General features: G+C 47.3%; 2 protein-coding genes across 2 annotated transcripts; one reads left to right on the top strand and one right to left on the bottom strand.

Moving 5' to 3' along the window:
• Nucleotides 1-11,943: 11,943 nt before the first annotated feature.
• On the top strand, nucleotides 11,944-20,573 carry FITM2 (fat storage inducing transmembrane protein 2). Its single transcript, XM_012529164.3, is given in 5 exon segments — nucleotides 11,944-12,194; nucleotides 14,596-14,956; nucleotides 14,958-15,041; nucleotides 15,044-15,145; nucleotides 15,147-20,573. Coding segments are annotated over 5 exon segments (855 nt in total). The 5' UTR covers nucleotides 11,944-11,952; the 3' UTR covers nucleotides 15,213-20,573.
• Nucleotides 20,574-26,726: 6,153 nt separating this feature from the next.
• On the bottom strand, nucleotides 26,727-50,443 carry GDAP1L1 (ganglioside induced differentiation associated protein 1 like 1). Its single transcript, XM_058287130.2, is given in 7 exon segments — nucleotides 26,727-28,066; nucleotides 28,069-28,152; nucleotides 34,637-34,751; nucleotides 35,485-35,582; nucleotides 40,153-40,326; nucleotides 41,657-41,849; nucleotides 50,053-50,443. Coding segments are annotated over 7 exon segments (1,101 nt in total). The 5' UTR covers nucleotides 50,233-50,443; the 3' UTR covers nucleotides 26,727-27,809.
• Between the last annotated feature and the right edge of the window lie 2,255 nt (nucleotides 50,444-52,698).

Raw genomic sequence — 52,698 nt, 5'->3', positions numbered from 1 at the left:
GGCCAGCTCACCACATAGGTCAGGAGGTCCTGGGTTTGAACCCTGGACCTCCCATGTGGTAGGCAGACACTCTGTCAGTTGAGCCACAATGGCTTTCCTCAATTAATTTTTAAAGTATCATTATGAACCCATGAATTTAAACATATTTGTGGTATTTTCATCTGTTGTGGTTATTATTCTCATTTATGCTCAAATTTTCCCATCTTTTGCCTGTGGGAGCCCTTTCTGTTGAGTCCTGTGTCCTTCTGGAATGACCTTAGTAGCCAATCTTGTTAAATCTTTCTGGTTTGATAAGATTCCAGGCTCACCTTGTAATTTACTGCCTCAAACCTGGAAAATTGTGTTTTAAAGGGGTGATAAATTGATAAATTTGCAGTTACAGAGGAAACTCAACTAAATGAAATACTGGAAATATCAACATCTAGCCCACTGCTTGGCAAACCATAAATAGTTGATAAATGTTGGTTGAATGAACGAATGAATGAATATCAACTTCATTAGAGTTTAAGTGCCTCAAGGTCAGAGACCATCACTTATTCCTATACCTTCCATGCCCACTGCTGGGCCTACTACAGTGCCTGGCACCTGGCAGGTACTAACAAGTATTTATTGAATAAATAAATGGAAATTTTGAAGGTACCACTGAGGTATCTGGCAGGACTGAACCCTGATATTGTGGACTTTTACCACCCCCTACTGGGCAAGGACAGGGACATTATTCTCTAATGCCTTAAAACTCCCTAGTGTTTTTCACACTACAGATCCCCACCATTAGTGAGTCATAAAGTCAATTCAGTCATAACGAGCAATTTAAAAAAATTAAATAGAAACATCAGAGTGCTTCACACATTGTAGAGACAAATTCTGTCATGAAACTTGTTTCAGTTATACACTGAAATAGATAATTTCTTTATAGCTATTTCTATTGATTAGCATATATCTTCAGTTATATGCTACATGTATACTTTAAACAAATCAATTTTATTGACACATATTAATAAAGCATACAATTCATCCAAAGTGAACAATCAATGTATACATTATATATTTATTTTTAAATGTATACCAGATCATAACCAGTGGTTCATTGGCAAATGTTTAGCAACTAGGTCTCTGGGGGAAAACATGTAAGTGTATATGTATATAAGTTTATTATAAATTTTTTGTGATATAAAGAAGCATAATTTTCAAGTAATAATAAAATATGTCAATCTACTTTATTGTAAATCCCACGTAGACAATTGAGTCTCACAGATTGCTTTTACTGATTTTTGCTGGTCTCATGTATCCACAGCCAATTTATGGTTTCAATTCAAGAATGATTTGACAAATGGAGTTGCAACCTAATCCAAACAAACAAAACAAATCAAGCCCTGATTTATAGTGCTTGCCAATTTCCTTCAAGCAAATACCTTTATCCTGGCTGATTTCAAGCTAATGTGACATCACTGAACACAAATTGGGATGAGATGCTCAGTAGCTCTCCGTTATATTGTATGTCTACCATACAATGCACGTCAGTATCTCAAGGGCAGGAATAATCATACAGTGTAGTAAAATAACTAGGAAGTGAAGAGTCAAATATTTATTTTATGTTTAATTTTTATATAAAATTTTATATAAATTTTAATATAAAATATAAAGTTTATATAATTTAATTTTTTACATTTATTGAAGTATATCACTCATATATAAACACACATAAACAATAAGTGTATAGTAATAGTTGTGTACATACAAAACAAACATACATGACATCACACAGGGCTCTCATACCCCACCCTACCACCAATACCTTGCATTGTTGTGAAACATTTTTAATGAATGATTAAAGAGCATCCTCAAAATATTACTACTCAGCAAAGTATCTTACATTTGGTATATTTTCCCCCAACCTATCCTATTATTATTATTATATCATTTATATGTAAGCATACAGAAACAATAAGTGTATAGTAAAAATTGTGAACTTACAAAGCAAATATGCATAACCTTATACAGGGGTCCCATATATCAACCCACCACCAACACCTTGCATTGTTGTGAGACAACTGTTACAGATTATGAAAGAATATCATTAAAATCTTACTATTAACTACAGTCCCTAACCTACATTTGGTGTATTTTCCCCCCAACCTACCCTATTATTATTTTTAAAATTTATTTTTATGACAGAAGTTGTAAACTTACAAAACAATCATGCACATGGGCAGAATTCACATACAACAACCCTCTATCAACACTCTACACTGTGGTGGAACTTTTGTTAGAGATTATAAGATAATAGCATCAGATTATTACCAGGTTCATTTGGCACAGTTTTTCCATATGACCCATGATCAGCAGTACATCTTCGGCATAAGTGCATGAATATTACATTATTCCTGTTAACCACAGTTCATAGGTCACTCCAATTGTATTTTTTCCCATGCTTCTCCACATTCCCACCACCCTGCAATAGTGATATAATCTGTTTTTGCTCACAAAGGACACTTTTGCATCTGTACCATCAACTACAGTTCTCATCTACCTATGGGTTTACTGTGTTAGTCTCTAGATTATCCTCTAGTTTTCTGTCACTTGGCATTTACCTCCCTAGACTATCCTTTTCAGCCACATTCCCATTTATAAACCAGCTCTTACTCACTGTAATGTGTTACCATCAACTCTATACATTTCCACAATTTTACAGTAAAGTTAATTAAAACTTCTACATACGTTAAACATCAGTAGTCCATCTCAGTCCTCCTCTTACCCCCTTTAAGAATTCACCACCTACCACCAGGTCTTGAAGATACTTTCCTACATTTTCTTCTAGAAGCTTTATGGTTCTTGCTTTTATATTTAGGATTTTGTTCTGTTTTGAGTTAATTTTTTAATAAAGTGCGAGATATGGTCCTCTTTCTATCTTTTGGCTGTGGATAGCCAGTTTTCCCAGCATCATTTGTTGAAGGGACTGTTCTGCCTGAGCTGGGTGGGTTTGACAGGCTTGTCAAAAATCACTAGACTATAGATGTGAGGGTCTGTTTCTGAACCATCAGTTCAGTTCCATTGGTCTGTGTCTGTCTTTATGCCAGTACCATGCTGCTTTTACCACTGTAGCTAGGTAATATGACCTAAAAGTCTGGAAGTGAGAGTCCTCCAACTTCACTTTTCCTTTTTACAAAATTTCTGACTATTCAGGACCCTTTACACTTCCAAATAAATTTGATAACTGTGCTTTCCATTTATTTAAAAAACACTGGTGAAATATTTATTGGGATTACATTGACTCTGTACATCAATTTGAGTAGAACTGACATCTTAACAATATTTAGTCTTTCAATCTGTGAGCATGCAATGTTCTTTCAATTATTTAAGTCTTTTTAAATTTCTTTTAACAATGAGTTGTAGTTTTCTGAATACAAGTGCTATAGATCATTGGTCAAGTTTATTTCTAAATATTTGGGTTTTATCTGTCATATTTTATTTTACCACTCTTTTGAAACTTTTAGTTACTTTTACTGATGTAATCTTCATTTCTAGACTCTCTTCCATGTCTCTCTCTCCTGTCTTTTCTTTTCAGGTTGTAGCACACCCTTTAGTATTCCCTGCAAAGGTGGTCTCTTGGTTACAAACTCTCTCAGTTTCTGTTTATTTATGAATATTCTAAACTTGCCCTCATTTATGAAAGACAGTCTTGCCAGATACAAGATTCTTGGCTGCAATTTTTTCTCTAGCAGTATCTTAAATGTATCATACCACTACCTTCTTGCCTCCATGGTTTCTGATGAAAAATCAAACTTAATCTCATTGGGGATCCCTTATATGTTATGCATTGCTTTTCTCTTGCTGCTCTCAGAATTCTTTCTTTGTCTTTGGCATTTGACATTCTGATTAATAGGTATCTTGGAGTTGGCTTATTCAGATTTACTCAGATGGGATTACGTTGTGCTTCTTGCACATGGATATTCATGCCCTTCAATAGGGTTGGGAAATTTTCTACCACTATTTCTTCAAAAATTCCTTCTGCCCCTTTTTCCTTCTCTTCTCCCTCTGAGATACCCATGACATGTATGTTTGCATGTCTCTTGCTTTCATTTAGTTCCCTGAGATCTTGTTCAATTTTTTCCATTCTTTTCTCCATCTGTTTTTTTTTTTTTTGTATGTTCACTTTCAGAAGCCATTTCTTCAAGCTCACCAATCCTTCCTTCTGCCTCCTCAAATCTGCTATTATATGATTCCAGTGTATTTTTAATTTCATTTATTGCGCCTTTCATTCCATAAGATCTGCTATTTTTCTAATGCTTCCAAATTCTCTTTTGTGCTCATCCAATGTCTTCTTAATATTGTTAATCTCTTTGATATGGTTATGAATTCCAAAAAGAGATATTGGATTATGTTTTTAATCTGGTCTGTACCTGGGCATGACTAAGTTATGATTAGGGCTTTGATTGGGCCACATCATTAGGGCATTCAGTCCCCACCCCTTGGTGGCTGGGGACTTACAGATAAAAGGCATGGCAAAGGACAGAATTGAGGGCTTTTAATGTTGGAGTTTTGATGTTGCGGTTTGATGCTGAAGCTGGAGCCCCAGGGAGAGAGACAGAGCCATAGCTTGATAGTCTACAGCTGACTTTGTGGAGAAAACAGAGGTGCGGAGCCCAGTGGAACCCAGGAAGCCTGAACCCTCATAGACGTTGGCAGCCATCTTGCTCCAACACATGAAAATAGACTTTGGTGAGGGAAGTGACTTATGCTTTATGGCCTGGTACCTGTAAGCTCCTACTCTAAATAAATACCCTTTATAAAAACCAACCAATTTCTGTTATTTTGTATCAGCATCCCTTTGGCTGACTAATATAGAATTTGGTACTAGGGAGTTGGGAAGTGCTTTTGCAATTACTGAAATGCTGGAATGGTTTTATACATGGGTAAGGGTTTTTTTTTTTTTTTTTTTTGAGGAATTGTGAGATGCTTAGAAGAAAAGACATACAGTGCTTTGAAGAGATTATTGATAGCAATATGAATGCTAAAGAGACTTTTTATGATGCCTTAGAAGTAAATGATGAAACTATTATTGGAAACTGGAGGAAAGGCGATCCATGTTTTAAGGTTGCAGATAACTTAGCAAGATTAACTCCTGATGTTTCATGGAAGGCAGAATTTGAAAATGGAGAGCCTGGGTATTTAGTGAAGAAATTTCCAAAGTAAACCCAGAGAATGTGGCTTGGCTTCTGCTTGCAGCTTATAGCAAAATGCTAGATGAGAGAGATAGGCTGAGGACTGAACTGTCAGGCACAAAGAAAACACAAACTGATTCTGGAAATTCCACACCTCTGGAAATCAAGCTCCCAGATGAAAGTGCCCCATTGGAGGACTTAACTAAACTTGGAACTGGTAAATCAAGATTGAAGATGCAGTTATCTAGGAAAGACTTGTGGAAAATCTTACTGTCTGATGGCTTGGAACCCTGCTTCCTGCACGCTAAACCAACAGACTTTTTGAGAGAACTGTATGAATAAAACCACTCTCAGCCGGGAAGAAAAAGGACATGGAAAGGAGAGATTGACGGAGAAACAGCTTTAAGAGGAAATCCATGGAAGCTGAGATCTGGAATTAAGACCTCACCTTGGGCCAAGAGAGGAACCCCACCCATGTGTACAGTGAGGGTATGTTTGCCCCAGCAGGGGAAGAGGGTGGATGTTCCCACCCGATGTTCTGGGAGAGTTGTGCCACCCCAGGGTACAGAGAGGGTGGAGCACATTCCTCAAGGATTAGGGTGGTTAAGGTCGGAACCCATAGGTCTGAGAGGGGTGAACCTGTCCCCCATGGATTAGGGAAGGCCAAATGGTCAACTCGTTGCTCTGAGAGCCTATATGCCAAAGGTTAGGGAGAATGTTGTCTTCATGTCACTGTACTAGGAGGGTTAAGACTCTAACCCAAAGATTGGGTAAAGTGTGGCAGTCACCCCAGCACTCTTTGAGGATGAGGTCTGGAGCTTGGTTGACAACCAGATGCTTGATGAGGGTGTGTACTAGTGAGTCAAAGGGGTGCTGATGCAAAATATCAGAAACTGGTTGGTTTTTATAAAGGATATTTATTTGGGGTAGGAGTTTACAGATACCAGGCCACAAAGCATAAATTACTTCCCTCACCAAAGTCTATTTGGAGCAAGATGGCTGCAACGTCTGTGAGGGTTTCGGCTTCCTGGGTTCCTACGTTCCTGGGGCTTGCTTTACTCTGGCTTCAAGGTTCCTTCCTTCCTGGGGCTGGCTTCTCTTTCCTTTGCATGCTGACTTCCCAGGGTTCCAGTTTAAGTCTTTAGCATCAAACTCCAAAATCAAAACTCCAACATTAAAAGTCCTCAATTCTGTTCTTCGTCATGCCTTTTATCTGCATGGGTGGGGACTGCACACCCTAATCATAACTCAGTCATGCCCAGGTACAGATCAGATTACAAGCATAATCCAATATTTCTTTTTGGAATTCATCTATTATATCAAACTGCTACAGTGTGGAACCAAGAAAATGGCCGTTGGGCAAGCCTGTGGAAAGGGTTAGTTCCCATAAGGCACCATGGAGAAGAAACCATCATCTTAAGAATGACTCTTGGGAAGCAGACTTGGCCCAATGGATAGGGCATCAACCTACCACATGGGAGGTCCACGGTTCAAACCCCGGGCCTCCTTGACCCATGTGGAGCTGGTCCACGTGCAGTGCTGATGCGCGCAAGGAGTGCTGTGCCACGCGGGGGTGTCCCCCGTGCCATGTGGGGAGCCCCACGCGCAAGGAGTGCGCCCTGTAAGGAGAGCCGCCCAGCGCGAAAGAAAGTGCCTCCTGCCCAGGAGTGGGGCTGCACACACTGAGAGCTGACACAACAAGATGAAGCAACAAAAAGAAACAGATTCCCAGTGCCACTGATAAGGATAGAAGCAGTTATAGAAGAACACAAAACTAATGGACACAAAGAGCAAACGGGTAGGGGTGGGAGGGGTGGGAGAAGAGGGATGGGGGGGTGAGAAGGGGAGAGAAAATGAACAAAAAATAAATCTTTAAAAAAAAAAAAAGAATGACTCTTAGGCTGAAATTGAATGGAGAATGCCCTGTAGGTTTACTGAACTGTAGAGGACCCATGACTCAAGTTTCCCTCCCAATTTCTCCTTATTGTAAAGAAAATGTTTATCCTTTGTCCATTTGTGTATTGGAAACAGATAAATTGTTTTGTAAGTTTCAGAGGTCTATAGCAGAAAGGACTTTGCCCCAAAACAAATTCTATTTCTTTAAATTGATAGTGATATGATTTAGTACTTGCATTGTTACTAATTTAAGGTTTTTTTGAATATCGAAATTATTTTTGGAATTCAGAGGGTGGAGTGTAGCAGTTTGATATGGTTATAAATTCCAAAAACAGATACTGGATTATGTTTGTAATCTGGTCTGTACCCCTTGATGGGTGGGGACTCACAGATAAAAGGCATGGCAAAGGACAGAGTTGAGGGCTTTTAATGCTGGAGTTTTGATGCTGCAGTTTGATGCTGAAGCTGGAGCACCAGGGATAGAGACAGAGATGTTCACTTGATAATCTACAGCTGACCTTGTGGAGAAAACAGAGGAGCTGAGCCCAGAGGAACCCAGGAAGCCTGAACCCTCACAGACATTGGCAGCCATCTTGCTCCAACAATGAAAATAAACTTTGGTGTGGGAAGTAACTTATGCTTTATGGCCTGGTATCTGTAAGCTCCTACCCCAAATAAATACCCTTTATAAAACCAACCAATTTTCTGGTGTTTTGCATCAGCACCCGTTTGGCTAATTGCCACCTCATTTTATTTATTAAGGAAATTTGTTTGAACATCTATGATTAGTTGTCTCAACTCCTTTATGCCATCTGGAGGCCTATCTTGTTCCTTTAACTGGGCCGTATCTTCCCGTTTCTTGGTATGGATTGTAATTTTTTGTTGGTGTCTTGGCATCTGGCTTACTAGATGTATTTATTCTGGGTGCAGTTTCTCTCTTTAATTTAGGGCTTTTCTTGCCCTTTCTCTCTTACTGGTTGTGTAATAGGAACCCAGGATGGTGTTGTAAGCTGTGGAGGCTCAAGCTGCTCTCATTGCCCCAGGGACCAATGAAGCTTTTCCCAACTTTCTCCTTTTGCCAGGGGTAGGGACAGAGCCACAGTCATGTGTGATAATCCAAGTCATGCAGGCCTAGATTCTAGTTTACTCAGAGAGACTGATGAAGCTTCACGTCCCCTTTCTCTCCCTTCCTGTGGCAGAGATGGAGCTGCAGGTGTGGCAGCAATCTATGCCATGTGGGTCCAAAATGACCACAGCTGTCCCAGTAGACTTCTGACTATTCATTTTGTGCCAACTGAATATACTAGCAGTTATCCAGAGAAGCTGGTGCAGGGCCCCGCCAGCTTCCTCCCTGCTGTAGATAGGACTGAAACCCAGGCTAGGGCTGCAGGCCCATCTGGGTGAGAGAAACTGGCCCCTAACAGCACTCTCACTGTGATTTTCAGTCATCCCTGCTTCTCCTCATGCTGGGGGCGGAGTTAAAATGGCACTACCCGCCTCTTTCTACTTGGCCAGGTTCAAACTTTAGCTGTTCTTAGGGTTATGATTAGCTAACCGAATTTACTAATCAGTAGCTAACACAGGTGGCCAACGATCTCTTCCTTCTTCGTTTTTGGGAAATGGAGCTTCCAAATCCAGCCACAGAACACTCCTGAGGCGACTTGAGCCACCAGAGCGGGATGATCACCAGCCTCTGTGGCGTGGCCTGTATTTTCTCGGAGAGGCTGGCATAGGTCTCCCCAGCTTCCTTCCTGCTGGAGGTGGGGCTGGGGCTTATGCTAGAGCTGCCATCTGGTCTGGATGGAAGGAGCTAGTCCCTATAAGTTATTTGATTTTTGGTCCCTAACCATATTTTGATTTTCAGTCTGTCCCGCTTTCCCTAACGTGGGAAAGGGTTAAGTTTAATTTTCACAAAGGGGTAGCCCAGCTGGAGCCCACTCTGCTCGAGCAGGTAGGGTAGGGATTCTAGCAGCTTTGGTGAGCCAGGAATTTGAAAAGTGGCCGGAAATAAGGAAGAGCCAATGGTGAGTGCAGGGGGCGGGACCAGAGCAGGGAGAACCAGTGGTGAGGGCATGGGGTGGGGCCAGAGCAGGGAGAACCAATGGTGAGTGCTGGGGCAGGGCCAGTAGTGAAAAAAGCCCACCAGGGGTGAAAGTGGTGCTGAGCCTGTGCAGCCAGTGTGAGTGTAGGGAACCAGGGAGCAAGGAGTCAGAGCGGGAACTGGTAAATTAGTTAGATCTCTCAGATAGGCTGTAACCCCTGAAGTACCCAATCGATGGGGAACAGGGGAGGGACCAGCGTGTTAGGTTTAGGTTATAAATATCACTGTTTCTTGTTTGGCCTGCCGGCCATTTTATCCAGGTTGAATGCCCGTTCTTGCATGATGGTTAATAAAATTCTTCTCCACAATCGGGTGAGCTTTTGTTTTGTTACAGGTGCGGCTTTCTTTCTAACACTAATGCCAGGGGCGGAGTTATAATGGTGGCGACAGGCCTCTTTCTGACTTGGACAGGCTCAAACATTAGTTGTTCTTAGGATTATACTTTATCCCACCAAATTTACTAATCAGTAGCTGAAGTTGGTGCCCGACCGTGTCTTCGTTTCCCGTTTTTTGGGAAGTGGAGCTTCCAATTCCAGCCAAGGAATAGCTCCTAAGGGGGCTTGTGCCTCCAGTGGAAGATGGGCACCAGCCTCCGGGATGTAGAGTGCTCTAGGAATGGTCTCTGAAGATGGGCATTCTCCTCTTTCCATTCTTTCAAGTATGTTGCAGGTCTCCTGGGGCCCCGAAATAGGTGCTTTAGATAGCTTTGTGTGGTTACTAACTGCCCTACAGCATGAGTCTACACTAGGAGCTCCTTACTCTCCACCATCTTGCTGGTTGTATATATAATTTATTTTTTAATAAGGGCTGCATTTAACAGTCAGCTCACAAAATTCCTGAAAATTTAACAGTCAGCTCTAGTAGGCCACTACAAGCTGGCTCCAGTACTCCTCCGGACTCAGAACACAAATATGTATTTTCAAGGAAGGAAGGAAGGCAGGGAGGGAAGGAGAGAAGGAAGGAAGGAGGGAAAGAGGGATCGAAAACTGCAGTAGAGATCTGTAATTCTTCAAAACTCTCCAGGAATGAGGTTACATGGTCTCAAGCAAAATTTCTATGGACGTGAGATTAAAATATTTATTTATTTATTTCTCTCCCCATCCCCCCTCCCGCCCCAGTTGTCCGTTCTCTGTCTATTTGCTGCATGTTCTTCTTTGTCCGCTTCTGTTGTTGTCAGCTGCACGGGAATCTGTGTTTCTTTTTGTTGCGTCATCTTGTTGTGTCAGCTCTCCCTATGTGCCGTGCCACTCCTGGGCAGGCTTAACTTTCTTTCCTGCTGGGTGGCTCTCCTTATGGGGTGCACTTCTTGCACGTGGGCCTCCCCTACGCGGGGACACCCCTGTGTGGTACGGCACTCCTTGCGCGCATCAGCACTGCGCATGGGCCAGCTCCACACAGGTCAAGGAGGCCCGGGGTTTGAACCACGGACCTCCCATGTGGTAGGCGGACACCCTAACCACTGGGCCAAGTCTGCTTCCCAGGAGATACTTTTTTATACTCCTTCTGGGTGAGGTCCAGCATTTCTGTTCACCCACCAACCTTTCCCCTTTCTTGGGGTGGGGTGAGTATTCAGCTATCAAGGAGCGGAGCTGGGACTCACCAGCTTCCCTGCACTTAAGTACAATGTTGCTTGCTAAGGAGAGTAACAATAAACGAGCACATGCCAGCTTTTAGGAGGTAGATGGTTTCAGACTACACATAACAAACTTCCTTCACAAATAACACTTTTCAGCCTGGGTATTTTTGTTCTCAATCGTAAAAAGTCAGATTAGTGTAATCATATTTTCTCTTTTAAAGCAGGATTTTGAAGTCCCAGAGACATCTTGATGTGTTACATTAAGAACTTTGATCATATAAAAGCCATTTACAGACCTGAAGATCAGTGTGAGATGGCTTTAAGGAACGATTACTTTTATTCTAGTGCATGAAAGTCTTTAAAAATCAGTCCATTATAGGCATAAATCAGATCAGTGCTTCTCAAAGTGTGGTAGCTATCCCTGGTACGGGGACATGAAATTATTTTAGATAGTGCAGAGATTATCAATAGAAACAATTTCATTTGTGATAGAAAAACTACAATTAGTACCCGGAATTCATGATTTCATGGATATTTTTGCTTGGGAGGCTATTCAGTAGGTTTTAAGTTTCAAATGTATGTTGATTTAAAGAAAAATATTAAATAAGTAACAGTATTGGTGGTATATGGACTAGCAAAGGTAGTTAAGGTGACAGAGGAATGACTCAATGTTGGAATATACTGAATTACACACCCAGTCGTGAAAGGGGGTGAGGGGGAGTGACCGAGTCAACACCACCCTCATCTGACCTCCATTCACCCCAGCCTCCAGCATTTTCATTCCTGAGTTCATAAACTCTCTTTTCAAAATATTTTTGTTCTTTCCTTTTTTATTTTTTTAAAGTTATTTTTCTATTCCCTTCCCCCCCCCCCCCCCCCCAAACTAATTCTTGGGAAGGAGTGATCTCTTGTCTCCCTCCTTTTACAGATGGGAAAACTAAGGAGAAAGCATCCGTTCCAAGACGAAAGGGCAGCTGGTGCCGTGACCACTGCTCTAACGCCAGGGCAGCATTTATTCTTCCCCAAACTCCAGCAAACACTCCCCAAAAACTTATTTCCAGATTTGCACAACACGCACAGGCTGCGATCCGAACCGGTTCGGTCGCCGGGCAGCGAGGGCGGGGAGAAGGGAACAAGCCGGGCCAAAAGCCCTGCCTCCGCGTGCCGCCTCTGCAGCGTGAGAGCTCCGCCAGGGGTGGGGCCCGCGGGTGGCGCGCATGCGCCGACCGGGAGGCGGAGGCGCCGGCCGAAGCGAAGGGCCAAGACGGTGGCCGACGAGGTCGGGCATGGATCACCTGGAACGCTGCTCGTGGTTCTTGAGGGGAACGCTGGTGCGGGCGGCCGTGCGGCGCTACCTGCCCTGGGCACTGGTGACTTCCATGCTGGCAGGCTCGCTCCTCAAGGAGCTCTCTCCGCTGCCCGAGAGCTACCTCAGCAACAAGCGCAACGTCCTCAACGTGTGAGTGCGCCCCGGGTCCCCTCCTCTCCCCGTCCTCGCCGCACCCGGCCCGCGCGGTCGCGATCGGCGCGCCCGGGGTCGCCTCGCAGGACCGCTAGTCCCGAGGAAGGGGCTGGGTTAGCTGCCCTGGTGGCCGGGTCATTGGACTAGGGGGAGTCCTTTTCCCAGTCGTGGCAGCAGCATTTCGCACGCGTGTCAAGACCGAGGGGTCCGGAAACAGCTAGTGCCGCTGGGAATTGGTGGCAGCCTGGCTTGACGGGGCCGGCGGACCGGCGGAGTTGGGTGTGTGGCTCTGTGTGTGCGGGCGGGAAGAACCAGCCCATGCCTCTGCTCCCCGCTTTCCGCCCTTGGAGTGAGGGGTTGGCCCCTGCCCTGTTTGGGAGATGCCCCCTCCGCCTTCCTGTGATAGACCAGCAGCCGTGAGAGAATCCCATCACCACCGTGAAGGACCTGCCTTCTCCCACCCCCGCCTGCGAAGAACCCCCGCTCAGATGTTAAGGCGGCGGAGCTGAGCCTTTGGGTCTATGACTTTTCCCCTGGATTTTCTTGGACCTTTGCAGTCGCGTAAGGTTCATGGCAGTGTCCCAGAAAAGCAATTCCAGCTCAGCTATTGAGACACCGCCTTAAGTCCTCCCACCACACCCTCCACCCCTTTTTTTAAACTCCTAGATTTTAAGTTTATTACACAAAAGCACTTGCAGTAATAAAGGGAAATACTGAAAGAAAAAAATGTCTGCCTTGATCTGAGCCCAGATTCTTTAGATTTATTTAGAGTGCCTGCTGCATCTCCTAGAAGTCAGCCCAACTTTGCTTATCTACTTAAAACCCTGGTTTCTGTCCAGGGTAGCTTCATTAAATGCCAGAGAGGCCTTGGCATTTTCACACTTGGGACTATATATGGGTCCCAGTGAAGAGTTTAGTGACAGGCCCTTGGGTGCTATCTGAGAGACCTTTGGAATCTAGGAAAGAGTCATTCTGTCCTTGGTGCACCTTCCGTCCTCACCCACCCTGCAAGGTGAGGCCAAGAATAAATTACAGGAGTGGTAGTGGGCCTCAAGTCCCTTGTATGTATGTATACCGCAGGTGGTCCCCAGGTCAGCTACCCTTCACAAGCACAGGGGAGGAAGAGACAGACAAGGCAGCTGCTGCTTTGTCTCGCCTGGGTGAGCGCGGAGCCAAGCAGCCTGGCAGACGAGTTCCTGTTGTTTGGGAGTAGCCATGGATTCTGGCATTTTGTTCCAAGCCTCTGTGATCATTAATGGAAGGGAACTAGTGAATCATTAGACCTGGAAGGAACCTTAAAAGTCATTTGGTTGTTTTAACAGCTATGGAAACCGAGGCCTCTAGAGGTGTAGTACTAAGTAAGTCCATGTCAGGGCAGTAGAAGCTTGAGGCACAACTAACAGAAAATAATATCGTGAAGGAGGAATTGGCCCTCCTGGATGGATCTAACACGGTCTTTAAACTCTTGCGTCTGGTGTTGTTCAGGAGCTGGGGGAAGCCCAAGCCACAGTGGGGAAGAGGCTGGACTGTATTACAGCTGAAATTAAACCATACCCAGCTGCCGGACCTTGAGCAGCAGTTAGAGCGACAGAGGGAGACACTTGCTCAGCTGCAGCAGGAGTTCCAGCGGGCCCAGGCAGCCAAGGCAGGGGCTCCTGAGAAGGCCTAACCCTATGGTGGGGGGAAGGGGAGAAGGAGGGAATGAGGCAGCTCTGGGGTCTATACTGTAGCTAATAAAATGTGGAAACGCCTGGCTCTGAAAAATAAAAATAAAAATAAATAAAAAATGTATTTAAAAAAAAAAGAAAAATAAAAGCTATTCTCACTGTTAAAAAAACAAAACAAAAACACACTGTGATGTGGTGGGAAAAGCATGTGCTATGGGGCTGGCCAAACCTTTGGTCCAATCAGTGCTTGCCGATTGTGTGAATGTGACCCTGGGCAAATTACTGAACTTTTCTGAGATTCCTTATCGATAAAGTGGTTAATGATACCTTTCTCCAGCGTAACTGTGTTTTATGGGCAAGTTAATTTTTTTGAAAGCTCCTTCCATTTGACTGATGCTCAATTATTACTTCCCTAAGCAAATAACATAGTGCTTATAATCACAGGCTCTGGATTTGAATCTCAGCCCCACCGATTAAAACTTGCACATTGGGCATGACACTAAAATGTCTGTAAAATGGCAGTAATGCTAGCACCTACTTCATAGAGTTGTTTAAGGATTAAATAATTAATACAATTTAAAATACTTAGTAAGTGAAGCATTAACACTCAAAACATTATAACTTGTTATCCAGTATTCTCGTTTTTCCTTGGGAGTCCGTAGACCAGAGTCATGACTTGTTTCCCCTGTATCACATCCCCTCTCTTCACTTGCACTTTCCTCCTTTGCCAGATATTTTGTCAAATTGGCCTGGACCTGGACCTTCTGTCTCCTCCTGCCTTTCATTGCCCTCACCAACTACCACCTGACGGGCAAACCTAGTCTGGTCCTACGGCGGCTGAGCACTCTGCTTGTGGGCACAGCTATCTGGTATGTCTGTACAACCATCTTCTCCAACATTGAACACTACACGGGCAGCTGCTACCATTCACCAGCCATGAAGGTCAGAAAGGAGCACCAGAGTAAGCTTGAGTGCGACGGGAAAGGAGGCTTTTGGCACGGCTTTGACATCTCAGGTCACTCCTTCCTGCTGACCTTCTGTGCCCTCATGATTGTGGAGGAGATGGCCGTGCTACATGACGTGAAGACGGACCCGAAGCCACTGCCTCCACACTGCCATCACCACCCTGGTCATCGCCCTGGGCTTCCTGACCTTTTTTTGGGTGTGGATGTTTTTGTGTGCACAGCTGTTTATTTCCACGACTTGTCCCAAAAAGTGTTTGGCACCCTGTTTGGTTTGTTGAGCTGGTATGGGACATATGGGTTTTGGTATCTGAAATCCCTTTTCCCCAGGACTTCCTCCCCAGAGTTGCAGTTTAAATTTGAAGCAAGATAGTTATAAGAAATAAAAGAGAAACAAAAGGGATGGCAGCAGGACAACAGCTAATATATTTTTCACTTATTTTACTTAGGTAAATTATTAATATTACTTCAGAGAGGAAGCTTACCAGGCAGTTCTGGTGGATGATGGTAGAGTTGGAGGAACAAGTTTAGTCCCCAGGCTATTCTTGGCAGCATTATCTTGTGTCTCAAGTACCAACCCATTCCAGTCAGGCACTTTTCATCCTTGGCAGGAGTTGACCTTACTCTGGAACCTTTTGTCCCTAGAGGGTAGAGCTAAGGCTCAGTGAGAAAGGTCAGAATTGTGTGGCTGAAGGGGAAGCCAGGCCTCAGGACTCTTAGCTGCTGCCATCTTCCTAATTTTAATTGTCTTTTGATTTTAATGGCTCTTAATGCTCTTATTTAAAAAATATTTCCCTTGTCAATTTTATGTAAGTATTTATTTCAGGCATGGTTCTTTTTAAAACAACTAACTGCCTGCAAGACACACTTGGTTGGAGTATTTGTTTCATTTGTAGAATGTTAAATATTGCAACTTGCTTGTGATTAGCCAACTGAAACAGGCCTGTTGAACTGGAGTGCCTCTGCGACTTAGTATTGTATGGTTTTCACATAATGAACATTGATGATTTCTGTAGTGATGTCTATTAATGTATGTTGGTTTTTGGAGCAATAAGAGTACCTTTTTCTTTTTTGAGTGAATGCTATATAGTTTTTAATAACAACCATGGCATTCATTCTTTGTCTTGAAAATAACTCCAGTGCTGCACTTTGGCATATGCGTAGATTATTTTGAGGTTTTAAAAAAAACACTAATTTACTTTTTATAAACCAAAATCTTGGCTTATGGTATTAAACTGCACCTCATGGGGCTGGAAAGAATAAAACAGGAAAGTGGATGTTTTAATAATAACTTGATGAGTTTTAAAACTAAAGCCAGAGTAATTACTGAAACTTTCCTGATGCAAAATTCAGTAATTGAAAAATTACTAAAACTTCCCTGATCGTTGAACATTGCTTCAGAGGCATATGATAAGTACATTGATCGGTCTTCTATCCCAAGGTATTTTTTACATTTTGGAAACGTATTTCAGAATTAAATAAAATGTCTCCCATTGCATTTGATGGCAAGAAGCTGACCTCATTGCAAAAAATGCTCTTATTAAAGCATTTTTAATGCCCCACCCTCCTCTTAGACCACCAGCAAAACAAAACTACGCCTCTTCTGCTGGGCTGCAAATTGACCTTTTCCCCCTCCTTTGTTGCACTTTTCTGTTTCCAATCTGGTCATTCTGTGGCCTTTACTCCATGAGTGCTGGGAAGGGTTATGACTTCTATCATATCCATCCCACAAAGGCATGTTAACACACTGTCAATAAAATACCCTTGTTCCCTTTTTCCATTCTATCTCCTTAAGCCTTTCAAAACCAAAACCTCACATTTTGGATAATCATCATTGAAGTTGCTTTGATTCTCTTACCTACCCACCCCAATCAAGCCTGATAATAGTATTAACTGATCAATACTACACTTGACTGACTTAACTTAAGCTTAGGTTATTAGGAGCTTGAAGACTGGAAAATCTTCAGGGTAAATTTTTTTTAACTCCACCCCCCATGGCTCCCTCGTCTGTTCAGTTTTTGCTCAGTGTCTGTTCATTGTCTGCTCGTAGTTTGGTTTGTCTTCTTTAGAAGGTACTGGGAATCAAACCCAGGACCTTCCATGTGGAAGGCAGTTGCCCAATTGCTTGAGCCACATCTACTCCCATAAATTTTATTTTATATAAAAATGTATTCAAAATATGTGATTCATATCCCATTGAACTTCAGGTTAACTTGTGTTGGTCAAAATGTGAGCCATAATGTTTTATACCCAAAAGTGGCAGAAATACCAGCAATGGGATTTTGGAGGCATTACTATGTTGATTTGGAAGGGTCGGCAAAATGTGATAGGCCCTGATGAGAGAATTTTTTTCCTTCTCGAGTTTACATCCATAAACTGGGAATGGGTATGGGGGGTGGTAGAGGTTCGTCGAAAGGATCAAAATCTCTCCTGAGTTTCATGTTCAGGACTAACAGGTAACAGGCATAGAGGGACCTGGAAGTTTATTTGTCACACTGTATCTCCAGACATTTTTTCTCATGTGCATCTGATTCAGGCTCACCATTAAATTGACTTACCACAATTTCAGAATTTGGATCTTCTATATTGATTCATCTTTCCCTATTTCTTTTTTTTCTACTTTCTAAATTAGAGTAGTCATGGGCTTGCAAAAAAATCATGCATAAAATACAGGGTTTCCTTATACCACCCTATTATTACTACTCTGCATTGGTGAGGTACATTGTTGCAATTGATGAAAGCATGCTTTTAGAATTGCACTATTAACTATTAGTCCATGGCTTAACTCAGGGTTCACTGTGTTGTGCAGTTCCATGGATTTTTTAAAAAATTTTATTCTACTAACACATATACAAACCTGAAATTTCCCCCTTTTAACCACATTCAAAATGTATAATTCAATTCTGTTAGTTACATTCATAATGTTGAGCTACCATCACCAACATCCATTACCAAAGCTGCTCCATTGTCCCATAATAGAAATGCTGTACATTTTAAACCTTAACTTGCTATTCCCCTACTCCCACCCTATACCCTAGTATTCTATATTATAGATTCTGACTCTATGAGTTTGCTTATTCTGATTTTATACCCAGGCGATCATACTATTTGTCCTTTTGTGACTGTATTTCACTCAACATGATGTTTTCAAGGTTTCTCCATGTTTGTGTGTGTGTCCGAACTTCATTCCTTTTTAGGGCCATGTAATATTCCATTTTGTTTATGTACCACATTTTGTTTATCAATTCATTGATTGATGGACACTTGTGTTGCTTCCATCTTTTGGTAAGTGTGATAATGCCACTGTGACCTTTGGTGTGCAAGTATCTGATCTAGTCCTTGCTTTCAATTCTTTTTGGATATAAACTTAGAAATGGGATAGCCAGGTCATATGGTAATTCTATGCTTAACTTTCTGAGGAACTGCCAAACGGTCTTCCACAGTGGCTTCACCATTTTACATTCCCAGCAGCAATGAATGAGTGTGCCTGTTTCTCCACATCCTCTCCAACACTTGTAATTTTCCATTTTTTTAATAGTGGCCATTCTAGTGGGTGTGAAATGGTATCTCATTGTGGTTTTGATTTTTATGCCTTTTGGCCATTTTTGTATATCTTCTTTGGAGAATTGTCTACTCAAGTCTTTTGCTTTTTTTCTTTTTCTTTTTAGGAGGTACCAGGGATTGAACCTGGGACCTCATACATGCAAAGTAGGTGCTCAGCCACTGACCTACACCTGCTCTGCTTGCCCATTTTTTATTTTTAAGATTAATTTTTTCTTCCCCTCCCCCCCCATTATCTGCTCTCTGTGTCTATTCACTGTGTGTTCTTCTGTGTCTACTTGCGTTCATGTCAGCAGCACTGGGAATCTATCTCTTTTTGTTGCATCATCTTGCTGCATCAGTTCTCCATGTGTGTGATGCCACTCCTAGGCAGGCTGTGCTTTTTTCGCACAAGGTGGCTCTCCTTGCAGGGCGCATTCCTTGAGCATGGGGCTTCCCTATACAGGGGACACCCCTGTATGGCATGGCACTCCTTGAGCGTGTCAGCACTGCACATGGGCCAGCTCACCACACAAGTCAGGAGGGCCCTGGGTTTGAACCCTGGACCTCCCATATGGTAGGCAGATGCTCTATCAGTTGAGCCAAAATCTGCTTCCCCCATCTTGCCCATTTTTAAATTGGACTGTTTTTTTCCTTTGGTCGAGTTGAAGGATTTCTTTATATATATTCTGGATATTAATATATATGTTAGATATGTGGTTTCTAAAGGTTTTCTCCCATTGTGTTGCTTATCATTCTGCTCTTCATGATAAAGTCCTTTGATGCACAAAAGTTTTTAATTTCGATGAGCTCGTTATATATTTTTTCTTTTGTTACTTGTGCTTTAAGTATAATGCCTAAGAAACTTTTGCCCAACACAAGATCCTGAAGATGCTTCCCTATATTTTTTTCTAGAAGTTTTATAGTTCTGGCCCGGCTGCCTCCAAACTGCCCTGGAGAAGGGATGAGGGAGGGGCCAGAAGGGTGCCAGGAACTTCTTCCATGACTCCCAAAGCTGTACTTTCTTGACTGGGGCCTCTGCCCAGCAAATGCAGCCCTTCAGCTGTCCTTTGCAACTCTGAGAAAGTGTGCTGTCTTTAAGTCTCCTTCACTGCCTTTGTCCCGGGAGGGTTGGAACAATGGCCACTCTCAGAGCTGGGTCCCCACTGATCCAAAGTAGCTAATCAAAGCAGTGATCAGTAATTGACCTGTGTCCCCCACCCCCCACCCCCAGTCTTAGGGAAATGTGTTTTTATGTCCCTCTCTGGCACCAGCAAGCTACACCAGGGGCTGGACTCCCTTGCTGCTGCCGCGATACTGGAGGATGGGTACCAGTAACTGCCATGCAGAGAGAGCTATTTATTGATATTTACATGGTAATTTGCCAGCATCTTCCACCTGCTCTTCCCTGGATGCTGTACAGTGTTCTTCTGTAGCCTAGAGTTCTTTAAATAGTTGAGTCAGACAGTTCCTGCCCATTTAATAGTTGTTTTGGTGGAGGGACTAATGCCTGGAGCTCTTCCTACTTCACCCCACACACACACACACACACAGGTACACACACTCATACTGTTGTTCATGTCTTAGTGTTCTTGCCTTTTCCTTGGGAACATGCTCTCTGTCACTGTAGACAGCTGTGTTGTAGTTGAGAGAGTTTGTACTTGGGCAAATGTGAGATATTGGTAGCCACTGCTTACATCTGTGTGACCATGGGCAAGCCTCATTTTCCTCGTCTCTTAGGTGGAGATGAAAGCTCTTAGCATTAAGGGAAATGATGCCTGTAAATTGCCGGCATGTGTGCTTAGAAGGCAGTAACCCCTCCACCTCCACCTTAGCTAAGCTTTTAGAACTCTTTGGCTCACGGCTCCTCTAGAGAAGATGGGGAACTAACATTTTTTGTTTTGGGTGCCATTTGGGTTCTGGGTCTCCTGTTGAAATAGTCTTGTATTGTCTTGTGAAAAGTGTCTATTGTCCCCAGTGTGCTGAACAAGAGGCTTTTGGGGGTATCTGTGATTACAGAATATTGCCATCATTGTTTTGGCTCTCCGTATTGAGTTTCAGTTACTGGTGCCGTATTTTCCACATGCATCTGTCATTGTCTGGGTACCAGATTGTATTTAGAGAATGGCTCTTGCCACTGTTAATATACACACAGATCGTGTGTGTAAACAAGCAAATTAAAGTAAACTAGAGATAATGAAATCTCACATTCCATTGTCTTGTGTGTTCCTTTTCAATACCCTTAAGGATGTCCAGAGCCCAGTTAACTTCTCCCACTTTATGAGAGTCAGCTAATTCTATTCTGAGCTACTCTTACATACAGGGTATTATATGGCTTCACTTTTCCCCCCTCGATCCTGTAAACTAAGTATATGTTCAGTCATTTAAGTAGTACTTAAATACTTTGTTATTTCTTTGAATTATTCCTTCCCTCTCTGACGTATTTTGTATCTTACACTCCTGAGGTCTTTCTGAGCCAGATTTGGGATCAGTCCTTTTGGCAAAAGGAGAAGAGACCTCATGGAAAGAACACCAAAGAACAGGTGCAAAGTTCACTCAAATGAGGTCATCTTTGAAGATACTTTGTAGCCCTGGAGGCCAGTGCACACATGAGGGCTCCTTACGCCTTTTGCTGCTCACTCATCTGTCAGCTTGACCTGCTTGGCACCTCGAGCTGTAGGGTCTGTCGAAAGCTCTGTAGTTCCAGGATGAGAATCTCCTCATTGCAAAACTTCCCTGTTGTTGGGATTCCTTTAGCAGCAACAAACACTTCTTTTTTTAAAAAAATATTTATTTATTGCCACCCCCCCTGCTGTTTTTGCTGTGTTGCCTCCTAATTTTCTCCCCTCTAGGATTAACCGGGATTTGATCCTAGAGACCTCTGATGGGGAGAGAGGTTCCCTGTGATCACACCACCTCAGTTCCAAACACTTCTTGATTTCATCCTGTGAGCTAGGAGCTTGGGTGGAGTGATCAACTCCCTCTCCTGTGGAGTTTTTGATCAAAGTCCATCCCTGTGTGCCTCCCCTGTGTGCTGGGATTGCAGAGGTGAATCTGATAGGTCTATGCATTTGAAGAACTTTCAGTCTTGTAGAGAATACATAAGGAACAGTTATCACCATAAAGCGTTCCGAGTTCTTGGGCAAGGTTAGGACTTTGGAGCATAGAGCAGGGAACAATCAGATTGCCCAAAGACTCGGGATATTTTCACAGGAGATAATTCTTTTGGGTTTTGAAGGTTAAGGAGGTGTTCAAGCAGTTATGGCAGAAAAGGGGAATACAAGACAGTGGGAACAGCATGTACAAAGGCATATAGATAGATAGATATGTTACCATGATTTTTTTGAAAATTTTATTTTATTTTATTTATCTGGGGCCTCCCATATGGTAGATGGGAGCCCAATCACCCGAGCCATATCCACCTCCCATATTACCATAATTTTTATTCAGATATCCCTTTTCAAGAAACCTGTCTTCCCTCTCATTTTCAAAAGCAACTGAGATTGAAGAAAGGTAGACTTAAAGGAGGACCATCAATGGTGATTATAGATGCACCTGCTATTATGTGAAGCACGTTAAGCTAGGAGTTAGAATACCTGACTATGAGCTGGGTTCTGCCACTGTCTTTTCTGCCTTTCTTTGTGACCTTGAACAAGTCATTCAACATGTCTGGGATTCAATGTCCTCATCTAAAAAATGATGGGGGATAGGCTGGATAATCTCACCAACTCTTCTAATCTCTACTCTGTTTCTCTGTTCTGCTTGAGGAAAAGTTCTTCCCAAGCAGGTCATGGCTTTTATTTTAGGAAACAACATGAAAAGAAACTCCCTGTCAGAGCTGAGGTGACAGCTGGTTTCCCTATGGGTGATGGGAGAGCCGTTCTCTGTGTTCCCTTCTTCCCTCTCTCACTTTTCTTTGCTTCGACAACCTGATTGTGTGGGTTCATAAGGACTTACTGGACACGGGGGCTGAACCTAGTTCTCAGCAGAAGGGGTTGCAGAGGTATTAAAAAAGAAGGTAATTAAGGGAAGCCCTGTGCACTTTAGACACCTTCAGAAATTGTCCCAGAAACCCCCAATATAGTTTCTTACCCTTAACTCAGAAAACAGATTCTCTCATATCATGGTGGTAGGGTGAATTTGCACTTCCTTTTAGATAGTAACTTTGTTGTATCAAAATTTTGATCTCAGTCTGGAGATGTAGGCTATGGAAATGTTTGTAGAAGTGGTCAAATATATAAGGATTTTATTGTAGTTATTGGTAACATTGTCAAGAACTCAATTGCCATTCAGTTAAATAAATTATGGTAACTCCATTATGGAATACAATGCAGTTCCTACAAGGAATAAATGATGATTTCCCTAGTGTGGAATGTGGAGGCAAAAAGACCTGGATTGAAGCTATCACTGACAGTTGGGGGTCTTTGATCAAGTTGATCTCTCTGAGTCTCTTTTTTTTTTAGGTGTTTCACCTCATTCAACATGTACTCAACCCACAGTTGAGCACCACGTATGTGCCTGGCACTGTGCTCGACTCATGGGTACAGCACTGATTCAAAGAGAGTTCCTTAAACTCTCTGGCCTGAGTTTCCTCAGCTGTAAAATGGGGATAATACAAGTCCCTACCTCACAGAGATGTTGTGAGGATTAAATGGATTAATATCTGTAAAATGCTCAGAACAGGACCTAGCATATGGGAAGAACTTAATTTTTTCAAGCACATAGTAAGTCCTCAATGTAGCATCATTATGATAATTTACTGGTAAAATCAGGGAAAAGAAACCCCAGATATGCTAATATAGATTTTGCTGAACTTGGAGGTAGTTAAAATGAACAGTTAATGAGTGTGGAAGGCCCTACATCCCAGCAATCTGGCACAGAAATAGAGTCCCTGAGACTCCACAAGCTGATGACAGGATTAACTAGGGAAAGAGTGAGAAAGTGCACATGCTGAGATGAAAGGACACATCCTATCCATGGTGCCCTCTTAAGCTGAGGTAAAGTAAGTCCCCTGGTGTGGCACTTGGCCACTCACAGCAAGCCAAGGGTTGCTCAACTCTGATTCCCAAGTGGCTCATTTTCGGGGACTGTGGAGCCTTATCACAGCGCCCTGCCACTTCTCCTATCTTCTCTGCCAGGGGAAGAGACTTGTCTGAGTGCCTAGTAGGTGAGTAGGTACGAGAGCCAAGGAGCCATCCCTGATTAACAGCTTAAATTCTGGAGCAAAGTTATTTGGGTCCTGCCCAGACAAGCTGCTGTAGCCCATTACTTACCTCACTCTCCTCCCTCCCAACCTTCTGCCTGCATTTCCTGAGCTTGCTGCAGCGCCAGGCACCCCCTGTGCTACTGGGGAGCAGTGCAGGCATGAGTGAGTCTGTGTATGAATCAACTGTCAGCTGGAGTTACTTTCATGTAAGGGAAGAAGCACTGAACCTGGAGCCAAGCAGACCTGGGTTCAAATCCTGTCTGTCAAATCCTTAGCTGTATGATCTTGGACAAGTCACTGAGCCTCTCTGGGCTTGTGACTCATCTATGAAATGAAATCTAAGAAACGTACATTCTGTTTCACTGGTCTTTGATTGGCTTAAAGATGGGAAAATATTTTTATGTGCTTTAAAATGCCACGCACCTGTGAGGGTTGCTTCATATTGAAGAATGTATCTTTGCTTCCTGGATGTCCCTTTCAGAAGCCTGGGCACTCCTAACTGAAATGACTTCGTATCCTCAATATAATTATAAACATTGAATAAACTTAATAACAACTAGCATTTGTTCAGTGTATTGTCTTTCCTGCTAGTTCCCTACAGTCTAGTCCATAGAGAAACAAGATTCTAACACATCTTGTTTCATATCCCAGTTCTGCCCCTGTATTAGTCAGCTATTGCTGTAATAATGTTAGGTAACAAACCTCCCCAAAACTCAATTGCTTTCAACAACAAATGCTTACAGGTCAACTGCAGTTCTGCCATCCTGGCCTGGGCTCAACTGGTCATCTCTGCTAAAGGGGCAGCAACTGTCTGGGCATGTTCTTCTCATGATGATCACTGGGGCACCAAATCATAAGCCGATCCAGGCAAGCCTATTTAAGCCTATGCTCACGTCTCATCCTACTGGCATTCCATTGGCTGGAGTAGATCACATGAACAAGCCCAGCATCAACAGGACAGGAAATAAACCCCACCCACAATGGAAGGAGTTGCAAAGGCTGTGGATGTTTCATTATATTAGAGAGGACCAATAATCCAATTAACCACTGTGTCCTTGGACACTTTAACTCCTTTTGCCTCGGTTTCCACATCAGTGGAGCATAGAAATCTATGCTTTGCAGAGTTAGAAATAATGTGTTAGATATGTTGGAGTGACTGGGGCATTCAGGTCTGACTGCCAGTGAGGAACTGATGAACTGGCAAAGATAAGACCATCAGCAGCAATTACTGTCCTCCCAATAGGAATCCTGTGGATGTTGGTGAGACCTTCTCTCACCCATTGCCACAGTCCCAGTGGTGATCTTATCCACAGTCCTGACTAGACTGAACTCTGATAGCCACACATCCTCTTCATCTCTGCGTCCCTTGGTGATGACTCAGAACACCAGGCAACTGATCACTCTGAGTTTGACATATTGACTCTCTTCCTGTCCCCACCCAGGATCCTTTCCATGACATTGAGAGACAGTGTGGCCAGAGATAGGACTCTAGCTCACTCACAGTGGGATCCTCTCTGTGCTGGTTTGGAGTCTTGTGGACCCCAGAAAAGTATTTTCTTAAGCTAAGCCATTTCTGTATGTGTAAACCTGTTGTATGTAAGATCTTTTGGTTAGATCACTTTTACGGCCTTTTTGGACTACTTCGGTGAGACTGACCTAGGATGGGTCTTGGCCCTCTTGCTGGAGTCTTATATAAATGGAGAAATGAAAACAGAAACACACAGAGAAACAGAACTGTAAGCTTTTACCCTGCTGTGTGAGAGAGGACTCCAGGATTGCCTACAGCTGCAGAAAGATGGAGAAACCCCTAAGAGGCTGAGAGAGAGACCAGAGACTAGAATCAGCTGAGCAGCTTGAAGCTAAAAAGAAGAGGCCCAGGGAGAGATGAGCCATATGCCTGATCGCCCACAGCTGAGCTCTGGAGAAAGTGAGTCTAGCCTGCCCTACAGACTTCGCACTTGCCGGCCTCCACAACCATGTGAACCAATTCCTTAAAATAAATATGTATCTGTGTATTGATCTGTTGCCCTACCATCCACCTCTCCATCCTATTGGTTTTGTTTCTCTGGAGACCTCTGATGCATTATGGAAACCCAGAGATTCTCTAGAGTGCCTCATGGTACATCCATGTCCAATTGTAAAAAATTAACAAAAGACCACAGCAACCCAGGGACCACCAAAGCTTGAAACGCTTTATCAGGTAAATTACCCCAACCAGCTGAGCTGGCTGAGAACGAAGTGAATATGGAATAGCTAGTGGAAAAAAGAGAAATTATAATATCAACAATGGCCTTGTTTTCAGTTACAGAAATGAGGATTATAGCAGCCATGAATATTTCCTTCCTGGCTTATTATGTGTGTATTCAGTTTGTATAAGGAATGCTGGCAATAGTCAAATTTACAATTTAATCTGTATATGGCAGTATGTTCTGGCATGCTTGTGACTTCTAGAACTAGAAGAGGAATTAGAAGAGAAACCAACATCAGCCAGGTTGATGTTACCAACCACTGACTTTGTGAGTCTTGATTTTGGAAAGAACGTGAGTATGTCCTCATTTTAGGGGGGCAGTTGATCCTTTTAGGGTTGTTCTTATTGGTCTTGAATGGAAGTTTAATTCTGAATGGAAGGGTCTGTGATATGTTTGAGGAAGCAAAGGGAGGGATAGTGCTGGATGGTAGCTGTGGTCTCTGTGTTCCACCCTTGCCCTGTCTTGGCCCTGGCTACTTTTTCTTTTCATCTTGATGAAAAAAAAATGTGCACATTATTGTACTTTTCTCAAAATAAAGAAAACTCTGTCTTATGTTTTACAAATTATACTACTGATTTCATGTTTCGTGCATTGCTAACACTGGGAAATTTCTTACTCCTGGAAATTGTGGGGGCACATGCCCTGGGTACCCCTATGGAGGTCCAGGTATGGGTTAACATGAGTGAATGGCTGTGAATGTGTTCTGTAAACTGTGAAGCATTGTGCCCAAGTGAGGCAGGTTTATGACAGGGGCAGAGCTTTGAAAACTTTATCCAGAAGCCATCTCCAGGTCCAACAACGTGAGAAATCTGCTTGTTCTTGCAGAAGAACTGAGTCTGAAACTGTGCATCTCTACCCTTCAGACCCCTGTCTTTGGAAATGGAGAGCTAGATGGACAACACAGGTTTAGAAAGGAAAAGTAGTTGCTCCTCCTCAATGCTTTATTGGGAGCTTTCAGTGGTTTCTAAGCAGTGGCAGTGACACCCAGACCCTTTCCCAACATGCTAAAGGCACAGGAAAGTAAGACATGACCAGGGTGGGCAGGATAGATGTACAGACCCCTGTGTGACAGGGTGGATGGGAGCCCCATGAGCGGTGGGAAAGGTGGGCATAAGGGAGATGGCTTTGGCAGAGGCCGGGAGAGGGACCTGAGGTACATCCACCTCTGGGCCTTCTCCTGTACTTGTGCTGGGACTGACCTTCTGAGAAAAGGCCAACATGGCTTTTAGTGAAAGTCCACCTCACTTGGTGAGAAAACTCAACTCATGGGAGGAATGGGAGGGTGGATGCTGCCTTCAGAGACTTCTGTTAAAGTGCCAAACCAAACACACTGGCTGAAACAGGAGGGAGAGGGAGAGGTGTGTTCACGGTGTTGGCCCCAAACCATGGCCTGGTTTTTGGGTGTCACTGGCTTGGCTCGGGTCAGTGCTGTCTCAGTCCATGCCCAGGAGAAGAATGAAGCCCTTTTTGATCTTCAGGGGCTTCCCATGGGGTCTTCGGAGCTCCAGCCCACCCAGAGGTACTGGTTAGAAGAGTCAAGTCCTGATGTTGGCTTTGTCCTGCGGAAAAGTTCCCTGGACGGGAGGGAAGGGGAGGCGAGGTCAGGCCCGCTTAGCCCCCAGCACCTCCCAGAATCTGGACCCTGATAGATGAAACAGCCTGGGACTCACCTCAGCTCCTACCCAGTCCCCACAGTTCCATCTTGAGCTCTTGAATCAAAAGAAAAGGCTTTCATGTTTTGTTTCTGTTTTCTCTCGTGCACTCGCTCTCATTTTCTCTCTCCTTTAATAGGGCCATGGCCTCAGCTCACAGCACTGGCAACGTCTACTTCTAAACTATGGAATGTTTTCACACTGACGATAGGATTACTCAGGACAAGGGACAGGGAAGGGCTGTCCGGGTGTTCAAGAGACAGTGAGTTACTGAGGTCGTTGGGAATCACACACCACAGAGACACCGGCAGTCAGACCGAGCCCCCAGGCTTGGCTCTAGATGTATTTTTTCTTGAGGTACCAGTAGGCAAAGTAGCCCATCCCGCCCAGGGAACCCATGAGGAAGGATGCCCCAAAGAAAGATGGGGGTTTCCTCTTGACCAGGCGGAATGCATTGGGTATGACAGCCGAGAGCAGGGTGGTGTGGATGTCGCCGAGGACTTTCCGGAAGGCAAAGCGTCTCTGGACTCTCTCAAAGAAGGACTGCAGGTTGGGCCGGCTGCCATCTTCCCAGTATTTCTTGGACAGTCCAAGAACTTGAGGCGGTGCAGGGTAGCTCCCAGGAGGACGTCAGCAAGGGTGAAGGCACAGCCACAGAGCCACAGCTCACATTTCTGCCCTAGAGTGGAAGAAAGAGGACATGGGGCAGCAGGGGTGGGGGTGGGGGTTGGGAGGAAGTCAGCTCCACTCCCCACCCCCAACTCATTCTTTCCCCTTAACTCCTCTAGCTTTTCCCTGCCATGGTGTTTCCTAATGGTCATTCATTCCTATACAGCTTTTAATAATTTTTGCCATATCCTTATCCTACTTTTATTATTTTTTCTTTAAATCAACTGACTTCTAAAATGCAAATACATATATTTAAGCTCTAGACTCACATATCCAATTGTCTGTTTGACAGTTCCACTTGGAAGTCCACTAGGCATTTCAGACTCGAAGTGCATGTCTAAATTTGAATTCCTGATGGTTACCCCCAACCCATCATACTCATCCCCATTTCACTTACCACAACTCTTACATCCTGTTCCAAATCATCATGACCCCCTGCCTGAATTATCACAATGTCCCCTTAAAAGTTCCCTCTGCTTCTGTCCTTGCCCCCCAAAATCTATTCTCAGCACAGTAGCCAGAGAGATGCTATTAAAATTGAAGGCAGATCATATCCCTCCTCTCTGCTCAGAATCCTCTAATGACCCCCTATCACAGACAGAGCAAAAGCTGAAGTCCTTCCAAGCCCTGCAAGGCCCGATGTGATCTGGTCCCCAGCGACCTTTCAGGCCTTGGAGGCTACTTCTCTCTTCTCCAGTACACCAGCTCCTCGCGCTTCCTCAGACATCCTAGGCACATTCCCTCCTCAGGGACTTCGCCCTCGCTGTGCCCTCTGCCTCATTTCACAGCTATGTAGCCACATGACACACACCCCCACCTCCTTCAGGTCTTTGCTCAAATGTCATCTTTTGGACACCTATTTAAAATTCAGTCTCCCAACCGCAGCCGTCACTATCCCCCCTCCTCCACTTTGTTCTCCACAGAATTACTGCAATTATCGGACCATATATATGGCAAACTCATTTTGTTTATTGTCTGTCTTCCTCTATTAGAATGACAGCTTCATGAGGATTCAAAAGGACAGGCTTTGGTCTATCTTGTTCACAGCTGTATCTCTGCACCTAGAACAGCACCTAGCATGTAAGCATGTAGTAGGTACTCAGTAAATGTTAACTAATGACTGAGTGAGTGAAAAAAAAAATTCCTTATCATTAACAGCATCATTTGCCATAAACTATATACTATGAGAAGACAAAGTATATTAAAACAAAACTAATGCTATTAAATTCCAGCAGGATATCACTGCCTCCCAAACCTGAGGCAAAACTTTTTTTTTCTTTATAAAAGAAGGGGGCGGGTATCAACACATATTATTATAAAAGAGTTAAATACTAGTATCACGCTGAGACTTTTTTCTTGATATAATCAAAAGAATTGGAATGGGAATAATTCTCATTATCTGATTTTATGTTATTTATCCCCCGGTTCTCTTGCCAGCTAAAATAAGCCCACATATTTAGGAGGCACTAGTTTGTGTAACATGCTTCTCCCATTGTTCAGATTTCATATGGAGTTCCTTTAGTCCCTATATTGCCTCTTTGCTCAAAATCTTAAATTCTCCCCACCCCCCTCTACTAAACATTAATGTCCAAATTCCTTCACCAGGCATTCAAGGCTGTCCAATAACCTAGCTCCAATATACTTTTCTAATCTTGTCTTCTCAGGTATCCCCCATCTGTCCACTGTTCCCCACCCCTGTAAATCAAGTCATGCTCTATTCAACCCCGGGTCTTTGCTCCTGCTGTACTGCAAGCTTAGAATGCTTTCTCCTCCACTTTTGGTAAGGTCTGCTTCCCCGGCCAGCTTCTACACCTTTGAACAGGCTGTTCCTTTCAGCTCAGAAATTCCATGAATCTAATGCCCTGTTAAGCTCCCCGCTCCCCCTCCCCCGCCCCCTGCCATCCAAGCCAGAGCCCCCTTTTCACTCTGTGTCTTCTCATTCATTCATTTACTCATTCAACAAATGTTTGGTAGTATGAGTTGGACATGAAGACATGACAAGACATAATGCCTTCCCTCAAGTGGCTCACAGTGTCCTCAGGGAAGGGGATAAAATGTAATGAAAACTGGAATCAGGTTTAATCAGAGTGTGTTTTCCACTATTAATCTTCAAGATGCCTATTAGACATCCCAGGGGAGATGACAAGTTGGCAGTTAGGGATCCGAGTATACCTAGCTCCGGGGGAGTCATCATACAGGGTGGTGTTTAAAGCAAGAGAGTGAGAGCAGACAGACTTGAGGATAAGACCAAGGGCTAAGCGCTGGGGCTCTCCAAGATTTAGACAAGGCCCAACAAGGAGAGACTAGCAAAGGACCATGAGAAAGAGCAGCTTGAGGGGAGGAGATGAGCCAGGAGAGGGTGGTCTCCTGGAGGCCGGGGGAAGAAAGCATTTCGAGGAGGAGACAGTGCTCGGCTGTGTCCACACGCTGTTGAGGTCAAATAAGGCAAAGCCTGAGAATTGCCTCCTGCATTTGGCAACTAGTGACCTTGACAAGGCAGAGTAGAGTGCTGATGAGGACAGACTGATTGGAGGGAGTTCAAGAGAAAGAGGGAGGAGAGGACTGGGAGAGGGTGAGCCAAGATGATCTTTGAAGGAACTTTGCTGTAGTGGGCAGGATAGGCCAATAGTTTTAGACAGGTCAAGAGTGTTTTGTTTTTTCTCTGCTGAAGTTAGGAGGAAAAGAACATTATGTTGATGGAGATGATCAGGAGAGTGGAGAGAATGATGTGAAGTCTCTGAGTGGATGAACGTGGATGGGATCTGGTACACCAGTGAATGAACTGGCTCTAGCTAATGCAAGGATAGTTCTTCCTCAGTAACAAGGGAGTGCATGGTGCCATCCATCATTCATCAAATCTAAGTTGTCATCAAATGTAAGACAACCAGAGAGAACAAGTGATGCCAATTAAATGTAAGGAACATCCCAATTTCAGAGATCCTAAAATGTGATCTAACAAAGCGCATCTTAGAATAGATTGAATAGCGTGTATATGGGCACTAGAGCCAGTAGGTGGGTCGTTACAAAGAGCTCTTCAATAATGCTTTGATTTTCTCAGCAATATAGTAAGAAAGCTGTCAGTTCAGGGTGAGGATATGGAGAAACATTTGGAGGGTGAAAGAGAAAGGAGAAGGTAGACAGAGGGGGAGAGGGGCAGGTCCAGGCAGCATCAAGGCCCGTCTAAAGGCAGTGGCCATGAATACAAACTGAGACCAGGCAGCACCCTGTGTGCTTCCCAGCCACGTTCAGTTTCACAGGTGCAGGCACCAAGTAAGTGGAGAGTCGGGCTTAGGCTGGCTTGAGGTTTTGGAGTATGATCAAGCAAGAGAAGGAGCTGAAGGAAGCAGATGTGATTCAAGAGATTGGGCTCCCGCCAACCACATGGGAGGTCCGTGGTTCGGTTCCTGGTGCCTCCTGAAGAAGACAGCGAGCTGGCAAGATGGGCAGGCGTGGCAAGCTGACACAAGATGATGCAACAAGAGACACAAGAAGAAAACACAATGAGAGACACAGCAAAGCAGGAAGCAGAGGTTCCTGGTGCCTTGTAAAGAGGACAAGCAGGACAGTGAGATGGTGTGACGGGCAGGCGTGGCGAGCTGACACGACAACATGACCCAAGAGACACAAGAGGAAAAACATAACAAGAGACACAACAGAAAGCAGGGAATGGAGGTGGCTTAAGTGATTAGGCACCTCCTTCCCACATCAGAGGTCCTGGATTCGGTTTCCAGTCCCTCCTAAAGAAACAAGGAAGATGAATAGACACAAGAAGTGCAAACAACAAGGGGGTTGAGAGAGATAAATAAATTAAATTAAATTAAAATAAAAAACTGCAAAGGAGCTGAAGGCTTAGATAAGCGAGTGTTTGTACTGATGGATCAGGGAATTACAGCTGCATAGTTACGGCGGCACCTTATGGTGGGAGGGAGGGACAGTGACAAGGGGGCAGCCTCAAGGCTACCAGAGGGTAGGAGGGCTGCTGGAGTTTGGGTTCTAGAATGAGTAAGCTGAAAAGGAGGAGGTGGCGATAAGGGAGTGGGAGAAGAGGATGCTTGAGACTGAGGTTCTGGAGAGTTTGCAGTTCCTGGCAGAAGTGACTGAGCGAAGGTAGGGGGAAAGAGCAGCAAAGAGAGGGAGGGGGTCAAGAAACAGAGTGGCCAGGGTATCTGAAGGGTCGTCCACCTGGGTATTGGATTACAGCAGGGGTAGTGCTGGAGGGTGATGACGAACCAGGGGCTAACACCTTTGAAGAATGAGGAGGAGGGGTCCAGGGGTCAAGGTGGTGGGGTCCAGGGGTCAGGATGATTGTCGTGTATGTGGGGGAAGGGCATGATGATAAGAGATTCAAAGCCAGGGGTAGCAGTGGGAGGGGAATAGTCCGCAAGTGGCAATGAGGAGCAAAGAAGACCCCTGTCCACCTCAGGCCCATGGAAAATAATTTGATCACAATGAAAGAGGGCTGCAGGGGAAGCCACATACTCGGGGGGAGAGGATCCGAAAAGATTAGGCGGAGGTAACAGGGTAGAAAAAATGCACAATATCAGGGAGTTAACTGGACTGCAGAGGAGAGTGTGTGTGTGGGGGGCAATGAATAGAAGCCAAACTACCAAGAGCAAAAATGCCACTTGAAAGGACTTGACCTTGATCGTAGGGTCATCGGGATCACTGTGTTTTATAAAAGTCACTCTGGCAATTGTGGCAAAGGGTGGACTGGGCAGGGCGAGGAATCCAGGATACCAGGGAGGAGGATGGTGCAACAGGCAGAGAAAGCAGAGGGGACAGAAAGGAGCAGGCCAGTGTGAGAGACATTTAGGAGGCATGGCCACAACACTGGATGGCGGCGGCGTCCATGGCCTGAGATGAGCCCCGAGGAGGAAGAGCAGGTTCAAGGAGGAACGGGAGGGGTTTGTTTTGAACCAGGATGAGCTTGAGAAGCCTCATGGGCTGGGATATCCCAGTGACCCCGGGACATCACCAGGCCAGAGCTTGGCCCTGGCTATTATTCTGGGGCGTTATTCCAAAGACTCATGTTGGTAATTTAATGTCACTGTTCCTTGCTATTTGTCTCCTGTCCTTACGTGCATGTATCTAAATAATAACAGGATAGCATTATGATTAAGTAGTTGAAGCATATATAGCACTTCCTTTGTACCAGCTGGTTATAGAGTACTTTACATATGGTTATTCCCTTAATGCTCACAACCCTATGATATAACATGCTTTTATTATCTCCGTTTTACAGATGAGGACACTGAGGTACAGAGAGGTTGTGTAACTTGAACAAAGCCACACAGCTAGTAAGTGGAAGAGCCTGGATTAGTACTCGGACCATCTGGTTCTAGAGTCCATGCTCATAACCATGCCATTCACTGCTTCTTTCCACGTATGCTGAGCTGGCCCATGTGCAGTGCTGCTGCTGCGTGCAAGGAGTGCCATGCCATGCAGGGGTGTCCCCTGCATAGGGGAGCCCCACACACAAGAAGTGTGCCCTGCAAGTAGAGCCGCCCAGTGTGAAAAAAGTGTAGCCCACCCAGGAGTGGTGCCGCACACATGGAGAGCTGATGCAGCAAGATGACACAACAAAAAGAGACACAGATTCCTGGTGCCGCTGAGAATGCAAGAGGACACAGAAGAACACACAGCGAATGGACACAAGACAGCAGACAATGGGAGGTGAGGGGGGGAAATAAATAAATAAATCTTTAAAACAACAAAAAAAATAAAAACACTGTGCTTGTGTTTGACAAGCTCCCCCAGCCACAGATGTGAGTATTCACGAAGCTGCGAGTGCAGGAGTGCACGGTGCGTGTACTGCACATATTTGCATTCCTGAGGTCAAGGCCTAACACAGAGTAAGACGTGAAAGTTCAGAACAAAATTTAAAGAAAGGCTGTAGCAAAGATGGTGTGTAACTGGGAAAACGGAAGGCAGTGATGTGGAGAGAGAACTCCAGGCTGGAGGAGCTGCAGGAGCAAACGTGGGGGTAGGAATGAACTGGGCATGCTCAGCCTTCCGAGAAGAGACCGCTTGAGAGCAGGAAGAGTCAAGGCCAGAGAGGCTGGTCAGCCTGGACGTCTGACTGTGGCATGAGGCCGCACAGCACGTCCTTGAGCAGGGAAGAGGTGGTGTGGTGTGGTGGGCAGCACCACCATTACTGTCACCGCCACACTGTCATCGTCGCCACCCTTTATTAAACACCTACTGGGCACTGATCTGAGCACTCTACATGAATTGTTTCATGCAATCTCGCAAGAACTCTCTGACGTAGGTCCTGTGTTACCCCCATCTTAGAGATGGGAAACAGATCCAGAGGGGTGAACTTGGCTTGTCCCAGGTCACTCAAGTAGTAAGTGGTCAAGCGAGGACTTGAACCCTGATCTGTCTGACTCCATAGCCCATCATCCCAACCATCTGGGAGAAAAGAAGCTGGGACGGGCAGGGGCAGGGTGGCCTGGGTGGGCTCCAGCATCCACCTGCCCCAGGGTGGCACCCACCCTCATTCTCGAGCTTCCTCTTCTCCAGCTCGGCCTCTATCTGGTCCAGCACCATTGCCAGCTCCCCGAGGATCTTCTTCAGGTAGCTCACGTCGTCATGCTCTAGGATCTTGGCCTGGGATAGGACAGGCAGGAGCCAGAGGGCCTGGGTTGGCCTCACTGGAGCCGGGGATGATCAGGGATGGTAGGAGCTTGGCCTAAACTCTCTTCTGTGAACTCAGCCTCCAAGAGCACAGGATGCCCCAGGCTTACACGGCACCCTCGTCTGGTGCTCGTGACACTCCTGTGAGCTTGGCTGCCCCGCCCAGATCCCTTTTATGGGGCGAGTACACTCCTCCAAGTGTACTGTACAAACAGCCAAGGAGAAGCTGCCTTGCCCAGAGATACTTGGGAGGTTGTGCCTCTCCCCTCCCCAGTAGCCTGTAGCCAATGCCTGGGTGACGTGGGGGGATAAAATCCTGGCCCCTTGCCTCAGGGTGGATCAACCTTGCTGCCCTTTATGACCCAGACTTCCCTGTGGGATCAGGTGGAGGTGTGTCCCTGCTCTTCCCTCCCTTCCCTCCCGTACAGGACGCTCCTCAGAGCACCCCATCAATACCTCACCTGGCCAAGTACCTATGTGCAGGGACCCAACCAAAGACATGAAGAAATAGAGCTCCAGGGCTGTGTGACTTTCCCAAGGTCATACAGCCAATAAATGACAGAGGAGGCAGGATTTGGGAAGCAAGCCGCTGCTTTTGCTATTTCATGTCAGCTGATCCTAAATGTAGAACCAGCTTCTCCCAGGTGTTCTTCTCCATGGAGAAGTTGGGGTGGGGAGGGGAATCAGAAGGCCCGGAGGCACTCACCATGAGCTTCTTCTGTTTGGAAAGGTAGGGCTCGGAGAGCTGGGGTACCTCCTCATGGTCCAGTTTCATAAGGTCCGTGGTGGCGTTCGCTAAGTGTCCTGGGGAGAGAGCAGGGAAGACCCCATGCCTCCGACACCCAGCACCTCCCTCCTCCTTCCCAGGCCAGATTGAAGTAGGTTCCAGCCAAACATTGGTCAGGGAAGTAACAATATCAACACCAGTGCTTAGAGAGCACTGCAGACTGTGTCACAGGGATGCAGGAGATGGCATCCCAACTTAGGCTCAGGCAAGTGGGAGAGACACACAGAGAAAGCTCTCCAGCTTTCTGGAGATCCACGCTGTGATGAAAGAATATCAGAATGCTGTGGGACCCAGAGGGCCACCAGCCTGGGACACGAGGGGTTGCGGACTTCGCTGAATAGGAGTTTGCCAGAGATGGATAATACCCTAAAGCTGGACAAACGAGTCCTTCAAGTATCTCCTTCTTTCACAGTGAAGAGACAGGTTCAGAGAGGCTAAGTAATAGCCCTACGTTACTAAGCAACAGGTGGGCTTTGAGTGTAGATCTGACCCTCATTTACTGTACCCCACAAAAAAAATCTTGCTTAATGCAAGAAAATACACAAAAGGCCTTTGGTGCCTTGAACTTTTCTTCTGGTGAGGCAACGTCCTTGAAGACGTTTAAAGACATTTAAAGACGGCAGAAGTCAAGGGCAATGGAAAGTGGGTCAGTGATGGGATTCAAGGCAGCATACTGAAATAATCAATGGGAGAAAGGAAATGCCCTATAAACTAATTTTAAAAATTAAACTAACTGTAAGCTGTGGGTTTTGTAAGAATGAGGTGGAATGAATAAGTGGGATAAGGTCCTGGGATCCTGGACATCCCCCAGGCTCCTCAGACTCCTCCTTGCCCAACCGACCTCATCCTCTTCCCTGCTCCGCCTGCTCTTTTCAGTGTGTTCCCCTAAATTGAGGCACCTCCTCCACACACACCAAGCCAAGCCAGATGCCTGAGTATTATCTTCAACAGCTGCTTCTTCCTCCTCACCACATAAAATCAGTCCCAGTTCTTTGATTCCTCCACCTTAATCTTTTTCATATTTTCCCATTTTCAACCTCCCCTCTTCAACCCTTAGATTGTCTCTTAGCTCAGACTCCATTAATCCCTCACCTGGTTGATCTTCATTCACCCCCTTCCACCTCCACTCTCTCCAGTCCAAGCCCCTCTCCATCCTTCTGCCAGGTAGGTCTTCCTCAGACACACCCTTGGTCATTTCACTGGCTGCTTAAAATCCATCCCTGGCTCAGTCCTTGCTGTCCCCAGGTAATGTGCAAGCTCATCAACTTGCCTTAAAAGACCAGCTGGGGGGATGGATGTGGCTCAAGTGGCTGAGTGCCCACCTCCCACATGGGAGGTCTGGGGTTCAGTTCCCGGTGCCTCCTGGAAACACAAAAACTAACAACAAGCAAAACAAATGAGGAACCCAACTCAGGGAAGCTGATGTGGCTTAGTGGTTGAGTGCCAGCTTCCCATATACAAGGTCCTGGGTTCATTCCCTGGCCCCTTGTACCTCAAAAAACAAAACAAAACAAAACAAAACAAAAACACACAAACACCCCCCACACACAGGATCCAGCTTCTCTCCTTTCCACCTACTATATCTTTCACCGAGTTCACCCAAATGTCCTCATCACTAGAAAGTAGTACATGTCAGCTATTCCTCATGCTTGCCATTCCCTGAACATGCCAGGTCATTCCAAACCTCTATGCCTTCACTCACTCTACTCTTTCTTCCTGGAATACCCTTCTCCTCTATTCCTGGAAACTTTTTCCAGACTCAGCTAAAGATCACCTCCTCCATGAAGCCCTTCCTGATTCTCTGGGAGGTCTGACCACTGAATGCTTTTGTGCCCAGTGTACCTTTTATAGACTTCTGCCAGAAGCTGCCATGCACAATTCCATTCACATTGTAGTCTATTTGAATGGTACCCCCTACACCTGTGCAGTGTACAACCTGTACAGCTGTACATGAAGACTTTGGTGCTAATAAACTTATCTCTGGTTGTGTGTTGCTCTCCCTAGAATGCAAGCTTCTGGAGGGCAAAGGCTGTGTCAGATTCATCTCTGTGTCCTTGAAACCTGGCACAGAGCAGGATCTCAGTGAGTACTGAATGAATGAAAGGATGAATGAATGAGGTGAGTGAGTGAATGTATGACCACACTTGCTCAGCCTCTACCCTCTGAGGTTTTATATCCACCTCCCTGTCTCCTTGCCCGATACAAACTCCAGGAACGCACTCCCAGCTCTTTCAGCGTTGGGGCTATATTAAGTCGCATTATGTTTTATGAATGTGAAGGTCAAGTACGGCGTCCTCCGGGGCTGCATGGGTAGCTCTGTTCAGACTCTAGGAGGGCAGGCCAGGCCAAGGGAACAACTCAGACCGATTGGGGTGGCTTCCACTCATTCTGCACCTGTGAGGCTTGTCCCCACTCCACCCCGAGCTGGGCAGGAGCCCTGAGAACCAACTTCCTCCTCAAAGGAGGAAGCGAGCTGGGCCTGCTCTGGACTCCCCCTGCCTCCTACGCACCTTCAAATGGCTGAAGACAGGATGGCAGCGCACCTCCAGCCCCCAGAAGCACTTAGGGGTTGCTTGGACCCTACTGCAAGTCACCGTCATCGCTCACCCCGACAACAGCCTGACCCTCCTAACTGTCCTGTCCGTTCTTCTCTCAGCTGGAAGAATGATCTTTGTAAAATGCAGACCTGATTTATGTCACTTCTGGTCACTGTTTCTCCATTGCTCTCTGGATAAAATCCAGATTCTACCAGATCTGTCCCCAAATTCATACCACGACCATTTCTACCCTCTTTGGGCTACATTTCAATTTCAACCACACAGGGCTTCCTTCACTTCCCGAAACACAGCATGCCCTCTCCCACCCTGACCCTGAGAGGCGCATCCCTGCCCCGTCCTCGCCTTCTTGCTCCCACTCATTCTGGGATGTTGCTGCATTTAGGAAGCCTCCCACAGTCCCTGGGCATCTGGGATGGACATCTTCTGTGGTTCTGCAGCCTCCAGGCTCCCCTTAGCTTAACACTAATTGGTACTATATTTAAAAATGTTTAATTAAATGATTTTTAACAGGTTATAAATGCATACTCATTAAAAATTCAAATAATAGCAAAAAGTAAATCCCTCTCCTTTCAGTCTTCTATTCCTTACTTCTGTTCCCTAAAGGCAAACAGTCGTCAGTTTCTTGGGTATCTTTCCAGAAATATATGTTTGCAAATATCTGTGTATCCATTTCACTTCCATTTAAGTACAATAATGACAACACACTAGACATGTATTTTTTTGCCCTTTTCACCACTTGCTAATATATCTTAGAGAGCATTCCTATTGCCTTGAGAAAAAAAAATAGCTGCACAGTATTCCATTGTAATGAAGTACCATAATTTATTTACCCAGCCCCTAATGGTGGACAGCTAGGTTATTTCCAACTTCATTCTATTACAAACCATGATGCAACGAATATCCTTGACCATACTTGTGGAGGCAAATGTCCAAGTGTACCTGCAGTATATTCGCTGAGGAGTGGGCCTTTTTATATTTGCTATAGAGTGCCACATGGCCTTCCTGAGAGGTTGTTGAAATGTACTTGGTCCTGCATGGTAATCACCTGGTTCCTACCTGCACCTACAAAACTGAGAGAGCACTTTGTATCTGTCCCCAGCCCTCTGCCCAGAGCCTGGGCCGTAGGAGACCTCCTAAATATTGGTGACTGAATGGGGCAGGACAGCATAAATAAGTCCCATGTCTTGTTCAAGGGGACTCTAAAGGGATGTGGCTGAGTTCCATAACGTGCCTCCTTCCCCAACCCTGGACATCAGCCTCGTTCCTTGGGGAGGGGGCAAGTGGCCATTTACTGAGCACATATTTTCTGTGAAGCAGCTTCACATCTCGTCTGTCTGTGGGACCATGGTGTCTGCACAGAGCCTGGACAAAAGTCTGAAAACATGCTGGTGGATCATTGATTCAATCCCCATCCCCTGGGCAATGGGAACAAAAGGATGAGCTGGGCTCTGGGTACGTCCAGGCTGGTGGTTAGGACAGTAGGCAGGTAACCCTTGGAGCAGAAATCAGAGACCCTGCTAGGGGCTTTGCCATTTCTGGACATTCATCTTTGGTGACCCCAACCCAGCTGTCACTCAGTACCCCCGGCTGTCTACCACAACCCTGACACCCGGAGCCCCTTCCCCGGCTCTGACTCCATGCTCTTGTGAGGACAAGACAAGCATCTGGGAGGGGGCAGACAGCCCCCCTCAGTCTGGGATGGCAGGACAAGAGCAGGGGGCCAGGGAACTGGGGGTGAGACAGAGGCTGCCAGAGAGGGAGTGAGACATAGAAACAGGCGGGAAAGAGCAAGCAAGAGACACCTAGAGACTGCGAAAGACAGAAGCAGAATGAGAAAAGATAAAGAGGGAACACAGAGCAGAGGCACCCAGAGCGGGAGACAAACAGGGACAGACAGACGGGCAGAACGAGGTGGGAGGGGGGAGCCGGCCGAGAAAGGAAAGAAAGAGACCAGAGTGGAAGGAGGGAGAGGTGGGCGATGAAGGGGGCTGGGGGAAGGTTCTGGGCGGGGCGCCCCCCAGGCACTCACTGCGGATCTCGGCCGTGGCGTACTTGGGGATCATGGAGTCGGTGGTGAGCTCGGGGTGCAGGATGCAGCCGTGCGTGTAGGCGTCCATGGGCAGCGCGTCCAGCAGCTCGCGGTACTGCAGCACCCGCGCGTGCTGCGGGCTGCCGGCCTCGGGCATCAGGGCCACCACGTGCTCTGCGGGGCACCGCCAGGCGCTGGGCCGGGTCGGAGGTACCCTGCCTCCCCCGCCCCCCGATTCAGAGACGCCAGCCTCGGGCCCGCCGCCCACCCCCACCCAGGCTGCCGGAACCGCGGGGTGGCGCCGCGCCGAGGGCCCTGATCGCTGAGGAGGGGGCTGCGCCACCCCCGACCACCTCTTCTCCCCGGAACCCTGCCCAGCCGCCCTCCCAGCGGCTCCTCTCAGCTTCAGACTTGTTGCTGGGCCCAAGCGTGGCCAGATTTCCAGAGGCTGGGAACTGGGGATGCCTTTAAAGGGAGTTCTCCTTGGTTTTTAAATGTTGGCAACTAATTCCTGTTCTTTTTAAAAAGTCCGCGTCTCCACGGCTGTGGCAGCCTCTGCGGCAGGCACTGAGCTCCTGCAAGGTGCAGTCTCGGGCTGCGGTCCCTGGTGCTCGGCCACAGGAGCCCAGGAAGACCTGGGGGCAGGGCGGGGGAGGACGCAGGGAGGCCCAGAGCTCTGGGCGGTCCTGGGCGCCCACTAACTGGCCACGTGACCTTGGCAAGGCTTTTCTGACCCCGGACTTCTGGACTTGGAGGCCATGAACTCTGCGTCCAGTGGGCCCTGCCCACGTCTGTGGGGATTTCTGGGCCCTGCCCACGTCGTGGGGTCCCTGGGAGATCTGGGCTCTGTCTGGGGGGACCGCCAGGGGTTCTGGGTCCTGCTCGGCTGTGGGGTTCCCCAGGTCTCCGGCCCTGCCTGTGACCTCAGAGTTCCCTAGCCCCATACAGCCCCAGGGCTCTTAGAGGACTGTCGGGGCCATGCTGCTTCCCTCAAGTACCAGGGAGGGGTCTGTGGAGTCCCCAGGCACCTGTGGCAATCGGTGGCCCTGCCTGCGCTGTGCTGTTCCTGGGAGGCATCTGCTAGCTGCTTGCAGCCCCACCGCTCCTTTTGGGGGAGTCTGAGCCCTGCCCATGTCCACAACTCCCCATGGTTCTGAGACCCCGTTTGGACCTGCAGGACCTGCCAGGGGTCTGTGGCCCTGCCTGTGACTCCCGAGTTCCTAGGGAAGGGGACTATGGCCCTGGCTGCGTGGGGGTGGGGCGGGGCAGGGCGGGGATCTGGGCTAAGCTGCTTCTCTGAAGAAGGGGTGTGTCCATGTGTGTGAGTGCAGGGGTCGTGTGGAGCCCTTGGGGACCTGTGGCCATGCCTAGGCTCTGTGGTTCTCGGGGCGCAGCTGAGCCCTGCCTGGAGCCCACGGCTCCTCCTGCCCGCGGCCCCAGTGGTTCTCGGCGCGCCTCCCCCGCGCTGGGGCGCTGTCTGAGCCCGCGGGCCCGCCGCGCGTACCTCCCGTGAAGGTGCGCTCCACGTAGTCGATGATCTGGTCGTAGTCGCTGATGATGTTGCCGCGGTGGATGATGACGGGCACCTCCTCGCCCAGGTTGAGCCGCATGAACCAGGGCTCCTTGGGCTCGCTCTGCGGCAGGCTCACGTCCCGCTCCTCGCACGCCAGCCCCTTCTCGGCGATCACCAGCCGCACCTGCAGGCGCCAGGGTCAGAGCGGGGAAGGCGGGAGCACACACGGGGACACTCTGCCCAGGCGGGGCAGGGGCATGCGGGGAGGGAGGTCAGAGGTCACACACAGGAGGGCACACTGTTGCTTCCAGCTTGCTCTTGGGTACCTGGGGGGGAGGTATCTTCCAGGGGCGTGTGCCTGGTGGCAGGGACAAGGGGCAGTGCCTCTGGGTGGTTAAAGACCTGGGTTTTACAGTTGGATACATCTGGGTTAGAATTCCTGGCTCTTCTGTGTGAGTTTGGGCAAATCCCTTGACCTTTCTGAGCCTTAGTTTCCTTATTTGCAAACTGGGGTATTAACAGTACCAACCCAGTGTCTGGTACAAAAATGTGCTAAATTCATGACTGTCATTCTCATGAGTGACACTCAGCCTGGCCCCCAGGGGTAGAGCTGACTAGGAAATTCACAGAAAATTTTATCATCATCATAATAAATAGCCAAATTTCTCAAATCATTTGGGGGAACAAAGTTAGGTGAAAAATAATTTTTCCAACATCAGTCCAACACTTCCCATCTGGTTGCCTGGTTGGATGCTCACAACAGCCCCCAGAAGAGGGCAGAGCTGGGAGGAACTCCCTATTTTTCTTGATGAGAAAACTAAAGCTCAAAGAGGGCAAGTAATTTTCCCAAAGCCACATAGCAATTTAGCATCAGGCATAAAACTAGAAGCTTTCTGTGCTGTGGGCTGCCTCCTTCCCAGGGACCCTGGGCCCTCCCCCTCCCCCTGCTGAGTCTTTCTCTACGTCTCCAGGGTTTGGGCTGAACAGAGTTCAAGGAGGACTTTGAGACTGAGGGGTACTCCTGGCCTGGCCCCATCGTGCCTGAGCTGGAGGTCCCGTTTGGAAACACCTGATCCGACTGCCCCTGACTTGTGGCCCGAGACTCAAAGGGGATGGACTTGTCCAAGTTTCCCCAGCCGGAGGATGACAAGTGACTCCACTTCCAGCGGAAAGGGAGGGCATCCCTGGGAGAGGCAAAGTCCCGTTGTCCTTGAGCATCAAGGTCCTTCCTCACACCCCGGTGGAAGCTCCTGCGATGGGGCATCCTCAGTCTCCCTCCTGGGAGCCAGGAGTCAAGCACCCCGAAGAGGCGGCGTGGAGTGAAGGTCAGTACCTTGGACAGGGCACAGGCGCTCGGTTCAAAGTCCAGCTCTACCACTTCCTTGCAGGTTGGTTTGGACGCGCATCTTTCCCTCGCTGTGCCTCAACTGCCTCACCTGTCCAGTGAGAGTCCTACTAGTGCTTCCTCGAGACGGCTGATGTGAGGCTTAAACGCGGAGCTTCTCGGGAACAGGGCCAGGCTTTAGCGGCAGCCAGACCTGGGCTTGGAACCGCTCTGCCTCTTAGCTTCCGGGTGACCTTGGGCAATTCACTCAGCATCCCCAATCCCTCGTTTCTGTGAGTTGAGGAATGTAACCCACTCCTTCGAGGTTGGTGTGAGACTGAAATGGGTGATGTAGCTAAAGCCCTGACACAGGGGCTCTATTATTATTATAACCAATAATATGTGGATTCTAACATGACTATTACACAGAACGCTCCTCCTGCCTGGCTGACAATCGGGAGTCCCCATGCCCCAGGCTCACAGCTCACATGGACCCCCCCCTTCCCTTTGGCAAACCGTGAGGAGTGAGATCCACAAGCAGGGCCTGCCAGCAGAGTCCCTAGGCTGGGAGGCAGGGACCCTGCTTCTGCCTTGGCAATACTGTGTGACCTTGAAGCGATCACAGCCCCTCTCTGGGCCTCCATTTTCCCATCAGTAAAATGAGGAGAGCCCTGCGCCGTGGTGTGAGCATGCGGGAGAGAGCTGGCCCGGTCCCTCTCCTCTGGAGTGGGAGGAAGCGCTGTTTCTGTCTGAGAGAGAAGGAGGAACGGCTGCTGAGAGCAGCGAGCAGCTCCAGGGTGGCATCTGTTTGCAGCTTGTTGTATGAGTGTGCAGGTGTGAGTGTGAATGTGTGCACATGACTGTGAGTGGCAACGAGGTCAGCAAGCGTCCATGTGTCTGTACATACATGTGTGCATTAGTGAGTCCATGTAAATGTAAGCGTGTGCACGTGTGTGCACGTGTATGAGTGTGCATGAGCAAGAGTGCATGTTTGTGTGCATTTGTTGCCATGCTCTGGAAAAACCCCGATGCAACTGAAGCTGGACTTAGAGAGCTGTAGCGGGAGCAGAGCTGCCCCAATCCCCAGCTCCCCTCAATCCGTCACCCTCAGGCCTCAGCTCTCAGGCCCCGCCCAGTCATCCTGCCGCCAGGCCAAGCTGGGACCTCTGGGTGACTGGGTGGAGACAGAGGGCAAACCTGGCCTTTGTCCTTGGCAGATCCAGACACTTGGCCTTCTCTCCTGGCGGGGCAGCTTCCCCAGCAACCACTCGGCCCTGTTCTGAGGCTCCGGTAAGGATGCGGGGTGGGGTCACTTCCTGGGGATGGGACTATCTTAAGAGGCAGGGCAGTGCTGCTGGGAGCTGCCTCCGGGTCACCCTGCAGGTGCTGATGGTCAAGGAGACTCTCTCCTTTAGCTGAGCCGCAGGCCAAGGCCGTGTGCCATCCTGCAGGGGAGGGGAGGGCATGCAGCCACCAAGGCCAGCTGCCATCTCTGCCGCCTGCAGGCTCGTCTGGACTTAGGTGGCCATTACTCAGTGCGGCCAGACATAGGCATCCCTGGGTAAATGTCTTCCCTGGGGATGCCTGAAACTCCCCCACTGGTGTGTCATTATCAGGGGTTAGGGACTGTCCCTCCCCCGTCTAGGCTCTTGTTCATGAGACAACTGTGTTGGCCTCATGGACATCCCTGCCCTGCCATTCAGGTGCTGTGTGACTTTGTAAAAGGCACTTAGAGTCTCAGAGCCTCAGTTTTTTCATCTCAAATACTTTCTTTTCTTAAAAAATGTGGCATTTTAGGTTTACAAATTCATCACTTTTCAACGTTTACTTATTGAATGCCTACTATAGACCTGGTCTTGTTCTAAGTGCTGGAGAATCAGTGGTGACAAATTAAAGCTCCCTGCCCTTCAGGGAGCTGACAGTCCAGTGGGGACAGACAGACATAAGCAGTTAAAATTATATGGTGGGGAAAGAAAATAGCGGTGGGTGGTGGTGATGGCAGCACACATTATGAGCATAATTACCACCACTGAATTATATATTTGAATGTGGTTAAAAGGGGAAATTTTAGGCTGTGTATATGCTACTAGAAAAGAAAATGTTTAAAAAGCTATAGGCATGTACAATAGTGAACCATAAAGTGCTACAGTTAATAGTATAATTACAGTAATATTGTTTCATCAATTGTAACCAGGGTACCGCACTAATGCATGGGGTGGGGTACGTGGGAACTTTGTATCTTCTGCGGGATTTTTCTTGAATTAATAACTTCTCTAATCAAAAAAATTAGTGAATGCCCTGGAAAAAAGAAGAACTGGACAGGGGGAATGGGGGTGCTAGAGGGTTGCAGAGTGGGTGGCAACTGAAAATAGGGTCATCCGTCAGGGTCAGCCTCTCCGAGTTGACATTTGAACAAAGTCTTGAACGAGGGGAGGGAGGAGTCCACGCAGGCATCTGAGGGAAGGGTGTTCTGGGCAGAGGGAATGGCCAGTGCAAAGACTCCGAGGCAGGAGCATGTCTGATGTGCTGGAAGGCCAGGGGCCGGTGTGGCTGGAGCAGAGTGCACGGGGGAGGCTCGTGCACAGGGGCTTCCAGTCGAGGAGCCTATGTCAAGGGGTCCATGATGGATTCGGGGGCTCCTTCCGCTAGGGCAGGAGAGATGGCATGTTTATTTCCGGTAATCTCAAACCGACATTTAGTGTTTTTTTCAATTGTGAATGTCGGCGACAAAGTGCAGTAATGTCAGCAGTGCCTAGAATATTGGCACCACTAGAAGTCACAGATTTTTTTTTTTTTATCACTTTACTGTTGTTGCAGTTACTTCAAAAGATCATTTCCACTCATCACGACTTCAATATTACAGTAGTTAGCTGAGTGGCCACTGGGTGGCGTTTTATAAAGGGTCGAGACAGAAACAGATATCTTGTTATAGAGCAAATTTGTTTTTAAAATGTTCGATAGCCATACTTCAATATAATGTAGCTTCTAATCTAATAATCCTATGTATTTTATTTTATTCAATTAAAAACATTATTCAGAAGGAGCGGCTGTGGCTCAAGCAGTTGAGCACCTGCCTCCCATTTGGGAGGTCCCGGGTTCGGTTCCCGGTCTCTCCTGAAAAAAAAAACAACAACAACAACAGCAAAAACCAAGCAAAACAAATAAAAAAACCAACTCAGGGAAGCTGATGGGGCTCAGTGGTTGAGCGCCGGCTTCCCACATCCAAGGTCCTGGGTTCAATCCCTGGCCCTGCTACCACAAAAAACAAAAACAACTAAACAAAACAAATCATTATTCTGAGACAGCCGTAGACTCCCCCCACCTGACAAGGGGTCAATGACCCAAGCAAGATTAGGACCCTGCGCGGGGCCGGAGGCCATCGTGAGGACTCTGGCTTTTACCTGGAGGGACCTGGGGAGCCACTGCGGGTGTCTGAGTCGGGGACGGGGAGTCCGGTGGCGGCTGTCCCGGTCAGTTCTCTCCTGCGGGCCTCCTCTTGGCGGTGGGGGTGGGGGAGTGAGTAAGTGCAGCCCATCCGGGGCCGGGGGGTAGTGCCCAGGGGCTCGGAAGGCAAAGTCAAGGTGGGAGACGGACATCACGCCTCCTCTTGCTTTCCTCCCGCCCTGTCTGGTAGGGGCCCAGGAGGCCGGCGCCGCCCGAGTGGCAGGATCAGAGACGGCCTCTTAGCCCTGGGGGCCAAAGCCCGGGCCAGGGCCTCCCCGCAGGCACACCTGGGACAGGGATGACCCAGGGAGGCTCTCGCTCTGGTCGAAACAACAACAGTAGCTAACTCTTACTGAGTGCCTCCTCTGTGCCAGGCACTGTTCTAAGAGCTTCACACATCTTAACTCATTTAATTCTTACGACAATCCCAAGAGGTAGGAACTGGTATTGTGTTCATTTTACAGAAGAGGAAACAGAGGCACAGAGATAGTGAATAACTTGCTCTAAGTTACACAGCTGGTGAGTTGCAAGTTCTGCCAGGAGAGGGAGAGGGGCAGGCTGTATCAAATGTCTGGTCCATTTTTCTATTGAGGAAACTGAGGACCAGAGAGGGTCAGGACTTATCCAAGGTCACACAGCCAGTTAGTGAGGGTGCCAGGACTAGAATGAGGCCTCTTGACTCCCTGCACTTTTTGCTCCCCTCCCCAATCTCACCCCTCCGAAGGAGGAGAAGGCTGGCTGCAGGAGCAGTCTCGGAAGAAGGCTGGCATTTACATCAGGCCTGTAAAGCCGCCACCAAACGCCTTGGCCCCAAACCATCACCTGTGGTGGTGTCTGAAAAGCCATCATTAGCAGGCATTTTTTAAGGCACCGTGTTAAGTGTGTGACGTGCATATGGTCACATCACTCTGAGGTAGGTACTGCTGCTACCCCCAAACCTAGAGGAAGCTGGGCCTAGAGAGGTGAAGGCACTAAGCTGGGAAGTGGCAGAGTTGGGATTTGACCTTGTGTCTGGCCGATTCCAGAGTGCATGTCTTTAACCACCACCACCCACATTTAGTGAGCACTTTCTAGGTGTTGTTCTAGGCGCTTCACATGGATCTATTTGCTTCATCCTTACAAAGACCCTGTAGGGGAGGACTAGCATTATTCCCAATCTGCAGATGTGGATAACTGAGGTCTGAGAGGTGAAGCAGCCCGCCCGAGATTACCCAGCTTGTCCGTGGCAGAGCTGGGATTGGACCCAGGGAAGTCGAGCCCCGAGTCTAGGCTCTTAACTGTCTTGCACCCTCTGCGTCTGGAAGGGCCTCAGAGTCTCTACGGGGCTGCCATCACACCTGGAGGTGGGCTATTTTCAGCTAGCCACGGTGTGTGTGCCACTAAGGACAGGCTCTCCGAAGGTCTGCATTGGGATCAGCTTGTGTGTAACTAAGACCCTTTAGGACTGGAGGGAGGGAAGAGAAGCTATACCCTCTAAATTCCCCTAGAATTCTGCAGGGTAGCCTTCCAAGTCCCCTTTTCCAGATGTGGATGCCAAAGCTCAGCGAAGTGAAGTGACTTGTCCAAGGTCACACAGCTGGTAAGTGGTCAGGCTGAACTCAGGACTGTCTGGCTGCAAAGACCATGTCCTTTCTGCCAGGCCATCCTGCCTCTAGAACCCAGCATAGGCCCCTGGGCAGGGGGAGGACCCTGGCAGAGGAGGCAGGAGGGTGCCCAGGCTAGCTTGGTCACAAGTGGGGTGCAGTGGGTGGACCCACCCCCGACTAAGGGGCGTCCTCAGCCCTGAGCTCGGTCGAGTTGGAGATATTCTGTGGAGGGAGGAGCAGGCGGCTCCCCCACCTCCTCCGCTGCCCCAGCCACTGCAGCCTGCTCCCTAGGCGTGGGCGAGAATCTGGAGGGCAGGAGCCAATCTGATTAATCTCCAAGCCCCCAGCTGCTTGAACAGGGCCTGTCGCATAGTAGGGCTCAGCAAGCCTGTGCAGAATTCGTGGGAGTCCCCGTGTGACCTTGGTTGACCCAGACCCTTCCTTTGCTGATGACACCCGTGGTTAACTGAGCCTCGACCCTGCTCCAGGCACTGCCACCAGCACTTCTTTTTGCATCATCGCATTGAATTCCCCTCACAATAGCCCTCTGAGGAACGTGCTGCCATCAGCCCCGTTTTACAGATTATGAAACTGAGGCTTCAGAGCAACAAAGGGACCTATCCAAGACCCCACAGCAAGTTGGTGGGGAAGATGGCTCTCCCACTGTGGACTGTCTGGCTTCAGAGCCTAGACACTCACCAGGGCTCTAGAAGGGTGATCTGAGCTGTGTCAGCATTGCCTGGGAGCTCGATGGAAATCAGCGTCTGGGGTGCACTTCATACTCACTGAATCAGGGTCTCGGGGTGGGACCTAGTCATCTGTGTTTTAGCCAGGATCATGAGGCGAGTCTGAGGCACGATCAAGTTTGAGTAATGCCATACTCAACTACATTACATTCAACAACCCTTTTAGCAACCCTGAGAAGGGGCTGCAAGTAGAAGAACTAGCTATTATTATGACGCCCATTTTCCAGATTTTCCAGCTGATGAAACTAAGGATCACAGAAGGTCATATAACCAACTGGTGATCCTGGACCAAGACTCAAACCCATGTCTTTTTGTCCCAAGACCCTTTCTCTTCATGGAATATATTTCTCCATCTGGAAAATGAGCGAATGGAACTATAGGATCTTCTAGGGAGAAGAGGAGCCAGAGGGTCAGGTGGCAGATGCTGTTTAGGTCCCAACAGGACTGGGCCCTGGCCTTGGTCCTGATTTGAGCCCAAAAAGGGATGCCTCTCCAGGGTGGGAGATTTCGCGCCTAGAGGTGCCCCGTCTCAGAGGTGCAGCCCCTGTCCCTCACCCCCAGGAAGTGGGAACCCCGATAACTTAGCACCAGGATGGATTTCCAACTGGCCCCCAGTTCCCCAGGGTCAGAGAAAGGGCTGAGAGGCTGGGACAACCCCTGTGCCTTTAAGAGCCAAACATAGATTGGACGGCCCAGCCGAGCTGGTCTGAGGGGGTGGGTTAACTCCTTCCTTCCCAGATCAAGATAAGGAGGGCGGACAAAGCTGGGGACAGACACTCCAAGCCCCAGATAGCGGGAGGCCCCCAGCCAGAGCAGAGGAGCAGAGGGGCGGTGAGGGGCCTGCAGTGGCCAAGGCAGCAGTGTGGAGGGGGGCCTGCGATGGGACTGCTGGGACTAGAGGCCGGAACCCAGCACTCTGCCCTTCCCACAGCCCCCTCCCAAAAAAAACCCCAAAACAGGCCACCTTTCCAGCAGTGCCCATTGCCTTCCCCTTGCCTTTGTCTCTCTTCTCAGCCCCCCAACAGGCCCGGTCTTTCTGGGAGGGAAAGAAGCAGAATGGATGCTCCCAGAATTGGGGACAGTGCTCCTGGGGCCCAGACAGAGCCAGTCACCTCCCGGGAGAGCAGCCCTGGGACCCCAGCATTCCCCATCCTCCAGGGTTCCCGAACCCCAGATTCCGCCCTCCAGCCTCTCGCCAGCCCTCGGACCCCTCAAGCGCTCCGGGCTGGCCTCCCCCACGCCTCCTAGCCACCAGGGCATCCGTTCCCTGCTCTCTCCGGGGTCTACCTTCTGCGAGCTGAAGGACTGGGTCCAGTGGTACAGAACCAGGCTCTCCTTGGGCCAATGGGCGGGGCTGGCCGCCTCGGGCGCCTCGGGGGCCTCCACCGGCTTGGCCGCATCGCTCTCCAGGGCCGAGATGGGCCACCAGCTGCAGTTGGTGGGGGTCAGGTTGTTGGGGGTCGCCATGACAGCCCCGGATCAGAGGGAGGATGGCAGGCGGCTCTGGCGGCGGCGGCTCTCGCCCAGCATCACATGGCCTCGCCGAGCCTGCCCCTCTCCTTCCTTCCCTCCCTCCCTCTCGGTGAATGTCATTACTTGCTGGGCAAGTGGGGGAGGGGTGGGGGGATCCCGGGAGCTCCCTCCCTCCTCCTCCTCTGGGCCCGCCCCTGGCCCGTGCCAGAAAAGCCACCGGTCCCTCTTAGTCAGGCTCCCAGAAAGGGTGCTGGGAGCCATAGAGAAGCAGGCAGTGCCCCCGAGTAGCTCATATCTGGCCAGTCATGCTGCCAGGAGAGTCCACCATTGTAAACGCATCCCTGCTTCACGATCTCCTCTAGGACAACTGGTGTCAGAGAGAGCTATTCCTTTTAGAAATTAGAGTCTGGAAACAGCTTATCTTTCTATGAAACTGGGATATTGTAACTTTCCCCCTGAAGGATCTCGAAGGGCAGAGGGCAACAAACTGATTTATTTAAACAACACTACATAGCGCTTACTGGGTGCCCAGGCACTCTTCTCAGGCTTTTACAGCTATCAACTCATTTAACCCACATGAAACCCTATTAGCTCCATTTTGCAGAGGAGGAAACTGAGGCCAGAGAAGTTACGTGACCAACCCTAGTAAGTGGTAGAACTGGGGTTTGAATCATGCAGGCTGGCTCCAGAGTCTCTGTTCTTAGCGACGAGCGCACGATAATATGATAGCAATAACCGCCACAGCAAGCATTTATCAATCCAAGCACTAACATGCATCATCTCATTTTGTCTGCACAATAAGCATTTTTCCCAGATGAGGTAGATGAGGCTTAGACAGGTAAAGTCTTTGGTCCAAGGTCACAGCTGCACCCCAGGAGACTGAGGCACAAACACAGGAACCCAAAGAAAACCTGCAATGCCTTTGCTGTAATATGGTTTATCCTAAACATTCACGGGAACTTTACATGTCCCTCAATACACTCATGCTACCCTTGCTATAAACAGCGTGTTTTAACTTATGTACCATTGAACAAAGTGATGCACCAAGAAGATAAGCATCTCAGTTTGCATTGGAGATTTAGTGATAAATAAGAAAGACACTGCTCTGCTCTTTGCATTTTTCATCTAGCAATACACCTTGGAGAAAGTCTCCTATTAGCATACAGGTCTAACCCATAGAGTGTACACTGTATGGCTCTACCATAATAAATTTACCTAACAACTCCTGTTGATGGACATACATACTGTCTCTAATCTTTTGTTACAAAAATAATACCTTATTCATATATACTTGAGTATAATCTGTAAAATATAATACACTCCTAGAAGTGGAATTGCTGAACCGAAGGCTATCAAAGGATATGTCTTTTCAGGTACCAGAGCTGGGGACTGAACCTGGGGACCTCGTAACTGGGAAGCCAGTGCTCAACCACTGAGCCACAACGGCTCTCCTGAGTTGGTTTTTTTGTTTTGCTTGTTTTTTGTTTGTTTGTTTTTAGTAGGCACCAGGAACCAAACCCAGGACCTCCCATGTGGAAAGCAGGAACTCAGCTGCTTGAGTCACATCTCCTCCCCAAAGGATACGTCTTTGCCAAAGTTCCCTCTGAAGAGGTTATGTCAATTTATACTTGCCACTAATAATCTAAAGTGCTCATTTGCTACAGGCTTGTCACCAAGGCATATTTTAAAACTTTTTTCTTTATGAATCTATGGGTGAAAAGTGTAGTTTTTATTTGTATTTCTTTTTCAAGATTTATTTATTTCTCTTCCCTTCCCCCTTCCCCCGTTGTCTGCTCTGTGTCCATTTGCTGTGTGATCTTCTGTGTCCACTTGCATTCCCGGTGGCACTGGGAATCTGTGTCTCTTTTTTGTTGCATCACCTTGCTGCGCCAGCTCTCTGTGTGTGCGATGCCACTCCTGGGTGGGCTGCACTTTTTTCACACAGGGCGGCTCAATGAGGGATGCACTCCTTTCGCGTGGGGCTCCCCCATGTAGGAGACACCCCTGCGTGGCATGACACTCCTTGTGTACGCACGTGAGTCAGCTCATCACAAAGGCCGGGAGGCCCTGGGTTCGAACTCTGGACCTCCCATATGGTAGGTGGATGCTCTATCAGTTGATAGATGCTTCCCATCTTTTTTTTTTTTTGACCATTATAACAAATTTCAAACATGAAAAAGTAAATAGCTTAATGAACACCCATATATCTATTATCTAGATATAATGATCTTAAAATTTGTCACATTTGTTTAATATCTAGGTGGTTGAAGTATTTTGATGTAAATTATAGACATCACGATATTTCACCAACTAAATATTTCATTGATGATCCTTGATTGAATCAATTACCAAGGGTTGTAAACTGGTGCTTTTCTAATTTTGTTTGCATTTATCAGCTGGCGTTCTTTATTTGAATTTCATTAATTATGAAATTAATTGACCATTCTTTCAAATGTTTAA

Source organism: Dasypus novemcinctus, chromosome 24 (assembly GCF_030445035.2).
Source record: "Dasypus novemcinctus isolate mDasNov1 chromosome 24, mDasNov1.1.hap2, whole genome shotgun sequence".
Lineage (NCBI taxonomy): Eukaryota > Metazoa > Chordata > Mammalia > Cingulata > Dasypodidae > Dasypus > Dasypus novemcinctus.
This window is presented reverse-complemented; position numbering and strand designations above follow the sequence as displayed.